Raw genomic sequence first — 72,089 nt, 5'->3', positions numbered from 1 at the left:
GACATCATCCGTTGCAAGTTCCGTCCAGGGCAGCCCCCAACGTAGATCTGGGAGGAACCTGCGCTCCACAGGCAGGGGTGCCCCTGATACCCGGAGAGGGGGCTTGCAATAGCGTCTGCCCACTGACAATGAGCACCTTTGGACACTGGTGTTCGGGGGGGAGGTAGGAGGGTGGAGGGGGTATGTTGGGCTCACTTGGGTGGCGGGTAGATGGGGTGTGTAACATAATTTCACATATGCGATAAACATTTCACTATCATCCAATGAGATGTGTGGACATTGATCTTTGTGTACGAGGCCATTATAGGCGTACAGTCCATATTGTGCATGTTCCAGACACACACAGTGCCACAAGTCCCGTGTCCATGTATCAGCCACCAGGCGTGAGTGCTAGAAGCATGAATCTATGAGAATCTGACGAATGTCTCGGCCCTCCTGTGCCTCGCGGACTCCTTGAGGTGCTGCCACATCCCCACCCTCATCATGACCATCTACAGGTGCTTGCAGTTCTGCGTCAGGGGGCATGGGCACATTTCTACGTACGCACATGTTGTGTAGCATGACACATGCCATGACCATCTTTGCCACCTTCACATGGCGGTACAGGAGTGCCCCGCCAGACCTGCTGAGGCAGCGGAAACGAGTCTTCAGTAGGCCGAATGCCTGCTCTATGACTACACGGGTACGTGAGTGGGCATGGTTGTAGTCCTCCTCAGGCTGGTTCTGTGGGTTCCGGAGTGGTGTAAGGAGCCATCTCTTCAGTGGATACCCGGCATCACCTGTATGTGGACAATAAAGGATGTTTGTGGAATGACATTGCTACGTACGGCCCCCCCCCCCTTCCTGCCAGGTCATTGCCGCATCACATACCCCACATTATCATGCATGAAATGAGACTCACCGAGTAGCCAGGATCTGTTCCCTGCGTGTCGCTCCATGTAGCGTGGTATTGTAGAGTTCCTCAAAACCATAGAATCATGGGTTGATCCAGGAAATCGGGCACAACAATGGGTAATGATCCTGTTGGAGTCACACACCATTTGTACATTCAGAGAATGAAATTGTTTTCGGTTGCGGTACTGGGCCTCCATGGCATGCGGGACGACCAATTCCACATGGGTGCAGTCGATGGCACCAATGCAACCCGGTATGCCGGCAAGTGCATGGAATCCCACTTTTGTGTTCGTAATTTCCTGCTCCGAGCGTGGTAGAGAGATGTAGTCGTCTGCGTGCTTCAGGAGGGCATCGAGCACTTGCAATAGTGTCCGTGAGAACACTGGCTGTGAAATGCCATGCAACTGTCCGACTGTGTGCTGGTAGGTGCCTGTGGCCAGGAAGTGGAGTACAGACACCACCTTCAGTAGGGGTGGAATGGCGGTTGGGCTATCTATCATGCTGACAAGGTCAGCCTGTGTCATATCCACAATGGCGGTTATGGTGTCCCGGTCCAAACGGTAGAGGGTGTGGATCTGCTCATCCGTGAGGTTGAACGGATGTGCTCGGAGGCGTGGGATTGCGGGCTGCCTGCGTGGTGGTAGTGGCTGTGCTGGCGGGCCTTGCTGGCCCTGCTTTGCCCTCCTCCTCCTCCTGCGTCTCCTCTGTGCGGCCGGTTGTTGTAGTAGTTGCTGTTCGTCTTCTTCTTGAAGTTGGAGTACTTGCAGTGCAATCAGGTCCCCCAGGGCCAACATCGCTAGTCCTGCCGGTAGCATTTTGGTGTGGGTGTGGGAGGGGGTTGGGTGTGCAATTTATGTGTTTTCAAGCTCTATTGCCTCCACCTGTGGTGATTCATTCCACCTGTGCAAGCTGCAATCCCCTTTGGGCGAGCACGTCCCGCACACAACGCTGCAATTCGACGCATGGCATCTTGCTATTACAATCATGTATATGATCCCGATGGCAGTGAAATATTGGTTCATATGTTCATTCTGCTATGGTTCCATTGTTTCACATACTATCTTTGCAGTCGCGAACAAACTTGTGAAGGGTCAGTGGAATGTAGTGCTCGATTAACGGTGGACCCTCATGCAGCACTGTACCGCGGTTCACCGACGGGCGGGGCGTCCCATTTGTGAGTGAAGCCAGTTTGCATTTACACACAAAGCCGCACTACATGGATGAATTTGTGATTTCGAGCGGTCACAGATGCCTTTCCGACGTGATGTTGCAAATGAGGTATTCGAAGGACGGCGCTTTCGGTCTTCAGCTAGCGGCGAGGAGACGCCCACAGGTCTGACTGCAAATATAACGTTCTATTGTTTAGTGTCCTTGGGACAGGGGCCATGGCGAGAATGCAATGATTGATATGAATAGTATGGGATGCGCAATAGCGTAGTGGACGATAAGGCAGGACGTTCCCAAATACATCTTACTTCACAACACTGGAATCCCGGCCTGGAGCACAGTGGATTTTGCAGACTGCATTACGCACAGACTCAATGGAAATTTCACATGTGATGTGAGTAAATAATCAGGCGTTTTCATACAGGGATGAGGAAATGATGTAATTTAATGGAGAGTTTGCCATGTACAGGGCTTTTTGGAATCTATCCACCTCCCCTGCGCTATGTGATGCAGAGCTGCCATAGTGGGACCATCGTCTATCTGCCCTTGTTGTACCCTCCCTGTCTCGACGCGCCTTCATACACTTGTGTCTATGCACGTTACTAATCCCATCGAATGGATTCTGTTTAGACAGCCGCATGCACACAAGCACTCGTGTGTAATAGTGTTTCCAGCTCGATTTTCATAGTTATGATTCGCAAGTGATTTTTGGGTGGGAATAATCCTTTGGAGTGGGCTAGCATGCATATGGCTGTAGATTTAGTGTGATCATTGAAGTGAGTAATACGAATCAAGTTCTGATGGCCTACTATTCTTTTTCATTTCATTTGGGTGACAGGTATCTCCTCCCCTTTTGCCGCTGCCATCTGTATGCCACTCCTGCAGATGGCTTTTACTCCCGGCACCTGCTGCTTCGAGTTAATCAGTGGAGCACCATTACGATCTTATGGGACGATCGCCAATGGGCCACATGCCCTTACGCAGTACTAGTGGCTAGGAGCAACATTTCGAGCTTTCAGCTGGACTAGTGCCTACCTAATGGGACGGCCCTGCCGTTCTAGGCGCTTCCATGTTGCCTTTTTGAACGTGAATGTAGCCCCTGTGTACCATGAAGGAACAGGGCGTCACACAAGAAGAAGCTGGTCATTTATTGCGGATGCAGCCCACAATGATGAAATGTATTTTGGGGTTCATGTCCTAATGGCTGTATGGGCTTGGTGATTTTGTGGTGCATTAAATGTCTATTCTGATTTTAACCGTGTAGCGTTCTTCTTTGCAAGTAATGTAGCATATTCCTATTTGTGGTGCGATGTTTTGTGAGAAGATCTGCATTGGGTTCTGGCTTCTGAGTATAGTTGCGTGGTACTGTACTGGCCGCGTTTGCCTACGAAGCCCAGTGTGGTCAGGGATAGGGGCTACCATTGTGACTGTTTTAATGATGTCCTGCTCATGGGCGGGGGATTTGCTTTTGTGTAACAGATGCCGGTCAGCCAGGTGGATTGTTGGAATGATGTGATTATCAGAATATGGCTGGTCACAGGTGCCTGTGTTTGCGTGCGTTTCTTGGAGGGAGACTGAGGTCATGTCCATTGGAATGGCTTCTGTATTCGTGCCATCTGTGCCCTGCAGCTCCCATTGGCCCCTCTTGAGATGTGCCTGGCTGCTCAGTCACTCTGCCAACTTGTGTGGTCCATGCTTATGCTGATGGTTGGTTGGTTTACTGGCAGGAGTACAGGGCTAGTGCAGTCTCCCTCAGGATACTGCTTTGTATGTTGCCTTACACTGGTGTCAGTCGATGGGGGGGCCTGTTTTTGTTTGTCTCATTTTTCTGCTCATGTTGCTGTACTTGAACCTTCACATGCCTGTGCTGCATCAGTGCGGCAATGGTGCCATGGCATGAATGGATGGCCACTCAAAAGGCACTTGGAGCCCCTAGATTCATTTGTTCGTTGGCATGCATGGGTGGCTTGTACATTTCACTGGTTGCATTTGTGTCTTCATTGCACCTACGAGGAGTTGTGCAATGTGGCCAGGGAGTGGTGTACAGGCACTCAGTAGGGCCGTTTACGGTTGATTCGCGAAGCCGTACTTCTCACCATGGCGGAATGGTACATTCCGCCATGCTTGATGGCGTTAGGTACATGTCCGCTTGGATCGGAATTCGCGTACCATTACGCCATGGTGGTAATTACGGTTTGGCATGGCGCGCGTGCGCGTACTTGGTGCAGTTAGCGTTGGCGTTCACTACGGTGTCGCTAATGGCATCGTACTTTACGGTGACGGGTCATAATCGCACCGAGCGCTATTCGATGGCGGTATTGCATTTCCGCCATCGTTTTTCGATTTCCGCCAGGGTCGTAATGAGGGCCATTGCCTAACTCTACAAAATAACCCTGACCTAGTTAAAAACAAATTGTGGAGGCTTGATTGGATATCAACTGAAGAACAGAGAGCGAACCAAAGACTGATGAAGGGCGTTCCATGTGAAGCCAGAAGGTTCAACGAGCGTCCAAAGTTTGTTGAACTGTTTCCAAATCATCGTCACAGACTTACATGTTTGTGCTTTCGCTTAAATGCATTTAAAACTAAGGAAATGCTGAATAGTTGGAGTAAAAATCTCAATCAGGACCTAAGTTGCAGATTCTGTGCTGCACATGAAGAAACCTTAAAGCGTCTGGTTTTGTTCTGTACTGCAATTCGTGATCAAAGGACAAGAAGATTAGCATCAATCATTGAAAGCCAACAAACACTAAGCGGTGAAGAATGATGGCAGACGATGTTCAGCACACATAACAAAAGACTAACTTATGCCTTAATGTTGTTCTTGGAAGATCTAAGAGAGCTTTTGCCCTCATCAAATTGTGGACTTGAATGATCAAAAAACTTGATTGGAACAATGATACCTCAACGATGTAAAATTAAAAGGAAAGCTCACTTTTTTTTTTGTTTAGCGAAAGGAATGATTGACATTTGAAAACCGTTTGGCGTAAGATATAAAGTAGGGATGCCACATGATGGCTGTGTTGTGTTTGATTTCTTTTGTGCAATATCGAAAACGTTTTAAAGGTTTTTATAAACCAAATAAAAATGTAAAAAAAGCAATTGCAGTGCAACACCAGTAAGGGCTATAGCATGAACGGGCAAAACAAATATGATTGGATATGTGTATAAACCAGCAGTAAGCGTGTATCAATAGGTGCTACTAAAAAGGTCTGGGTGATTATGGGAGAAATTAGAATATATATCTAACTGTTTATTTGCTTTTAAAACTGAACAAAAATCAACAGGCATCAAAAAGGGCTGAAAAGATTTCTAACATGTGCCAAGTCGCCCCTTCGTGGTACTCTGGGAGTCCCCCTTCGTGGTACTCTGGGAGTCGGTGTCGTGTACCACTAAGAACAGTAAAAAGGAATCCATGGCAACAAGCGTGTGAGGCAGTGATTCTTGGTTGCAATGCTGAATTATTTTGCTCATCATTATATCTGCGGAAGTAGACCAACCATATGTAAATCAGTTTTCACTGACCCCCAAAGACATTAGTCCAGCCTGAGCTCCAAGGTCACCCCCGCTCTCTCGCTTTACACGACCACACGTAGACTCCCCATACATGTCTAGACCCTCTAGGCCCCATCAGTGAGGTGCAGCATGATTCCCAGGCAGACAAGGCACCCACATCTCAATATGGCCCCTCTGACTTATGGAGGCTTATGGAGACTTACTGAGAAACCAAAAACTGCTGGACGGAAGCGCATAACGGTCTGGTATCATGCATCAGCTTCTTAAAACCAGTGAACACCAGGGGCACCCTGCAGAATGGCAAAAGAGTATATGAAAATATGTAAATTATCCCTTAAAATGAACCCTCATAATAACTCCTAATAGGGGGCATTTCCAAATGGAGGTTTGCCACTCTCTGTAGCAAATGTTACAAAGTAACAAATATGAATTCATAACTTGAAGCTTGACATTGTTCACCTGAGACTTTACCTGGGAGCTCATTTTCTTTGAGCCCGTAGTTTGATGTCGGGGAGCCATTACGTTAACACTTCAATGTAAACGGCTCCCCACCACCACATTTTTATCATTTGCACAGGGGTGCAAAACGGGAGGGCAAAAGGCAGCGTACAAGCATGTAGCTGGCTGTTTCCCTCCCCTTTTGCACTCGAACGGGAAAATAGAGTAAACGCTGCCTGCCATGCACCTGTGTCAGGCAGCTTTTACAATGGATCCCTACTGAGTCCGCCTGCTTTTTGCTGGTGCAATCCAGAGCATTTGCGCCAGCATGAAAATGCATGCCGGTACACATGCTGTAGTGTTTGTATGTTGGATCGGAAGGGAGGGGCAGAAATGCAAGTTGGTTCGCCCCTCCTCTCCGCCATTCAAATGAATGAAAATGCAGCAAACCTCAAATGAAAGACGTAAAAGCCTTACGCAACACTGTTATGTCTTTAATCTAGGGTGCTCCTGGCTCAAAATGAGTCCCATATTGAAAGCAAGCACAGGTTCTCATTATATTACTGTACTGCACTGCAGACAAGGCTACTAAAAATGACATTTCTGTTTAAAGATCTCCCTCTCAAGAAGATGCAACAATATCAGATAAGAGTGGCGGTGGTGGGACAATGCTGGAAAGGGCAAGGTGTATGTACTGAAATGTGAAATGGATTCCACAAGGCTTAAACAAAGAAGATGTGTGTGTATAGGTGTGCTAGCATGTGTGTGTAGGTGTTTGTGCACATAGTTGCATATGTGAAGTGTACATTAGTGTGAGAGCATGTTGAGGTGGGTGAGCACGCACCACTCTTTATGCACACCTCTGCACGCACACCTCTGTTCCTCAAGCACATGTATGTGCATAAACACACGTGCATACACCTGCATGAAGACACACACATCACTGCATGCACAAACATACTCCTCTATGCATCTGCACATGCTCACTCATCTGCATTTGTGCCCATATGCCAATGGGTGAATCCATGCATTTTCACTCATAAACCTTGCAAGCATGCACACACATCTCAGCATGCACACACACAAACACCTGCACGCAAGCACACACTGCATGGGTGTACTATCACACATCTGTGCATGTGCACCTGTCTGCATGCCCACACCCCTGCATGCATGCACACTGTCGCATACACACAGTTGCACACACATCTTCACAAGCTCACATACTTGGGCTCGCATGTACATCTCCAGCGAGAAAGGGAGAGATGTAGACCAAGATAGAGATGTCATTTCCAGGTATATTGTGCACTCTGCTCCTTTGTAGCATTTGCTGCAGAGCCGCGCAGACTCGTTCTAAAAGGACTAGCGTGCGCTCCCTTAAGGAGTCATTTGAGGGCTCATTATGGGGGCTAATTTACTTATTTACAAATTATCTTCTTCTATTCTCCAATGTGCCACTGATGAGTCTGTCAATATATATATTTTTTTAAAATGCATCAAATCCCTCCTCTAGGCCACCACTTCTAAACCACTGGGAATTCCTCTGGGGGGCATTCTATGTCATTGTTTTCAGCTTGTCTGTGCCTTCACAGTGGGGAACTAACATGGCATTCTTTCCACTGTTCCCTCAATGTGAGCAGTCTCAGCCAAATACCAGGACATGTTCTGTGGCCCAGGATTCAAGACACAGGGCCTCATTACACGGTACGCGGTAAAAAACGGCATTTACCGGCATGGCACTATTAGCGTGTCCGCCTAGGCAAAAGACCGCTAATTGCGTACCATTACGAGTACGCAGACACGAGCATAGCGCCATGCCGGTAATGACCCTACCGCCATGCCGCTAAAGACCCCAAAAAAACCCTTAGCTGCACCGACGAAAGCGCTTATAGCACTTCCGACCTCCTGCACCACGCTATTAGCGGTCACCGTTAAATAGCGGAACCGGAAATAGCGTCATCGCACAGGAACGGGAAAGAGCACGGTGGCCATCTTTAAAAACACAATCCATTGCCATCCTCTGCCCCCTGGACCTGTTTCGACAACTGTGCCATCCCAAAGCCACAAGGATCCCCTCACCATGTCAAAGGCCATAAAAAAAAACACTGACCGCCAGCGTAAAGAGAAGTTTACGAACGAGGAACTCATAATGCTGACAGAGACCCTAGCAGCAAACTCTGATGTGGTATTTGCCAACGATATGCGGCGGGAGACCCTGATCCAGAAAAAGGCCATCTGGGCAGAGGACGCCCTGAAAGTGAGTGCGGTGGGCACCACCACCCGCACCGTCAGGGAGTGCAGGATGCGGTGGGACGATCTCCGCCTCCGGGTCCGCAGCATACTGTCTGCGAACCGCAAGCTGGCCATGGCCACAGGAGGTGGCGCTGATTCACCAATTAAATTGAAGGAGTGGGAGGAGACCTGCGCCAGCACGATTGGCGTCGAATCAATCGAGGGAGTCGGGAGCATGGAGCATGGTGTGGCCACTACATCAGATGGAGGTGAGTGTACACATGAAACAATGCACTGTGAATGTTGAGGCACCCCCCAAATGTGAGCCCAGATTCACCTCATGGGTGCGGCCACAATCATACATGCACACAACCCTGCCCATGTGAGTGTCACACCCCAACACACACACATGCACGCATCACCACAGACAAGTGCCACACAGACCCATGCATGGATGATCCACTCAAAAGCCCCATCACCTGAATCACCACCAATGAAGTACCAATGCACAGAACAGCATGATGAACTGAATCTGCATGAAGCACGTTGAACCATCACCAATGCCATCCCCCTCTTTGTCCCCCACAGGCTCACATACAGACAGCGAAGAACCTGCCACTGCGACTCAGGCTCCCCCTGCCAAGAAAAAACCCAGGGCACAGGAGACAGGGGACACCCCCACCACATCAAGGGGCACAGGGAGGAGTGAGCCCCTGCAGAGGGTCAAACATCGCAAGAGCACCACTGCACCAATACCGCAGTCTACGCCAGCAACAATTGCCACACCCACTGATGTGAACCCCCCCACCACAGGTTACACCCACGGAGGGCCCACCCTCCGCTGCCACAAGTTCCACTGGTGAGGCAGCAGCCACAGCGCCGCTGTCAGATGTGGAGGACCCTATAGAGTTCACCATGCAAATGCACCCCCCCACCCCCCCAGGAAGCCCAGAAGCAACTCCATGGCCAACACCAGGATCCAGTGTCCATGGCCAGTCTGGCGAGGAGAACACGGGAGGGTGCTGGAGCCCACCGGTGGCCTCACCTGATGTCCGGGACGTAGAGGAAGGCGCAGCAGCCACACCACTAGCTGGCCACAGTGGCCATGACCTGGCCACCATCAGGCAGCGCCAGGAGGACATTACAGTGCTGGTTGGGCAGCATGTGGAAGAGGCTGCCCGTCTCAGGGGGGAGATCACGGAGACTGCTAGGCACTCGAGGGAGGCGATGGAAGCCTGTACCAACAGGCTGTGCGTGGAGATTGGCCAACTGAGGCAGGTCCTCACGCGCATAGCAGACGCGATGGATCGCCAGTTCCCACCACCACCACAGGGACAGACAGCCACCTCATCATCTGCGAGTTCAAGGCAGACAAGCCCCCTCCGCCGCTCCATGCGCACCACAAGGCGCACGTCATCCCAACCTCCTAATGGTGGTGGTGGCAATGGGAAATAGGGACAGCAGGGTCTAGCTGGCACGAGTGCAACAGGACACCAACATTGTGCAAGCCACACATGGGGTTGTTGTGGGGTGAGGGGTGAAAGGGTGTTTCGGGAGTGTTGTGGGGGAGGGGTGAAAGGGTGTTTCGGGAGTGTTGTGGGCGGGGGGGAAGGAACAAGTTACTTACCTGTAACTGTTGTTCTCCAGCATGGGTCTGGCATGGATTCACATGCTCATGAATATTCCCCGTCGTCAGGCTGGGAATCCTCGGTAAAGAAAAAACCAGTATCAGTTTCGTTTCTGATCTGTCTTTCGTAGTAATAACCAATCACTGGTCTCTGCGTCATACTGACCACAGCCAATGACTGCCCTCTACCTAAGCCCCGCCTCTGGCAGCCATCTTCAGATTTGGAAGCACGTGAAGTGGCAGTATGACCAAGTGAAGAGCCGCAGAGGGGTAGGCGGGAGGGTTCGCATGTGAATCCATGCCAGACCCATGCTGGAGAACAACAGTTACAGGTAAGTAACTTGTTCCTTCTCCAGCATGGGGTCTGGCATGGATTCACATGCTCATGAATAAAGAATACATAGCAGTACACACATGCACAACCACGGGAGGTGGCAAAGGCTCAACATTAAGCATTACATCAAACTCAACATTAAGCATCTTACCTCCTCACCAGGCTCACCTCAGGCGAACAGGTTGCGCAGCACTGCTTGGCCGACCCTGGACTCCTCCCTGGAATCCCGATCGACGCAGTAGAATTTCGTGAAGGTGTGCGTCGACCTCCACGTAGCAGCCCTGCATATGTCCAGCAGGGGCACACCAGAAAGGAACGCCGTGGTAGCTGCGATCGCTCTGGTGGAATGGGCTCTCGGACGGCCAGGCAGCGGTCGGTTTGCCAACCAACGACAGTACATGATACAGCCGGAGAGCCATCTGGAAATGGAAGCCTTCGAGAGTGCCTTCCCCTGATTGACAGGTCCAAAATTCACAAAGAGTTGTGACGTCTTCTGAAAACACTTTGTGCGGTCCACGTAGAACTTCAGCGCTCTAGCCACATCCAGCGAGTGCAAAGTCCTCTCAGCCGGCGACGAAGGCGACGGGAAGAACACAGGCAACACCAAGGGTTCGTTGAGGTGGAAGTCCGATGGCACCTTGGGCATGAAGGAGGGGTGCGTCCTGAGCACTACCCTCGTGTCGTGAAAAGTCAAGTACGGGGCCTTGCAGGAAAGGGCCTGGATCTCTCCCACCCGTCGTGCGGAGGTGATGGCCACAAGAAACGCTGTTTTCCACGACAAGAACTTCAACGGAGCCGAGTGCAGAGGCTCGAACGGAGGTCCCATGAGCTTGGTCAGCACCACGTTGAGCTCCCACGCCGGGGCCGGAGCCTTCACCGGCGGGAACGATCTGAACAGTCCCTTCATGAACTCTTTCACCAGACGATGAGACCACAAGGACGTCCGCCCCGTGGTTCCGGTGTATCGGGAGATCGCAGCAAGATGAATCTTGATGGACGCGTGTGCCAGTCCAGCTTTGGCCAGCGTCAGCAGGTACGGCAGTACTTGGGGAGCCGTAATCCGTAGAGGGTTAATCTTCTGTGCGTGGCACCAGACAGAGAACCTCTTCCATTTGTGTCCGTAGCATTTAAGAGTCGAGGACGCCCTGGCCTTTGCAAGAACCTCTCTGCAGTCGGCCGGTATGTCGTATCCTCCAAACTCTAGCGCTGCAGGAGCCAGGCCTGCAAGTTCAGCGATTTCGGGTCGTGGTGGAGGATGGCGCCTCCTTCCCTGGAGAGTAGATCCGCGTCCACCGGCAGCTTGATTGACGGGGACGCTGACAAGTCCAGAAGGTCCGGGAACCATATCTGCCTCGGCCACGCAGGTGCGACGAGGATCATCCTGCACCGTGACCTCTTGAGCTGGTTGATGAGCCGGATTAGCAGTGGCAATGGAGGGAACGCGTAAAGGAACAGGCCCTAAAACATGGTGGTGGTGTTGTCGGTGAAGATCTTCACCACCTTGCCCTTGAGGGACGGAAGGAAGGACCTGAGGGCCCAAAACACTGCACGGAGCTCCAGGACGTTGATATGTAGTGATTTCTCCGTCGGGAGCCAAAGGCCTCTTGCGTGCAGATTTTCGGTGTGCGCTCCCCACCCTTCCAGGGAGGCATCCGTGGTCACTGTCTCCTGGTGGGCTGGGGTCTGGAAGTCCATGCCCGCCGTCAGATGCGCGCGGGTGCCCCACCACCGGATCGCTCGTCGGAAACTCTCGTCGAGTGTGATCCTTTCCTCGAAGCTGCCCGTCGTTTGGATCCAGCGCGCGTCCAGGAACTCCTGCAACGGGCGCTTCCGGAGCCTGCACAGGGGAATGAAGTAGATGCAGGAAGACATCATTCCGAGGAGGGACTTGATGGACCTCACCTTGGCCGCGTCGGCCACCAACATCCGTTGTACCTTGCCCAGGATGGCCCTGGTCCTCTCCTCCGACGGGGAGGCCAGAAGGGACACTGTGTCGAGCCTCGCTCCCAGAAACAGTGCGTCTTGCGCGGGTACCAGGTGGGATTTGGCGTAGTTCACGGAGAATCCCAGGTCCGTGAGAAGCTGGACGGTCCTTGCCGTGTGGTCCACGGCGAGCTCCCTCGTCTTGGCTCGGATGAGCCAGTCGTCCAGGTAGGGGTAGACGTGGATCCCCTCTCGGCGCAGCTGCGCCGCCACCGGTGCAAGGCACTTGGTGAAAACCCTGGGTGCCGACCGTAGTCCGAAGGGGAGGGCTTTGAACTGGTAGTGACGCCCTTGGACCACAAACCTGAGAAATTTTCGGTGCCCCTTTAGGATGGGAATATGGAAGTAGGCATCCTCCAAATCCAACGACGACAGGAAGTCTCCTTCCTCCAGCTGACCCAGGACGTGCTGGAGGGTGACCATCCGGAACTTCTGAGCCTTGATGAACTTGTTCAGACGTCGCAGGTCTAGGATGGGGCGCCATCCTCCCGTCTTCTTCTTCACGAGGAAGTATCTCGAGTAAACTCCGGAGCCCCGAAGCCTCTTTGGGACGAGTTCGATGGCGCCCTTCCTGAGCATCGCCTTTACCTCCAGGAGAAGCTGTGGGACGTGAAGCTCTTTCCTGGCCACGGGGGGGACGCGCGGGCACCTTCTTTGAAACTCGAGCGCGTGGCCCCGGGCTAAGGCGTCCAGCACCCAACGGTCGGTGGAGATGGACTCCCACACGCTGACGAAGCTCGCCAGCCGGCCTCCCACCGGGGTGCTTCGGTGGGGGCCCGACCCCACGGCCGGTTCAATCCTGTTTCGACGAGGCTTTGCCGCCTTGACCTCCTTGGCGACGACGGCGGGGTCCGCCCGACTTGCCTCGTCCCCTATAGGCCTCCTGAGACGACGAGCGGGCCGCTTGACGGTAGGTGGAGAAACCGCCGCCGGAACCTTTGGAGGCGCCCTTGCCTCCGCTGCTCCGAAAGGGCGGCCGTCGTTGTTGCAGAACCCCAAGGGCCCGGGCCGTCTCCGTGTCCGCTTTAATGGCCTGAAGGGAATCGTCCACTGTTTTCCCAAACAGGTTGTTCCCATCGAACGGCATGTCCAGGACTCTGGTCTGTACGTCTTGACGGAAGTCTGTAGCCTTGAGCCATCCACGCCGCCTAAGGCACACGCCGTTGCCCAACTGGCGAAATCCCGTATCGGCGATGTCCGTCGCAATAGTGATGGCGTGGTCCGACGCCACCTCACCTTCCTGTAGGATCTCTAGGGCATCCGCCCTCTTGTCGTCCGGTAGGAAGTCCAGCAGGGGAGCCAGTTTGTACCATAGCTCCCTGTCGTAGCGGGCCACGATAGCCAAGGCGTTGGCCGCCTTAATCGTCGTCGCTGCAGACGAGATGACCCTGCGTCCCATAGAGTCCAATTTCTTTCTCTCGCCGTCCGGCGGGGAAGTCGATGTGGAGGCCGCACCCCCCCCGCTTTCTTCCTGGCCGCCGCGGAGACGACGGAGTCCGGGGTAGGCTGCGCCCGGAGGCACAGGGGGGCCGCGTCCGGGACCCGGTACTTCTTTTCGTACCGGTCTCTTCTAGCTGGCGTCGTGGAAGGGTTCTTGAGGAGGGCGAGGCATAAGGACTGTATAGCCAACAAAATGGCCGCCGAGTTGTCTTGCGGCGCTGGCAGAGGGGAATCCGACGGGCGATCAGGGGCCCCGTCGGCGCCCTCGACGATGTCGTCGTCACCTGCGTCGGGATCCATCCCGACGGGCCGGTCTTCTTCCACGCCGAGGACGTGGCTTAAGACCTCGATCAGCTCTTCCTCCGAGGTTGAAGCCGAGTCTACGACGACACCCTGCCCCCCCTTTTTCTTCTCCGCCGGAGGTTTCACGGGGGTCCTATCGATGGGCATAAAAGAGGACTCCCTCCGAGGTGGCAGGGAGACTCTGGGCCCCGAGGTCGCCACCACTGGCGCAGCCTCCACAGTCTGAGCCAGGGCCGCCGCGACAGTCTCGATACAGGCCTTGGCCGGATGGATTAAGGCCTTCACCACCTTAGGTGCGCTCACCGCCTTATCCTTGAGGGGGGGACACTGCCTCGCTCCCCCTCCGATGGGGCCTTCGAGCTCGACCGGGACCTCTCCAGGAGCTTCGCCGGGTGCTCGGCCTTCCTCTTACCCGACCCAGAGCGTTGGCTCATGGTTGATGGTACCGGGGAGGGTGCGCCCTGCCTGGCGCCCGTAGAGCCCGACCGTTCGGCGCTCCCGGTGCCAGCGGACTCGCGGTGCTTGGCCTTGTGTTGGACCCCCGTCGCCGGGGCGTCCTCAAAGGTCTTAGAAGACCGCTCGGATTTCTTCCTCTTCTTTTCGCCGGACGGGCTCTTCCCTTCCAGCCAGTTGGCGAGACGTTGATGGCGGTCCTTCATGGTCCGCTCCGACATGTTGCCGCAAAACGCACAGTCCTTCTCCACGTGCGTCTTGTCCTCATGTAAGCAGTAAAGACAAAAGGAGTGTTCGTCCTCCTTAAAGACGTTCTGCAGCTGGCATCCAGGGCAGACCCTGAACAGCTTTCCGGGCGTCGAGCTTCCCTTCTCCTGGGCCATGTCCGGGACAGGCCTGAGAAACTTCTGGAGTCCTCCAAAAGCGTAGCTCGACGAAATCTTCACCCTTGAGGGGCGCAGACGAATCCGACACGGGTCCCCGTTGATCGGATGGAGAGTCGGTGGAGCTTAAGGCTCTTTTGACCGAAAAAACGAAGTTTTTGAGAAAAAACGTGAAAAAATAGCACTAACGCTCGAGAGAAATAGCACGAGGATCCCAACACATGAACGTGCGGTAAAAATCTGAAGATGGCTGCCAGAGGCGGGGCTTAGGTAGAGGGCAGTCATTGGCTGTGGTCAGTATGACGCAGAGACCAGTGATTGGTTATTACGACGAAAGACAGATCAGAAACGAAACTGATACTGGTTTTTTCTTTACCGAGGATTCCCAGCCTGACGACAGGGAATATTCATGAGCATGTGAATCCATGCCAGACCCCATGCTGGAGAAAGGGTGTTCCGGGAGTGTTGTGGGGGGAGGGGGGAAAGGGTGTTTTGGGAGTGTTGTGGGGGAGGGGGGAAAGGGTGTTTAGGGAGTGTTGTGGGGGAGGGGGTAAAGGGTTTTTCGGGAGTGTTGTGGGGGAGGGGTGAAAGGATGTTTCGGGAGTGTTGTGGGGGAGGGTGGAAAGGGTGTTTCGGGAGTGTTGTGGGGGAGGGGTAAAGGTTGTTTCGGTATTGTTGTGGGGGGAGGGGGGAAGGGTGTTTCAGGAGTGTTGTGGGGGAGGGGGGAAGGGTGTTTCGGGAGTGTTGTGGGGGGAGGGGGGAAAGGGTGGTTTGGGAGTGTTGTGGGGGGTGGGGTGGGTGAACGGGTGGTGGGATAGTTGGGGACATGCACTTTTTCATCTCATTATACCTTAATACACTGGTGACTACTTGAAACACAGGCTTGGACTTCGTCATTGTGTATGTGTACTTTACTGGTGACAAGGTCCATTGTGCGCTTCACCACAGACACCAGTGCACTAATACTCATATCCATCCTACAGAGTTAAACCATGTGTCTCAGAATATTTGGTTGATCAGATGCTGTCGCACATCGCGTCCCTCCTGGGCATTGCCTCTTGCATGACCAGCATCCCCGTCACCTCCGTCCTCATCACCATCATCATCCTCATCAGGTGGTTGCATTTCAACGTCAGGGGGCAGTGGCACATTCCGTCTGATACACATATTGTGCAGCATGACACATGCCAGGGTGATCTTGACCACCTTCTCATGGCCGTACAGGAGAGCCCCACCCGACCTGCTTATGCACCTGAACCGTGTCTTCAAAAGGCCAAATATCTGCTCAATCACGACGCGGGAACGGGTATGTGCACGATTGTAGTCCTCTTCGTGCCTGTTCTGTGGGTTCTGTACAGGGGTAAGGAGCCACCTCTTCAGGGGATAGCTGGCATCACCTGTATGGGGGGAAGAATGGGGACCTGTTATTGTTCACCTCAAGAGCGGCCTGTACATATCACACAAATCGACTTTGCATTGTGATTGAAATCCACGATTACCAGCATGCATGCAGACGATCTGTGTGACTGCAATGTGCAAAGGTGAGCTCGACCCTGCAAGTAGACATGCCCGATTCATGCCTCCGACAGTAATTGACATGTCCTGGGTGAGGCCAGGTCTTAGGTGTCCCTGGGCCCAGTTAAATTTGGTACCAGACTGCTAGTGTACTGCCATTCCGACATCGATGTTGCCATGCTGTGAAGCATCACTTCAGTGGTGCTATAGGTGTGTGGTTCAATGCTATGGCTAGGGGTGATCCCTTTGCATGCATTCAAGGTCACATTGCTGTATTGATGTTTTGCTGCGCTAATTCTGTATAACTATCTTGACGCCATGTTGCTGATTTGTGTATTATGTTGTGTGGCATGATGTGCAATGTGGATGGATGTGTAATATTTGGAAACCTGGATTGTTCTCAATGTTGTGCAGCTTCAAATTGCATGTCGGTTCTTCTCAAGTACATTGTGGCCTTCCCTGATTGACATTGGCGTACATCTGTATGTCCATTTGTCCTACGGACGACAGTCAACACCCAGTTGGAGTATGTATCTCTCCCCCCCAATCACACCCAGTTGGAGTATTGGAGTATGTATCTCCCCCCCACCCACAATCACACTGCCATGTGCTTGCCCTGCTACTCACCAAGTAGCCACGAATGTTGTCCGACTTGTCGCTCCATGTAGCGTGGTATGGTTGAGTTCCGCAGGACCATAGAATCATGGGTTGATCCGGGAAATCAGGCACAACAATGTGTGATTATCTTGTTTGCGTCACATACCATTTGGACATTGATGGAGTGGAATTGCTTTCTGTTTCGGTAGACTACTTCATTGTGATGTGGGACCACCAATTCCACATGGGTACAGTCGATGGCCCCGATGCAACTTGGGATGCCTGCCAGTGAATAGAAGCCAACTTTGGTGTTTGCGATCTCCTGGGCAGTCCGTGACAGGAATATGTGTTCACGTGCATGCTTCAGGAGGGCATCGAGTACCTGGTTCAGCGTGCGTGAGAATACTGGTTGTGAGATGCCATGCATCTGCCACACTGTATGCTGGTAGGTGCCTGTGGCCAGGAAGTGGAGCACAGTCACCACCTTCAGTAGAGGGGGGAATGGCAGTTCTGATGTCTATGAGGCTCACAATGTCGTCATGTATCATGTCCACGATGCTGGTGATGGTATCCCGGTCCAGACGGTACAGGGTATGTATCTGCTCAGGGGTTAGGTTAAATGGACTGTCTCGTATCCTGGGGATTGGTGGCTGCCTCTGTGGTATTACTAGGTGCCCTGGTGGTGCTTGCTGCTGCTGTCTTGCCCTCCTCCTCCTCATCCTCCTACGTCTCCTTTGTGCTGCCTGTTGTTGTTGCTGCTGCACTGCAATCATGTCCTCCAGCCCATGTAATGCTGCTAGTATTGGAACCATCTTGGTGTGGGAAGGGGTGTGTGAAGGGGTGTGGTGTGCTCCTTCTGTGCTGCCACAGTCTCCATTGCCTCCACCTGTGCTGATTGTGTCCACCTGTGGCAGGTGGGAACACTGCTCAGTTCTCTTAACGGGTGGTTAGCAATGCCGGTATTAGCGCCATGCCGGTAAGGGGATTTTGGGGCTTTACCATGCCGCTATTAGCATGTCCGCATGGCTTGTGATGGTGTGCTATTAGCGCCATGCCGCTATTTACGGGATGAAGGGTCGCGCGCCCGCGAACTAGCCCCTATTAGTGGCACCGTACTTAGCGGTGCCGCTAATAGCGGTAATCCGGGTCGTAATTGGCATGGGTGTTTAACAATACCGGTATTCCCTTACTGGTAACGTTAATCCCTTACCGCACAACGTGTAATGAGGCCCAGAGTCTTTTGAGTTTCACAAGATTATTTGAAATTATCACAAAGCTGATGTTTGTATCTTTGGGTTGATAGATTCCTACCGGTAGTCCAGACAAACAGGCAAATAAGCAGCTATAGGGGACAATCCACTCTAAAACCAAACCGCTGGTAAGCTTAGCTCAGGGCTGAGTATCAGATATGGGTGTTTCTAATCAGTGCTGGACAATGGAAAACATGGACTCCCCTCTCCTCATTATTGCCACTATTCACGATCAATCTTATTGCGATTAGGCGGCCTTGCCCCCATCTAGCGCCCATCACCCCCCACCTGCATCAGATTTTCAGCCTTGTGCAACCTAAATATACATTCATACTTGCCTACACATGGTATGGCATTTATAACATGCCTGTACACAAGTGTTTCTAGGCGCGACAAGACACGGAGGGGAAACAAAGGGAGGACAATACCTATGTGGACATACCGTACAATACCTAAGCGGTTGCCTTTCATGTAGCATGCAGCATGCAGCATGTACAGGTGTCAGGGCTGTTGCACTAAAAGTCTGGTAGTTCAAACTGACTTTTGATTATATGGTGGAAAGGTGACCCCTGCTTTCAATATGTAGAAAAGAAAGGTCACGTGGCTAGCAGCGCCTAGCGAGCGTTAACTGAAACGTCTTAAACCGACACACACACCTGGAAGTAAAAGAACCATCAACGGTAAGGCTAAGGGACAGGATATGAGGGAGTTATAGTTGAAACTCAAGGGGTTTGACTTTTGGACTAATTGCAATCGCTACTCAAATGTACCGGCTGAGACCACATATCGCGCCTGTCCAAGGAGCAATATGGCAGTTGACGTGGGAGGATTTGGGGAGCCCTGTACCATAATATCAACCCAGGCCAATTCAAGTAGTGGGAGTGAAAGTCAACTGGATGGTCCCGGAAAGAGTGACAAGAGTGATAAGCAAGCAAGGTCCTTGTGTACTAGGAAAGAACCGGGACACCACCCCCACCCTAGCCAGGTCTCAGAGATCCTCAACCTCCTCCATTGTTCAGAAAGTTACAGGCCCTCGCACCCTGGGATGAATGCGCCCTGCAAGGTAATAAGAAGGAAGCACAGCGCCTCTTGGCAGTACCATCCCACGGAGCATATAGCAAGCCCCCCTACCCCCAACGACTCCCACATGAGAAATACAGCTTTGACATGCTTTCATCCCATGATCCTTATATGCCACAGCACCATCCAAACCCAGACCACTGACCATAAAACATTTACACCGCTCGAGCGATCACTAAGATCAGAAGGCAAGGCTATTGCACCTTCATGAATGGGTCACATGATTTGTGCAGGGAGGTGCAGGGTGGCATCAGAATTACAGCCTAAAACTAAGGTGGAGGACCTTGCAAGCTGCTGATCTGTCTGGGAGAGAGTGAAGTGTGTGTGAGCTAGTGTGACTTCGACCCTCCCCCGAGCCCATCCCTGTATCTGCCAGGTGCATTGTTACAATCATAAGAATAACATTGTGTGTCAGAGTAGCTGATTCATTGTTAGGTCAGCACCCACATGAACAAAGATGGACAGATGAAGACGGACCAATGACCTGGCATCCAATATGGAGCAGGCTCTACATCAATAGGCCTCCTCCAATCCATGTTGTAGAATTGTACTATATGTGATTGCGTCATTAATGGTGCTGTTTGTGCTTATAATGTACCTCATATGCCAACAGACCTCAGAACGTTCGGTGGCAGCAGAGTTCTTTGCTGATGCATTCCTATGTTTGTAGAAATAGATACTTGTTATCCTTGCAAGTGTGTCTTGGGCCTTTTTCCCTAGCGGGCTGTATGTTTTCTGGTGTTAGCGTGCAGGAGCGTGCCTTCATTTGGTGACCCCCACGTGTTCCCAGCGACCCCCGCACTGACGGAGGAATCCAGGCCGCTTCTCCCAAAGGGCCGTGCCCACATGCAGCGACCTGTGCCAGATGCATCAATCCCAGAGGTTTGCGGGAGCCGTCTCTGTAGAATTCCTGTCTGCTCTTTGGAGTGGGGCGCGGTTCCGGAGAGAGTGCAGGTCGTGGTTGGAACCCTGTGATGGCGTAGTTCAGGTGAACACGCTTATGTGCATATACCCATGCAAGGGATGACCTAGTAGTGGAAGGGTATATGGGAAAGAGTGTGGGTTGTGAGCAAGTGAAGAACAAGGTTGTTTGTATAGGTTGGTGTGTTTTTGGGTATTTTTTTTATAATTATTGAATCATTAAGGAGTATATTACAGAAAGGAAAATGGATATGTTGGGAACCTTCTTGAGTGACGGGAGATGATGGTTCCACCTTTATTGTGTAAAAGAGAACAAAGGAGATAAATAGGAGCTCCACATTATTAGTGGGCTCAGGAACAGAAATCGTTGTTATTTTAGCTTGTTAACTCATTGTTTTTGTTTTTTTATTGTGTAGAGTGGAGGACCGAGGAGGGGCGTTGTGTAAATAGTAGTGTGTTTGTAGTGTTTGGATTGTGAGAGTGGGTACGTGTGAAGGGGAGGGGAGGGAAACCAATGTGGGCTGACGAGGAGAAGGGAAAGACAAATTGATTATTTGATTGTGAATTTTTGTAGCGTGCATAGCACCCAATCAGAACCATAGGAACGCCTCACAGCGCATATATTGCTGCAATGGGAGGGGAGACGCCTTTAGAGTACATGTACAAGGCCTTGCCCTTGTACCCGTAGAAGATCGAGAAGTATCACAAACAGTGGGTGACAGAACCACGAGGGGGGGTGCCATGCTCCTGGCCAGAGCAAGGCACCCATAATAATGGAATCCTGGAACACATGACTACTTTTCTAGCAGCGACATAGAAGGGTAAACAGTTACAGAACAGAAAGGAAATTCTAAGCTTATGTAAGATGATTGTGGACGTGGACGACTCTAATGAGGGAGGGGCACAGAACACCCACAAAGGGGGCAAGCAAGCAGAAGTGGGTGGGACACGGACAGAATACAAAGGGGTATATCCATTGGCAGCAGTCCTTGCTGCGGGGTACAGTAACCCGACCTATGTGTCCACCCGGGCAACGGTCACGCCACCCCCATATATACCTACTGCAGTAACCGCTCCACCACAAGAGTGTGCAGGACAGAGGGAATTGGAAGGGGCGCTAGAGTCAGTGTGACCACAGCTAGAGCGGCTGTGAATAGCACAGAACGAGGCAAAAGGGAGTAGCCTAGACGAGTGGAGAGCGGGGACCTTTTGTTCAGATTAGGCAGCACAGCAATAAAGGATGTGCATATAGAGAAGAAAGAAGACGAACAAGCACGTAGCACAGGGTACGGAACCATATGGTCCGACTGAGGCCTAGGTGGAGAACAGTGGATGAGTTTGACGATAATGGTGAGGAGGAGACGCAACAGGCACTAGAAATAACAACTTGAGTGGAAAGTTTGTGGGATGAGTGGGTAAAGAGGTTTGGCCGAATGGCAGTAGCGAGGAAAAAGGGAAGTGCCGGAAAAAAGAAAGTGAAGAAAGTGGGCTTACAGATGCCTTTGATACACAAGGGTGTGTGTAGAGCACAGTATGTACTCTGGGCGCAGATGGACAAGAACAATTTGATCAAAGCACTCCCGCCGTTAACATTGGGGGCGGGGAAATGGGTGTACGCATTTGCCGTGTACCCCTTGCCGTGGTTGACATGAAAAGTTTATTAGTGGCGATAGTGGGAGAGCAGGCTGGGGACATGTGCATTAAAGCAGGATACCCCGAGTAAGGTTGGACGACGATGCGCATGACAGTGCTCCGTTCAATAACATAAGGGCACAGGTGTGGGGCACGCCTCGGCGCACATACCCAGACACCCCAGACTTACAGTTGATTATGCAAAGCACTATGGGAAAAGATAAAGACCCTGTGCAGTACATTATTAAGGTTCGGGAGATGTGGAGAACGGAGACAAGGGACCAGTGGGACAGATCAGTTCCTCTTTTCTATTTCGTTATCAAAAGGGTCTTACCAAAAGAGGGGCAGAAGGCACTAGAGAAAATTGTGGGCATTGAAGCGAAAGGGTGGGCGGAAATACAGAGTGTAATAATTCACGATTGCAAACAAATAACAGAACGCAAGAGAGATATGGCACAGCAGTTGCAGACAAATGAGGGAAAATTGGTACAGAGGAAGCTGGCTAAAATAGCTGTAGAAGGGGCGGTGTCAACACCCGTACAGACGGAGGCGACAGGGAGTGCGCTGGCGACTGCGGATGTCCGAATAGCTGCATTTTGGCCAGAAGGAGGACAAGGGCAGTGGCGAGGCGAGGCGGAAAGCAGTACCCCACCAAGGAGTGGCAGCAAGGAGGTCAGCAGCGCAGTAGGGGCCGGTTTAGGGGGAAGAGTGGGCTCCTGATGTATGGGACTGAGAGGAGCGGTATGGGTTCCTCACAGTGTTTGAACTGTGGGAAGTGGGGATATTTTTCAAGAGACTGTAGAAGCAGGGCAGGGCTCGGATACAACACGTACAATAATTATCACCCACCACTGCAGAATACACAACAAATACTGACACCAAGAATGACCTCCATACCCTATGAAATACACCAAGCATATACACTGCTCCCACCTCAGTCCCCGGAGGCTCATCCGCAGCAGCAGCACCCGCAACAAGAGAACACACAACAGCAACACCCTCAACAGCTGTACCCACAGCAGCAGCAGCACCACCTGCAACAGCAATATGCACAACAAACGATGCCCTAAAACGGAAAAGGCAACATGCACACACGCAACAAAGTACCAAATGGCACCATAGTGCCATACATAGGGGTGAGCATGATAGAAAACAACCCATTCACATTCCCCGGGTCAAACACATACCCGGATTAGGCAGCCCACAGAGAGCGCTTGCATGCCCAGTCATGTCTATGAAAGTCCACCCTGATGAGGAACCCTTGGTGGGCGCAGAGATAGGGAACAAACATTTCATTTTTATGGTCGACAAGGGTGCCAATACATCATGCATCAGTGAGGGATATTTCCCACTGTCAAGCCACACTCTTGACACACTGTATCATGAATTACCGACTTCGTCCCTTCTGGTTGGCCTGTTTACGCCAGCGATGCATTGCGACGTCCATCTTTCCATCCAACATGGCCGCTGCCTCTGGGAAACACCATAGTGCGGTCTAGTCTTCATGAATCGTGTACTACCCGGCATGTGATAAGCACTGCATTCAAACCTTTCGGCGTGTCTCAACGCTTGGTTGTTTTCGGCCGTGCTCAGAGCTACCCTTGTGTTTTCCCTTCCGATTCCTTCCCGTTTGTGTCACCTTCGCGCAACTGTGTTTCCTTGTTCCTTTCCGGCTTCATTTCTGATTTGCGTAGCCGCCCTCAAACTTCTCTTGCCTTCTCGCTTGCTACTGCTACCTTTCCTGGCTGCTCTGTGCCCTCTGAAGAGTACCGCGTACTGGTAGTGGATTCCTGTCTTGCCGCCCCCCCTGGCCGCGTGATTGCTGCCTTGGTGTCCTCCGTGTGCTTACCCTTCCTGGTTCCTTCATCCCCGGAATCCTTCCTGGAATCATACCACCTCATTGAACACAGCTAACCAAACATCTGCAAACTACTCGGTTCCAGGCAGTCGCCCCGGGTGCTCACCTACCTGGGTCTCATAGTGAGCAGGGTGGCGTCTGCGGAGACTCGCCCATATCTTCACGAAACTGGAACCACCAAGAAAAAGGAGAAGCCCATCGTCACAAAGAAGAAGAAGAGCAAACAGGTGAGCCCTGAATCTGAATCCATCGAATTTGACAGTTTGAGACACCAAAAGACTACTGCAACAGATAAAATGGATCCCTCTCTCCAGGACCTTCTGCATGGTATGCAGGAGTTATCCACTGAAGTTCAGAATCTCAAGGCAGAGAATACAGCCCTGAGACAGCTTGTCTTATCCAGGGACTCTGCGTTCCAGGAGAGCGCCTCCATGGGAGGCATTGTGGAGAAGTACGATGGTGCTCCCAAGACTTTGCGCTCCTTTTTGGATTCATGCATGGTGCATTTCACCTTCAAGCCCTACTATTTCTCTACCCACAGGGCCTAGGTTGGATTCATAGTCTCACACCTCATTGGCAATGCCCTTGCCTGGGCTACACCCTTGGTTGCCGCTGGAGATCCTCTGTTGGATAACTACGACGGGTTTCTCATAGCATTCAAGACCATGTTTGACCGTCCTGATCTCGTATATTCCGCCCAAGAGAAACTACTGGAGTTCCAACAAGGAAGTCAAGACATGTTGACATATGTCACATGGTTCAAACAACTAGCCAAGGAAGCTGACTGGTCTCCTGAAGCATGCTTCACCTTATTTCACAAAGGCCTCAATGAGGAGATCAAGGACGAATTGGCTGGGGTGGCCCGCCCAGGTTCCGTCCAGGCCCTCCTGGACCTATCACTATAGATTGACTTCAGCCTCCAGAAAAGAAAGGCCAAGAAAAGGAGGGTTTGTAGCCCCCAGCAGAAACCCTTGCCTGTGTACCCCAATTCTCGAGAGCCTCCTCAACCCTCACAAACAGAAGCAAGACCTATGCAATTAGGTACCCTATGTGGCCCCTTGACTCCACAGGAGAGAACCCGTTGAATGAATAGCGGTCTGTGTATATACTGTGCATCAGACAAACACCTGGCCAGGAATTGCCCTATAGCCCTGCCAAGGCGTTCGGGAAACGCCAGCTCCCAATCCTGAATGGAGCCCAGTCTCTGGAGACAGATACATGCTGCACATATTCATTTTCCTTAGGTCCGGCACAAAAATCCACATTGGTAATCCTTCAAGTGACCCTGGCCCCCAGTACAGGAGAATCTCATCCGGTGCTGGCTCTAGTAGACTGCGATGGGCATATTCCAGGATGACGAGTGGGCTCAGCAACACCAGATACCCCGAGAAACCAAGAACATAGTAAAGGCCGTAGAAGGCATAGATGGTCGGCTGTTGTCTTCTGCACCCATCACTCTACAAACGGCGGAACTGCTGCTCGCTTCATGGACCGAGTTTTCTCAGACATGTTGTCCTTGTTTGTTATCGTCTATCTGGACAACATTCTGGTATACTTTAAAGATCCAGCCTTGCATCAAGAACACGTCACCAGGGCTCTGCAACGCATGAGGGAACATCACTTGTTTGCCAAGCCTGAGAAATATGCATTCCACGTTTCCACGGTGAGATACCGTGGATTCACCATTAGTCCTCAGGGAATAGCCATGGACCCCTCCAAAGTTCACGCTATCACCTCCTGGCCTGCTCCTTCCTCAGTGAAACAGATCCAGTAATTCCTGGGCCTAACGAATTTCTAAAGAAAATTTATCCCAGCCTTTTCATCCATTGTACAGCCGATTGTTTCTCTGTTGAAGAAAGACACACCCTTCAAATGGTCATCTGCTCAGGAGTCGGCTTTTAAAATCCTGAAGGATAAGTTTACGCAAGAACCCATCTTGAGTCAACCAGACATGTCCAAATCCTTCCTGGTGGAGACTGATGCCTCGGAGTATGCTATTGGGGTGGTGTTGAAACAAAAACAAGAAGACGAGCTCGAAATCCCCGTAGCATACCTCTCCCAGACATTGAACCCCTGCAAAGTACACTATTCCGTCCTCGAGAAGGAGCTCCTAGCCATCGGTCAAGCCTTTACTGAGTGGCGCCATCTTCTTCTGGGAGCCAGGTAGCCGGTACAGGTACGAACCGATCATAGGAATTTACAGGTGCTTCAGTCCATGAAATGCACGCTGGGCATTCTTTTGTGCCCAATTTCAGTTTAACATCACTCATATTCCTGGTTCATCCAATGTCATTGCCGACGCTTTATCCAGGCGATAGGACTATGTTCCAGAGGGACCTCCCCCCCTTCCCAAGATGTTTTCAGATAAAGTAGTCCTTGCTCAGGCCGACATGCTCCTGGACAGGATTAGACTGGAAACTCAAACTTCAGATCTTTGGAAGGACTACATCAGCACCAATCCATGGGCCTTGTCTTCCAAGAATGGATACCTCTTCAAAGATGATGCTTTGGTGATTCCCACGCAGAAACTGAGAGAAAGAGCAATACACCTCTGTCATGACACCTTCTTCTCTGGTCACCGAGGAATAAGGGCCACCCTTCAAACCCTCAAGAGACAATTCTGGTGGCCGAGGATGCATCAAGACGTACGTGCTTACATCCAGGGGTGTGCTGTTTGCACTCAAAACAAACACGACAATAGGTGGCCAGCAGGCCTTTTACTTCAACCAGAGCTACCTTCATGTCCTTGGGAGTTTATGGCCACTGATTTTATTGTGGACCTCCCTCCATCCAGAAGACACACTTCCATCATGGTCACTATCAACCTCTTTTCGCACATGGCACATTTTACCCTCTTGGCAAAGTTACGATCTGCCAACGAAATGGTGAGGATCTTTGTGACAGGTATATTCAGACTACATGGGCTCCCTACTAAGATTATCTCAGACCGAGGACCTCAATATACATCACGATTTTGAAAACACCTGTGTCACCTGTTAGGTATTGAGCATGCCTTGTCTTCCTGTGCCAGAATTTGCATACAACAACTCAGAACATTCCGCCACAAAAACCAGTCCCTTCTATTGTACTCATGGTTTTCACCCATCCATCCTTCCCACAGTTCTGCCTCATCCCAGTCGGGTCCCATCGGTGGATGCCTGGATAACCGACCTGGTGACCATACACAAGGCCATTAAGGAACATCTGCAGGAAGCCAGGTCTGCTGTCAAAATGTTTGCGGATGCCAAACGACGACCTAACCCAACATACACCGTTGGACACAAGGTGTGGTTGTCCTCTCGATACCTGCCCAAGCATTTAAGACCTAACAAGCTAGCACCACGCTTCTATGGACCATTCACTATTACCAAAATCATCAACCCAGTGGCCTTTCGGCTACATCTTCCTGTATCATGGAGGAGGATACATACTGGCCCTCATTACGACCCTGGCGGAGAACCATGGTGCAATTTGCACCATGGTCCATGGCGCTAAGCTGCCAACTCCGCCATGGTGGTTGGCGGACTTACCGCCCCATTCCGACCTTGGCGGGGCGGTAAATCCCCAATCCCCATTTACCCTTCCCCATTCCCATTTTTGCCCCATAGGGTATAATGGGAGTGGGGAAGGCGTTAATTACGCCACCGTAAATTACGGTGGCGTAATTAACAACAAGTCCCGTAGCGCCATGGATTTTTCCGCATGCAAAAAGCAGGCGTAAAAATCACCATGGCGCTACGGGAACTCGTAGTCAGGCGGAAAGGTACGCCATGCATTACGCCGGCGTAAACCCCTTTCCGCAAGGGTCGTAATGAGGGCCACTGTCTTCCACAGCTCGCTTCTAAAACCCTACCATCCATCCACTAGGACGGAGGTTCGCCATCCTCCTCTTCTCACCAACTATCAATTGAGTATGAGGTCTCAAGGATATGTGACTCACGGTAGAGATGAGGTCGATTGCAGTATCTCGTGGAACAGAAGGGCTATCCTCCCAGCGACCAAACATGGGAACCTGAAAACCATATACATGCCCCCCGCCTGATCTGCCAATTTCATCGTATCCATCCAGGCAAGCCAGGTGGAGCAGGACTTCGAAGTTGGCATGTTGTCAGGAATTACTGACTTCGCCCCTTCTGGTCGGCCTGGTTACGCCGGCAACGCATTGCGGCGTCCATCTTTCCATCCAACATGGCCGCCTCCTCTGGGAAACACCATAGTGCGGTCAAGTCTTCAGGAATCGTGTACTACCCGTCATGTAATAAGCACCACACTGAAACCTTTTGGTGCGTCTCAACGCTTGGTTGTTTTTGTCCGTGCTCAGCGCTACCCTTGTGTTTTCCCTTCCAATTCCTTCCCGGTATGTCGCCTTTGCGCAACCATGTTTCCTTGTTCCTTTCTGGCTTCGCTTCTGATCCGCGTAGTTGCCCTCGAACTTCTCTTGCCTTCTTGCTTGCTACTGCTACCTTTCCTGGCTGCTCTGTGCCCTCTGAAGAGTACCGTGTACTGGTAGTGGATTCCTGTCTCGCCACCCCCCCTGGCCGAGTGATTATTGCCTTGGTGTCCTCCGTGTGCTTACCCTTCCTGGTTCCCTCATCCCCAGAATCCTTCCTGGAATCATACCACCTCATCGAACACAGCTAACCGAACATCTGCAAACTACTCAGTACCGAGCAGTCGTCCCAGGTGCTCACCTACCTGGGTCTCAAAGTCAGCAGGGTGGCATCTGGGGAGACTCGCCCATATCTTCACAAAACTAGAACCACCAAGAAAAAGGAGAAGCCCATCATCACAAAGAAGAAGAAGAGAAAACAGGTGAGGCCTGAATCTGAATCTGAATCCATCGAATCTGACACACAGGGCTTCTCTGGGGCAGTCTCCACAGTTACATACACTAAAAAGGTTGACATCAAAATAGGGGGGAGGGTGGTGCAGGCCCCCCTACTGTATTCTGAGAGTTCGCCAGTGGGCAGGGATGTGCTGAGCAAGCTCAACATGGCGATATCATACACAGACAGTGGCATAGTTTGTGCAACGCCAGGGATGTGAGCCATCAGAGCACTGTTGATAATTCATGCAATAGGAGTAGAGGTGGTGGCTCGTGGAATTCCCATAGATCCAGACGTGTTTGTGTATGGAATTATAGTGCTTGTGGAGGCAGTTCCTCAGATTGGCAAAGGGTGTTGGCGAGTGCCCACAGATTTCATTTTTCACCCTGTTGTGTCCCCTGAATTGGCAGCAGGTACAATACTGTCCCTAGACTTCAAGGATTGGTGGTCTCAGCAAAAAGGGTTGTTGTGATAGGAACTGACCAGGACTGGTGCGGGTGGCAAAAAGTACTTTGCATTGACCCCACAATACCTATAAAGGAGGTGTCCGACACAGAATTCTTTGAAGACAGGCAAGATGATGGAGAAATTGTGCTAGCAATATGTATCCCCTGTGAAATAATGGTGCAGTACAGGAAAGTTCAGTGTCCGATGATGGCCCTTGTGGCCGCACCCCAATTCATTAAATCAGATTTGGAGCAGGTGCCCGAGAGACTTTGGACAACCAATCCCCATGACGTGGGGCTCCTACAGGGAGTGACCCCAGTAAACATAACACTGAAACCAGGAGCAGTACTACCCCGAGTGAAACAAAATCCACTTTCCAGGGAGGCACAGAAGGGAATTAAGGACACAGTCAGTGCCCTACACAACCAAGGGATAATTGTACAATCTACCTCCCCATGCAACACAGCTGTTTGCCCTGTAAAAAAAGGCAACAGGGGTAATTGGATAATGATCCAGGATCTGTGCCCCCTAAATGGTGTTGTGCAGCAAGAATTACCAGTGGTTCCTAACCCCACCATGATTTTGTGTCGCATCCCCAAAGAGGAAACACATTTTCCGGTGGTCGACCTCAAAGACGTTTTTTTCTCCATACCATTGCACCCAGACCCACAGTACCGCACTGCCTTTAGACATGGGGAATGAGGTACAAACATACAAGATTACATCAGGGGTACTGTGAGAGCCCCAGAATTTCTAACAGAACACTCCACGTATATTTAGGGAACATCCAAGTGTCCAGCACGATCATCCAGTACGTGGATGACCTGCTGGTGTGCAGCGACACTGAACAACACTGCAGACAAGACTCAATCGCACTCTTACAGCTTCTAGCTCGCAAGGTTGACAAGGCAAAACTGCAATACTGTCTACAAGAGGTTTTATATCTAGGGCAGTTGATTCAGCACATGGCAAATGAATAATACCTGACCTCGCTGCCTCTGTGTGTGCTACCCCCAGCCCACGAGAGTGAAAGAAATGCAAAGGTTCTTAGGGTTGTGCAATTACTGTAAGACCTGGATACTTGATTACGCAGAATACACAAGACCGCTCTTACAGGGCCTCAAGGAAGCACAAAAAACTGACAACATAATAGCATGGACTGAAGATGTGTTACAGAATTTTGAGGAACTCAAAAAAGGTGATTTCAACTGCCCCTGTGTTAGCGACCCCTGATTATACACAGGAATTCTACTTGTTCTCACACTCTAATGTCCAGCTCATGACTGCCTTGTTGATACAGAAAAGCATGATGGGCCACAAGCCATTGCCCTAATACAGTGCACATTAGATCCAGTAATACAAGGGCAGTTTGCTTGTGAACCGGCTCTTGCAGCTGCAGTGTTTGCTATTGAGAAAAGTTCCACAATTGTAATGGCCTGTTCAATTACGCTCTACGTGGAACATGCCGTCTTTGCCATTCTAGAGAGGTCAAAATCTACGCTAACCAATGAAAGAGCATCTGCATACAAGATCATTCTCTCCAGCCCAAATATATACATTGTATGATGTAAAACAGTGAACCCCGCGACATTTATAACAGAAATGTGCACATATGAGGATTTGGCCAGACACGATTGTGTGATGTACTAGGGGGAGGGGGATGACATTTGACATCCCTAAAGCACAGGACAGGCCACACAAGGGGGCTGAGGGGTCCTATTGATTTTAAAAAGACTACCAATGCATTATTCAGCGCAGGCAGCAGAACTCATTACACTAATTGAAGCACTGCAATCATCACAGGGGTGCCACGTGGCTATTTATTCAGACTCAGCATACGTCACATCAGGAGGGCGGATGGGTCCCCAGTACAGCATGCAGCATTGTTAGACAAACTCATGTTTGCACTTTTACAGCCTTCTGTAGTGGCAGTCGTTAAATGCACCCCCCATACCAACAACACTGCCAAAGTGTCACTGGGAAACGCTGCCGCAGACAGAGCGGCAAAAATAGCAGCATATCTCCCAGTGCCAACTATGGCGGTATATGTTGTCACAACCCCTGCTACTGACCAGCAACCTGCCCCATTCAGTGTCCTGCCCATAGCGCAAATTACTGAGTTACAGTATGAGTTATGGTGGTTGCAGAGTTAGCTCTTCTATCGCTCTTATTACATCCGTTTGGGTCCCGCTCAGTGTTGTGTGTCTCCCTTGGTATGTCCTGTGAGCATTCTGATCTGGGTATGTTCTGTTGTAGGGCCCTCAGGGCAGTTCTTGTCATCTCTGAAATCCTGATGGTGACGTGGGCATGTAATTGGGGAACGTGACATTTTCTTTGAACACTGACTGAAAATGGTTTTCTTGGCCACATCTCATACACATTTGTCCTATCGCCAGACACTGTCCCTTGTGGGGGAATTCGAAACCACATCTCTAGCATTGTTTTTCTCCTGGTTGTCTTGGGCATGGGTTTCTGGGCATTGGTCTCGGTGGTGTTCCTTGTCCTCGGTTGTTTGTGGATAGTGTGCTCCTGTGAATCCCTTCTAGTAAAACTATCTCTATCACCAGCCTTCACCCACAGCTTCCTCCTCATCTACAGACCCCATGGATACTACAGACATTTCGCCAACAACCTCTGTGACTCAATAGCTACCATTCAAGTAAATCACCCATCTCTAACACTCCTAGGAGATTTTAATGTCTAGTTCGATATCCCCTCTAATCCCACGACTCACCACTCTGGTGGGCACACCCTTGATGCAATTTTCAGCTCCCATGACCTGGTTTACCTATCCCCTCCCAAACCAATTATCTGGACTGACCACTTTGCAATCCCTTTCTCTATCCACAACCCTGCCACTCCCCCTACAGCTCCCCTGGCCGTTGTGATCTCAAATGCTGGAACAAAGTCATGAACATTTCTGACCTAGCCGAAGCCCTGCTTCTTCGCCCCCCTGCAACGCTGTCCCGGATAGAGCCTTAACCATCGACTCCTTCGACTCCTGGCTTAATGACTCACTAACATCTCTCACCCCCTTGTGCCCTGCTTCCTCACGCAATGGACCGTCACCCAAATGGTTTACACCCCTCCAGAGGAATACGAAAAAACATAATAACTCTCTTGAACGCAAATGGCGAGCATCAAAAACCGATCTCAGCAGATCCATGTTTGCCCTGCATCACCGCAACTACAAAGCAGAAATCCGAAAGGCCAAAAAAGCCTATTACAACTAACTAATTCTCAACTGTGGCAACCGCAGCAAAGAACTCCACATTATCATATCAGAATTTGTCAATCCCACTTGCTCCTCTACTAAATCCACCCTCTCACAATCACTCTGTGACTCCCTCTCTCTACACTTCTACACCACCGCTCTAGACAGGACGACATCCCTTATCACCAAACTGTCCTTCCTCCTCCCCCCATCATCAACCCCTCATGATCCCATTGCCCTGATGCCCAATTTCCCCACTTTCGACTCCTTCAAACCCATCTCCAGAGATGAGTTCCTTGACCTTCTATCAGCCAGCAAACCCTCTGGGTCACCCCTCAACCCCTGCCCAGCCTCTGTCCTGAAAGAAATATTCTCGTCTACCTGCGCAGGAAAACATGCAAGAGCCATTCTAAATGAATCCCTCACCTCTGGCATCTTCCCTGATGCCTTCAAAGTAGCGCATGTCAAGCCTCTACTAAAAAGGCATCCCTTAGCCCACTTGACCCCAAGAATTACAGACCGATCTCCAACACCAGATTTCTTGCGAAACTCAATGACCGGACTGCATACTCCAAGCTTAACTCCTTTGTAGAATCCAACTGCCTCCTCGACCCCGCACAATCAGGCTTCAGACCACAACATGGAACTGAAACCACTCTGATATTGATCTGGGATGAACTCAAGGTCACTGCAGACTCTGAAGGCTGGGCAGCAATGATTCTCCTCGATCTCTCTGCAGCCCTTGACACTGTTAACCACTCAATCCTCCTTGACCCTAGGAATCTGTGGCACTGCTCTCAAATGGATAGCCTCCTTCCTCAGCAAGAGGAAACAAATAACCCTCCTCTCCCCTTACGTCTCAACTGCTCACTCTGTGAACACAGGAGTACCCCAAGGTGTATGCCTGTCTGCTCTCTTGTTCAACCTCTATATGACCACTCTACCAGGAATCATCTGCATGCACAACATCTCCTGTTACAACTACGCTGACGATACCCAAATTATCCTAAAAATTCCCAAGGCAGGCATCAACCCCCTTCCCGATCTTGAAGCATGTCTCTGTGATATTGATCGATGGATGACAATATACCACCTCCTTTCGAACCTAGCTAAAACTGAAATCATGGTGTGCCGGAACACTGCCCTGCTACCACATCCACTCCCATGACCCCATCCCTCGCCCCCGACAAAGTAAAAAACCTAGGCTGGACTATGGACTCAGGCCTGACCCTCTCCCGTCAGATCAACAGCGTGTCAAAATGCTGTCACTACCACCTCAAACTCCTCAGACACATTTTCCCCTACCTCTCCTACCCGAACATACTTGCCGCAGTTATGTCTATTGTGATGTGGAGACTGGACTATGCCAACTCCCTATACCTAGGAGCCCCATCATACCAATTTAACAAACTCTAAAGAGCCCAAAACGCTGCTAAAAAACTGCTCCTCACCTTGGGTCAAAGAGACCACATCTCTCCAGCTCTTCAAACCCTCCACTGGCTCCCAGTCGGACGAAGAGGCCACCTTTAAGACCCTGTGCATCACTCACTGTGCAGTGCACAAGACCAGCCCACTATACCTGCAAGAAAAGATAAAACCTTACCTACCACACCGCACACTAAGATCAAGCACTGCCCTCTAGTGATTCCAACCTCTAACACTGTCAGGATCGGAGGATCCACCTTCTCAACCGTGGCCCCAACTCTGTGGAACTCGCTTCCCCCTCATATTCAACACACCCAAGACTATATGACATTCCCCAAAGCTCTAAAAATGTGGCTCTTTCCGTAATACCAACCACGACCTTCTGAAGCGAGTGAACTCTAGCAACCCGATAACTAATGCTCAATGAGATCCCCACCAATGTCATCACTGAATACGCTCATTAATTTGCTATTAAGCAACCGCATGCCTGAAATGCAGAATATTGATCTCTTTAGACCATAACTCCACACAAACTCTCTCGTTATTGGTATTCACATATCCTTGTCAGTATCCTTGCTGCCTTTTCACCAAACAAGGCCCACAAGAAAGGCCTCTGTCTGCTCCCAGTCCACTTCAGGCACGGTTAACTTCCCCGTGATGCCGCTATGTACACCCAGCCCCTCTGGTCCCCCGTATTGTCGTTGTGTGCCCCCAGTCCCCCATAGTCTCCCGTGATATCGCTGTATGCCCCCAGCCCCTGCGATTCCCTGTGTTGTCGCTGTGTGCCCCCAGCCCCCTCTGGTTCCCTGTGATGTCACTGTGTGCCCCCAGCCCCTCTGGTCCCTGTGATGTCTCTGTGTGCCCCCTGCCCACTCTGGTCCCCCATGAGGTTGCTGTGTACCCCAGCCCCCTCTGGTCCCTCGTGATGTCACTATGTGACCCCAGACCCTCTGGTTCCCTGTGTTGTCGCTGTGTGCCCCCAGCCCCCTGAACCCCTGTGATGTTTCTGTGTCCCTAGCCCCTCTAGGCCACCATGTTGTCGATGTATGCCCCCAGCCCCCCCTGGCCGCCTGTGATGTCACTGCATGCCCCCCATGCCCCTGCTTGACTGTGTTGTCGATGTGCACCCCATGCCCCTCTCATCCCCTGTGCTGTCACTGTGTACCCCCAGCTCCCCCCTGGTCCCTGTGATGTCGCTGTGTGCCCCCATACCCTCTGGACCCCCGTGTTGTTACTGTGTGCCCAGCCCCCCTGGTACTCCATGATGGCGCTGTGTCCCCCCATTCCCACCTGGTCCCTCATGATGTCACTGTGTGCCCCCAGCCCCACCGGTCCCTGTGTAGTCACTGTACACCCCCAGCCCCCCTGGTCCCCGTGATGTCATTGTGTACCCCCAGCCCCTCTGATCCCCCATGCTGTCGCTCTCTAGCCCCTGCCCCTTCTGGTCCCCGAGGTGTTGCTGTGTGCCCCAGACCTTCTGGTCCCCCGTGCTGTTGATGTGTGCACCCAGCCCCCCTGGTCTCCCATGATATCACTGTGTGCCCCGCAGCCCCCTCTGGTCCCCCCATGTTGTCGCTGTGTGCCCCACCCCCTCTGGGTCCCTGTGATGTCGCTGTGTACCCCCGCCCCTCTGAGCATCCGTGTTGTCACTGTGTGCCCTCAACCCCCTCTGGTCCCCCCGTGATGTGTCGTTGTATGCCCCCAGCCCCTCTGGTCCCCCTTGTTGTCGCTGTGTGCCCCAGCCCCCTCTGATCCCCCATGATTTTGTTGTGTGCCCGCAGCCACCTCTGGTTCCCCGTGATGTCTGTGTCCCCCACAAGCCCACTCTGGTCCCCCTGTGTTGTCGCTGTGTGCCCCAGTCACCTCTGGTCCCCCGTGATGTCTGTGTACCCCCCAGCCACCTCTGGTCCCCCGTGTTGTCGTTGTGTACCCCCAGCCCCTTCTGGTCCCCCGTGATGTCGCTGTGTGTCCTCCATCCCTTTGTGGTTCCCCGTGATGTCACTGTGTGCCCCCCAGCCCCTCTGGTCCCCTGTGCTGTTGCTCTATGCCCCAGCCCCCTCTTGTCCCCCGTAAGGTCACTGTGTGCCCCCCAGCCCCTTCTGGCCCCCCTTGATGTCGCAGTGTGCCCCCCAAACCCCACTGGTTCCCTGTGATGTCACTGATTAACTCCCATCCCTCTGGGCCCCCATGTTGTTGCTGTGTGCCCCCAGCCCCCTCTGGTTCCATGTAATGTCGCTGTGTGCCCCAGCCCCTCTGGTCTCCCGTGAGGTCGCTGTGTGCCACCAGCCCCCTCTTGTCCCCGTGATGTTGCTGTGTGCTCCCCAGCCCCCTCCGGTCCCCTGTGATGTCGCTGAGTGCCGCCCAGCCCCTCTGATCGCCTGTGATGTCGCTGTGTGCCTCCCAGCTCCTCTGGTCCCCCGTGTTGTCGCTGTGTGCCCCCACCCTCTGGTCCCCCTTGTGATATCGCTGTGTGCCCCTTCTGGTCCCCCATGATATTGCTGTGTGCCCTCGCCCCTTGGGTCCCCCGTGATGTTGCGGTGTGCCCCCAGCCCCTTCTATCCCCCATGATATTGCTCTGTGCCCCCTGCCCCCCCTGGTCGCCCGTGATGTCGCTATGTACCCCCACTGCTCCGGTTCCCTGTGATGTTGCTGTGTTCCCCCTGGTCCCGATGATGTTGCTGTGTGCCCCCAGCCCCCTCTGGTTCCCTGTGATATTGCTGTGTGCCACCCAGCCCCCTCTGGTCCCTGTGATGTTGATGTGTGCCCAGCCCCCCTCTAGTCCCTGTAATATTGCTGTGTACCCTCCCCTCCTGGCCCCTTCTATATCCCCCGTTTTCCCTGATCTCTTCTCCCTCCTCCCCCCTTATCCCTTTCTTCCATCCCCCGTCCCATTCATTGCAGGAGTTGTCTTAATTCGTAAAGGGTTCATCATCAATAACCTTTCCCAACGCTTGGATTTAACTTTGGACACCTCATTATGAGTCCGGCGGCAACTAGCCGGTTTTTCCGGCTCGGTTACCGCCGGACTCGTATTACCATTCCGCCTCTGTGACTCCCGGAATTACCAGGGCATTACGACCCTGGAGTCCCGGGAATTCCGGGGTCGGAATTCGGTAAATCCCCATTCCTATTGAGTCCCATAGGACTCAATGGGAATGGGGAAGTGGAAACACCGGCACCATCTCGTGATGGTCTTTCCACGTCCGCCTGCAGGCGGGCGGTGTTAAACCCGCCAGGTCAGACCTGGCGGGAACGCCACCTCCCGCCTGCAGCACTCGAGATCGGGCGGTCCGGAATTAACAGTGGCGGCGGGTTTACTGCCACTGTTATTTCCGGACAGCCCGACCCGTAATGAGGCCCAGTGTCTCATGGTGCTTCACTCCCTCCACTCTCATGCTGGACCTCCCCTGGTTACCGCACTCAGGTTGGCCCTGAATCATGCTGTGCCCATCGTCGCCACGAATTCTAGCCTACATTTTCTGTTCCCGTACCACACTATGGGCCTCATTACACGTTATGCGGTAAACCATGGTGCTATTAGCACCATGGTTGCCGCTGGTACCATACCGGTACCACCATGGAGAAAAGGGGAATTACCACCGCATTCCAAGGTTGGCGGGCGGTAATTCGCCCTTTCTCCATGGCCCTTCCCCATTCCCATTTTTGCCCCATAGGGCTCAATGGGAATGGGGAAGGAGCTAATTACGGTACCGCAAATTGCGGTACCGTAATTAGCACCAAGGTCCCTTTGCGGGTCCCAACTTTAATGGCTGGTCTACACCAGCCGTTAAAGTAAGGCGGTAAGGGTTTAGCGGTACCGGTGCCCTTACCGGTACCGGTAAACCCTTACCGCCTACCATGTAATGAGGCCCTATGGGCCTCATTACGACCCTGGCGGAAAGTGACTGACCGGACCGCAACAGCGTAAATAGCGTTTCCGCCATTGCACGAAGGAGCAAAGTGCGGCTAATCACGACCCATCGGGCACGAGCATTACGCCATGGCGGAATCCGAAAGGCTGCGATGGCGGAAATGACCCCAAAACGGCCCTTACCGCCGCCGTACGCTGCACCAGGTGCAATACCGCCACCCATCTTAGCGGTCACCGTAATGAGCGGTCACCGTAACGAGCGGGCACCGCAAATTACGGCCACCGTAAATATACGGAAACGGAAGTAAAAGCATGTGGCCGGAACGGGAAACAGCACGCCGCACAACTATAAAAACCGAATCCCAACACAACCATTAAAAATCCGACCCTGACACACATCCCAACCCGTTAGCAACCCCAGTTAAAAAAATAAATATGGGAAAGGTAGCCAAGAAAGCGTGTGACCGCAAGCGGCAGGTACACTTCTCCCGAGAGGAACTGACCGTGCTCACCGAGACCCTCCAGGAAAATGCCGCCGTCGTCTTCTCCAGTCAAATGACCAGGACGGCCCTTGCCAACAAGAAGGCCATATGGGCCCTGGTGGCACAGCGCGTAAGTGCGGTGGGGACAACACCCCGCACGCCACAGCAATGTCGCAAGCGGTGGGACGACCTGCGGATCCGCGTACGCAGCATACTTTCTGCGAACAGGAACATCGCCACAGCTACCGGGGGGGGTTCAGAGTCGCCCATCAAGTTGACCCCCTGGGAGGATATCTGCGCCTCCACCATAGGAATGGAGAGCATAGAGGGAGTCGGAGGGATGGAGAAAGGAGTGCCGACATCCGGAGAATCAGGTAGGTTGGCCAAGAGAAACAATGCGAAATCCACAAACCACGAACATGTGCAGTACCATGTGACCCCATAGTGCAATACATACTTTGCCCTGACAGCGCCCTCTAAAAGTCAGAATGAATAAACAAATCAATCAAGATGCCATAAACAACCCCTACATGTGCAGCATGCACCCCCTAACTGCAGGCAGCCAAATGAATGCATCCTCAATCCACACGAAAATGAGACCACCTCCAAGGCCCAGTCCCAAATCAGCCTCATGTACCACCCCAATGCATTTGATACGTTGCCATTCCAAATCCGACAGACCCATAACTAACGCTCGCCCCTCTTTACTCCACCACAGGGTCCGATACCAACGACGAGCTGCAGGACACCCCTACCAGCACGCCTGCAAAGAGGGCCAGGACCAACGTCCCAAGAGCCTCCACCTCAGGTGCAAGGATCAAGACACGGCAGCAGCAGGAATCAAGTGGCAGCACACTGGAGGGGACTGCAACAGGCACCCCAGCAGCCAGCAAGTCCACAACCCCAGCACCACAGGTCCCCCCAAAGAACGTATCTGATGGCACTGCCTCTGGTGGTAGCAGCACCATAGGTGACACAGCTGTCATGCCAGCATGCTCCGACACGGAAAACAGTGCTGGCGACGTAGGTACCATCCATGACCTTTCCCAATCCCCCTGCATGTCCCATCCCCTACACCATGACGAAACCACGCAGGGGCACCCTGAAGACGACGACTGGCCAACCCCCACAAGTCCTGTGCCAAGGCAACATGTGTTGAGCAGCCCCCCTGTCACACCACCGCAAATGTCCATGGCCCAGCAGAGGCAACAGTCCCTCGACCTGCTGATCGAGCAACAGCAGGAAGTGTCCACGCTACTCAAGGACCATGCAAATGAATGCGGGGGTTCCAGGGCAGCCATGGAAACATCCACCGAGACACTCAGGGCACAAATAGAGAAAAGTAGTGAGAGCCTCAGGGGAGAAATGGAGAGAAGCACCGAGAGCCTGAGAGCACAAATGGAGAAAAGCACCGAGAGCCTGAGGGGGGAACTGCATGCGACGTCCAAAGACGTTTGTGCTGAACTTGCTGCTGTGCGCCGTGTGCTCTCGGAGCTCTCACAAACCCTCAGAGACATGCATGGACGCGAGCAGGCAGAGACATCATCCGTGGCAAGTTCCGTCCAGGGCAGCCCCCAACGCAGATCTGGCAGGAACCTGCGCTCCACGGGCAGGGGTGCCCCTGATACCCGTAGAGGGGGCTTGCAATAGCGTCCAACCACGGACAGCATGCATATTTGGACACTGGTGTTGGGGGGGGAGGTAGTAGGGTGGAGGGGGTGTGTTGGGCTTCACTGGGTGGCGGGTCCATAGGGTGTATAAATCAAATCACATTAACAATACAGCATCTCATAATCATCCAATGACATGTGTGGACATTGATATTTGCGTACGAGGCCTTCATAGGCGTACAGTCCACAATGTGCCTGTACTACACACACACAGTGCCACAGGTCCCCTTTCCGTGTAATAGGCACCATGCGTGGTTGCTAGAAGCATGCATCTATGATGCTCTGTCGGATTGCACGTGCATCCTGTGCCTCATGGACTCCTTGAGGTGCCTCCACATCCCCACCCTCATCATCATCATCATCTTCAGGTGCATGCAGTACAGCGTCAGGGGGCATGGGCACATTCCTACGTATGCACATGTTGTGCAGCATGACACATGCCATGACCATCTTAGAAACCTTCTCATGGCTGTACATGAGTGCCCCGCCAGACCTGCTGAGGCTGCGGAAACGAGCCTTCAGTAGGCCGAATGCCTGTTCAATGACCACACGGGTACGTGAGTGGGCATGGTTGTAGTCCTCCTCATGCTCGTTCTGTGGGTTCCGGATTGGTGTAAGGAGCCATCTCTTCAGTGGATACCCGGCATCACCTGTATGAGACGAATAAAGGGTGTCAGTGGAATGATAGTGCTAAGTAGCCCCCCCCCCCCTCCTGCAAGGTCATTGACGCATCAAATGGGCCACGATGTCATGCATGGAATGAGACTCACCGAGTAGCCAGGATCTGTGCCCTGCGTGTCGCTCCATGTAGCGTGGTATTCTTGTGTTCCTCAGGACCATAGAATCATGGGTAGATCCTGGAAATCTGGCACAACAATGCGTAAAGATCTTGTTGGAGTCACACACCATTTGCACATTGATTGAATGAAATTGTTTCCGGTTGCGGTACTGGACCTCCATGGCATGTGGGACAACCAATTCAACATGGGTGCAGTCGATGGCACCAATGCAACCCGGGATGCCGCCAAGTGCATGGAATCCCACTTTTGCGTTGGTAATCTCCTGGTACGTGCGTGGTAGTGTGATGTGGTCGTCGGCGTGCTTCAGGAGGGCATCGTGCACTTGGAAGAGTGTCCGTGAGAACAGTGGCTGTGAAATGCCATGCAACTGTCCCACTGTGTGCTGGTAGGTGCCTGTGGCCAGGAAGTGGAGTGCAGACACCACCTTCAGTAGGGGTGGGATGGCGGTTGGGCTATCTATCATGCTCACGAGGTCAGCATGTGTCATGTCCACAATGGCGATTATGGTGTCCCGGTCCAAACGGTAGAGGGTGTGGATCTGCTCAGCAGTGAGGTTGAACGGATCGGCTCGGAGGCGTGGGATTGCGGGCCGCCTGCGTGGTGGTAGTGGCAGTGCTTGTGGGCCTTGCTGACCCTGCCTTGCCCTCCTCCTCCTCCTTCTCCTCCGTCTCCCCTGTGCGCCCGGTTGTTGTACCTGTTGTTGTTCGTCGTCTTCTTGTAGTTGTAGCACTTGCAGTGCTATCTGGTCCCCCAGGCCCAACATCGCTAGTCCTGCCGGTAGCATTTTGGAGTGGGAGTGGTTGTGGGAGGGGTTTGGGTCTGCTATATATGTGCTGTCGGCCTGTATGGCCTCCACCTGTGCTGATTGAATGATTCTGTGGCAGATGCTATCCCTTCTGGCCGAGCACGTCCCGCACGTAAGGCTGCATTTGGCCGCATGGCATCTTGGGATTGGAATCATGTATCAAATCCCGATGGCAGTGTGATGTACTTTGACTGATTTTCATGGTATGCTCCCATTGTTACACATGCTATGATTGCAGCCGCTTACATACCTGTGAAGAGTCAGTGGTATGTAGGGCTCGATCGATGGCCGACCCTCATGCAGCACAGTAACGTACTTCACCGACGGGCGTGGCGTCCCATTTGTGATTGCAGCCAGTTAGCATCATGACACACAGCCGCACTACATTGATGTAATTGTGAATGCAAGCGTTCACAGAAGCCTTTTCGACGTAATGTTGCAAGTGAGGAATTCGAAGGCCAGCATTTTTGGTTTTGAAGTAGCGGCGAGGATACGCCCACAGGTCTGGCTGGAAATGTAACGTTCTATTGTAGAATGTCCTTGGGACATGGCCCATAACGAGCAGGCAATGAATGATATGAATTGAATGGGATGCGCAATAGCGTAGTGGACGATAAGGCAGGACGTTCCCAAATCCATCTTGCTTCACAACACTACAGATCCGGCCAGGGGCACAGTGGTTTTTGCGGACTGCATTACGCACAGACGCGATGGAAGTTTCACATATAATGTGAGTGAATATTCATGCGTTTTCATTGCGGTATGAGGGAATGATGAATGGATGCATGGACTGATGATTCCGTTTAGGGTCTGCCATGTACATGGGTTTTTTGAATCACTCCCCTTCCCCTGCGCTATGTGATGCAAGGCTGCCATAGTGGGACATACGTCTATCTGCCCTTGTCGGATCCTCCCTGTCTCGACGCGCCTTCATACACTTGTGTCTAGGCACGTTACTAATCCCATGTCATGGGTTCTATCTTGACGGACGCATTCACAGTAACCGACGTTGCCAATGGTGTATTTAGCTCGATTGATTTCGTTATGATTCGATACTGATTTAGGGGTGTGTATATTCCTTTGGAGTGGGCTAGCATGCATATGGGTGTGGATTTGGTGTGTTGAATGAAGATTGTAATGCATCATGAGTCCCGTAATGCAATCGGTTAATTTGTGTTTCTTTTGGGTGACAGGTATCTCCTGCCCTATTGCAGATGCCATCTCTACGCCACTCCTCCAGATGGTTTTTACTCTCGACTCCTGCAGCTTCGGGTGAATCAGTGGAGCACCATTTCGATCTTATGGGACGATCGCCAATGGGCCACATGCCCTTACGCTGTACTGGTGGCTAGGTGCAACATTTCGGCCTTTCAGCTCGACTAGTGCCTGCCTCATGGGACGGACCTGCGGTTCTTGCCGCTTCCATGTTGCCTTTTGGAACGTTGATGTAGGCCCTGTGTGCCATGATGGTACAGGGCGTCACACAAGTGGAAGCTGGTCAATTATTGCAGATGCAGCCCTCGGTGATGATGGTTGTTTTGGTGTTATTTTGCAAATTGCTGTGGGGCCTTTGTCATTTGGATGTGCATTTAAATTGTATTCCGATATTTGTCGTGTTGCGTTGTTCTTTGCAGGTGATGTGGCGATTTTCGCTTTGTGGCGGTATGTATTGCGAGATGATCTGCATTGTGTTCCGCCTTCTGAGTTGAGTTGTGTGGTACAGTACTGGCCGCGTTTGCCTACGTAGCACAGTATGGTCACGGATAGGGGCTGCCATTGTGACTGTTTACATGATGTGCTGTTCAGGGGCGGGGGATTGGCTTTTGGCCGACTGGTGCCTGTCAGCCAGGTCGATTGGTGGAATGATGGGATGTTCAGAATGTGGCTGGTCACAGGTGACTGTGTTTGCGTGCGTTTGTTGGAGGGGGACTGGGGTCATGTCCATTGGAATAGCTTCTGTATTGATGCCATCTGTGCCCTGCAGCTCCCATCGGCCCCTCTTGGGATGAGCCTGGCTGCTCAGTCACTCTGCCAACTTGTGTGGTACATGCTTCTGCTGATGGTTGGTTTGTTTACTGGCAAGAGTACAGGGCTGGTGCAATCCCCCTCAGGATGCTGTTTTGGATGTTGCCTTGCGCTGGTGGCAAGCGATGGGGGACTACTGTTGTTTTGTGTCATGTGTTCTTGATTTTCATTTTGATGTATTGTACCTTCACATGCCTGTGCTGCGTCAGTACGGCTATGGTGACATGCCGTACATGGATGCCCACTCACGGGGCGCTTTGAGCCCCTGCATGCTTTTCTACGTTGGCATGCATGGGTGAATTGTAGATTTCACTGGTTGCATAGTGTGAGTACATTGCGCCTGCCAGGAGTTGTGCAATGTGGCCAGGGAGTGGAGTACAGGCACTCAGTGGGCCATTTACGGTTGGTTCACGATGCCGTATTTCTCGCCATGGCGGAATGGTACTTTACGACGTGCTTGATGGCGTTCAGTACATGTCCGCTAGGGTCAGAATTCGCGTACCGTTGCGCCATGGCGGTGATTCCGGTTTTGCAAGGCGCGCGTGCGCGTACTTGGTGCAGTTAGCGTTGCCGTTCACTGCGGTGTCGCTAATGGCATCGTACTTTACGGTGACGGGTCATGATCGCAACGAGCGGTGTTCGATGGCGGTATTGCATTTCCGCCATCATTTTTCCATTTCCGCAAGGGTCGTAATGAGGCCCTATGTGTTTTACTGACCTCTGTAACTGTAGTAGCTCTCCCCTCTGCTTCTCTACTCTTTCCACTGTTTTATTCTCTGTTCTCATCTCCTCCCCCTTCTCCCTCTCTCCACCCCCCTCCCTTACTTTTTCTCTGCACTTGCTCTATCGGAATTGTCCCTGGACCTAGTATGATGGTTAAAATGTTTTGTCTCCTCCCCCTCCCCTTACTTGTTATTCCCCCTGGCACTGCACGAGGTGTCGTAGGGCCTAGTGCGATGGTCGCTTGTTTTGTTCCTCTCCCTCTCTCCTCCCCTCTCCCTCACCTCGTGTTATTCTCCAGAGGCCGAGTGCGATGGTTAATTTTGCATTCTTGTTGTTCATGGCCTGTAGGCATGTTTTGTGTGTCCCTTGTTCCCTCCCCTGTCGTGGGGTGCTTTGTAACGCATTGTGCGTGGGCGCTGCATAAATAAACTATATCATATCACTATGCTTACACTCTACTCTACACCATCACACAATTTGAGTGCAACTACACCCCTCGATCAATTCGGCCTAGCTGCTCACATTCAAACACTATCCCATCAACACCTCATCATTCTAATAATATGCAGCTATATCCCACAATAAACCGGCCTAGCTGCACACATAAGCGTCCCACAGGCCTAACGCAGCCAGAACCTAATCTTGGTGTCCACCCGCCAGACTGCACACATTGAACCAATATCAACACCACCACACCTAATGCTAGGATGCAGCTACCATCATGCAATTACAACAGCTGCACACTTAACTGGTGCACTCAAGCACCGATTTGACACCCTACTCTCTCAACTAACCCGGACTACGGTCCCCGAGGGCGTTTAACCTACCAGCGCTTTGAGGTCATACCAATGATATATAGAGCGCTATATAAATGCCAAATAACATAACATAACATAGGACATCATTACGAGTTTGGAGGTAGCCATGCTGTTTTTAGTGGCATGGCTACCCCCAAACCGGGTACCTGGTCCGGGTTCCCGAAATAGGGAATTACCGGGCCATGCCGACTTTGGGGGCCCAGTAATTCCCATTCTCAGGACCCGGTACATCCCCCTTCCCATTTGAGCCCTGATAGGGCTCAATGGGAATGGGGAGGATGCTAACAACGGGCCCATTAATGACGGGCCCATTGTTAGCATCCTGTTCTGCTAGCGGGTCCCGCTAAGGACGTCTGGTCTGACCAGACGTCCTTAGTTGGACCCGCGAGCAGACCTCGCAATGAGGCGGTAGAGTGATAACGGCACCGGCAGCTCTACCGGCGCCGTTAACACTCTACCGCACTCGTTGTAATGAGGCCCATAGTCTCTGATGTATGGCTGCAACACTCTCACTTCTCTTCAGATTTTCCATGGCTGCAGCTTGTACATCTACTCTTTCATAGACTCTGGCTATGTCTATTATTTCTTGTAGTGAGAGTGGTTTCTTCAGGAGGAGTTTCCTAAATACTGAGGATTTGCATCCCTAAATTATTCTCAGTCGAATTGCTTCCTCGTAGGAGAAATTTGCGAAGTCACAGTGGCTTATCTTCCATTTTAGTGTAATAACAAATTCTCCTATGGTCTTGTGTGGCAGTTGTGCGCATTGGTTGAATGCATACCTTTTGTAATCTCTGTTCGGTAGTATGACTAGCTTCTGGTTAATTGTTGTGATCAGCAGTGTGTATGTGGACTTCTCTTGAGGCAGGATTGTTTTAGGATGCTTTTTATTTCTTTCCCTGCAAGGTTTATGAGTATGTCTGCCCTAATGAAATCCTCAAACTTCTCCATCCATTCTTCCCATCTTTGCCCCGGATCGTGGTGTGGTTGTAGAGGGAAAAGGCTGGCCCGTCTCGGGAATGGTGCTCTGGAAGATGCTCTATTGCGAGGTGTACCAGTCCTCCCTAACCCTGTGGGGCATCGTTTTCCATGGTATTTTCGGTATTATCTTGCTGCTATGTAGTATCTTTGCACTGGATGGGTGTACGTTGAGGTATCACCTTCCACCTGGTGACTAGTTTATTCTGCTTATTGCTGCGGTGGCCACGGCTCCCTCTCCACCTCCTGCTTGGTGCTGCCCTCCTTGCTGTTGCTGGTGTATCCCAGAGCCTTTCCTCCCTTTGCCCTCCTTACCGTAATGTGCACTGTCTTTAATTCCACTTATTAACGTGGTGGCCACTGGCTCCCTTCCTGCCTTCTGCATAGTGCTGCCTTCCTCGCTGTTGCTGGCCTTTACCAGGGTCCTCCTCCCCCTTTCCCTCCTTACTGCGATGGAATGTACCCATTGTCAGGGCTTTCTCACCTTTTGCCATCCACTGTCCTCCACGCAGTGGTGTTCACACGTGGCCGCTCCCCCGGCTGGCTGCACTCATGCCGCGTATGCAAGCGGCTGGTCTCTAGGCCTCTCTGTGCCAACGCTGTCCTCTCTGGCATGAGGCAGGCCCTGTGCTGCAGCACCCTCTTGCCCACTCCACGGGCCGTGCACCGTTCGTCCGTGTGCTGTGGTGCGAGTGTTTGCAGTTGTCTCCCTCCCCGCGTGCTCAACCACATCGCCAGTTGTTATGGGTTAGTGTAAAGTGATCAAGATGACACAGAGCCTCTAGTATACTCAACTTTATCTTTATTCTTACTCTACAAACTGCCACTTCCTGTCCCCTGGCCCTCCGCTTCCTCCCTGCTTGCGTGCCCTCCCTTTGTCACGTGACCCCCTTCTTAAAGGAGTCAGTAATGTCTTCTTCTTCATCAACAAACATCTGCATGCCCAATGCCCATCATGCTCATTTAGCCCCAAGGTGGCAGACGGTTCATAAATAGCAATATCAATAACAGCATTGCCAGTAGTGGCAAAGTCAGTGGCCTGCCCGAGCAGACCCATTCCCTTTGGATACCTAGATTTAACACTCCTGTTTTGGGTTGAGTTATCTTCCTACGCTTCCCCTTAGCCAACACTTTTGTAGCTGTAATGGGTGCCCCAGACATCAGCGGTTTCCCACTAGAAAGGGTGGAGAATCTGTTAGAAAGAGGTATCGCAAATGGGTAATTTCGACCACCTCCCCCGAACACACTCTCAAGTCTCCCCCCGCTCTCATTTCCTGCCTCCCTCACAGCAGGGGTGGGATCAGTTGGGACAGCGACCAGTGAAGCTTCAGACACATGATCGCCCACCAACTCCACTGGTCGCACAAAGCTATAAAGTGCAACAAAATTGACAAACCATCACTACTTATTGGCAGCTCAAGCTTCCTCCCTCCCTCTTGCCCTGGGCTTTTCACTGTTCCAAACGGGATAAGAGGGTCCTTGCAAGAGTTCTTGCATAAGCCTTGATCCCACTTCAAAAAAACATTGTTACAACCCGTGGAGGGGGCAGACCCAGGTTGGATCGTAACAAGTTCACAAATAAATTCTGTTTCTGCTAGCTTCCTGCTGCACCCTTAGCTGTAACAATAGGGGCAACCACATGGGTTGTACTGCTGGTTCGGCAGTCCATATCTTCAAATAATCATCTTATTTCTGTAATCAAGTTATTGACATCGCTATTTGGGTGAAACATACTGAAATATGTATTTTGCCTGTCCCCAGTGGATGCTGAGAGTTCAGCCTTCATTTTTGACATGACTGGGTTAACACCAAATTCTAGAGCCAAAGAACCGGGTTACAGATCTTTCACCGGATATTCCAAACACTCAAGTGGTTCAACACAAAGCACAGAGACAGGGAACATCTGACTGATTTGGGGGTCACCCAGAGTCCGACTCCCCCCTGTAAAGGACCAGAGGGGGGTGTCTGTACTTCTGCTCTCTATATGGTAGAGGAGAGGCACAGAGGACCCCAGCCAAGATTCTCTATTATTGGTATATGGTCGAACAATCAAGGCCTAGCTTCTCAGAAGGTGATGCAGGCTGGTTCTTAAGTACAGTGTAGTCTCCAAGTTCCCACAAAGGAATGTCCACAAACCGTATTAGTCATAACACAGTCTTTATATAATTAATATTCAAGGTCATGTACAATATCACGATAACTCATTTTGTACTCGGTTATCTATAATGGCAAATATACTGTTCTACGTGGTACCACAATTACTATTATATCTCTTTAAAGTGCTTCAACTGTACGGTTAAATGGCACACAAATCAGTTCGTAACAGAAACCAACAATAGAGGTAAGAGGAAAGCAGTTGATAAGAACAATTGGCAGAAATACTGGTCACTACCATTAAACAGAGCTCTGTGTGGAGATCCCCCCACCTGGGCAACCTGTAGAATAAAGATACAAGCCCCGTCCATATATTGTTCACAAGAGACTTCCCAATAGTTCTGCAACCCCAAAGTACCTGGTGTTGTAGCGTTCCTCGTCGGGGAATCGACGGCCCTTCTTGAGTGTCCTCCGTTTAAGGCAGGAGTCACGGGTCATCGAACGTCCGACGGAGAACAGGGTGAGCTACGACGGTGAAGTGGCAGCTTTGTTCCTAGCGGTGCTCGTTGACGGGGAAGCGTAAACATCCTGCGAGGAAGAGGCATGCGGGGCATCTCGATGTTGATAGTTCTGGACTGCAAAGAGTTTGAAGAACTGTGGCCCAGCAAGGGCGTCGAGTCGTCAGCATCTCTGTGGTCCTCGGGTTGCGGGAAACCCACTGGTGGATGCTCCTCGGCGCGTCGACAGTCAGGCCTTCTCCAGCGGGATAAGACGGCGGCAATGCGGACGAGAGCGTTCTTGGATTCTAAAGTTCTTAGGCAAACGGGAGCACGGCGGCTCCAGTCGGCGACGGCGGTCATCGACAGTGGTGGACAACAGTCCGGGCGCTTCTCCATTGGGTTCCACGGCAGTCCCTGTCTCGGGTCGGCAGCCTGTCGAAGGTCTGTCTACCAGGGAGCTTTGGCAAAGATCAGCTGGTGCACGATGGTCCCTCGTAGCTCGGGAAGAGGGCGCCTTACCAGGTCCTCTCTGGGTCAGTCCTTGGAGTCACAGCAGCTTTCAGATTGTGAAGGAGAGCAACAGCAATTCTTCTCTTCTAGCAGGGCTTCAAGGTCAAGCTTCAGTTTCACTCCAGTTACTCTTCAGCTTCTGAACACGATTCCTAGCAGTGAGAGGTCCCCAGATATACTGTTGATCTCCCATTCATTCCGCTGGGTCATACTCAAACATTCAATCATGGCGAAGGGCATTCATGCTGCCGGCAGCCAATCAGGTACACGGTGCATTCAGGCCATTCACTTCTCTCCAGACACTCACAACAAGTTATGTGTATTGGGACAAGTACCCAGCCATTCAACACTCCACACTGCATTCATACCAGTTCGGGCAGGGCTGTCTCAGTTATTGTGTCGAACACCAGATACTAGACACCCACAACACAGAATGCGTATTCGTCATACACTTCATTCACCCCGGTCCCAACCACAGGCGTACCCACAACATACGGTCGTTGGGAAGGCTCCAGCCAGTCTGGTCAGCACTTCCTCACACTACCATATATGGAACTTCCACCCAACAGCCAGTCAGGGGGAAGGGACAGAGTCAGGGCTTCGCGGGACTTCGGGAAGATCAAGGTAACAGGCGAGGGAAGTCAAGAGGCCATGGGGTCCATTTTTCCTCCATCAGGAATCTACCGATTCCAATGACAGGGCCTGGGCATCCCAAAATGGAGGACGCTCTGGGCACCAGTCAATTCAGCACGGAGCTGCCACCAGCCCGTACCCTGCTCTGTGGGCCACCCACAGGTGCCCAAAAACATACAGTAGGGGCACAGGGTTGTACCCCCACCCAGGGGTGCCAGAAGGGTATCCCATGGGTCCGTTCACCAAAACCAAAGGAGAGAGCTGCACCGCCGGGAGTCCCGCACATCAGAACACACAATAAAATGCAGTAAAGGACAAGGATCCGGAGGCCCTATCCCTCCAATGCATTTCCAGCATCACACCACCCCCCTGTTCCCCGTGATAGGGAAGCCTTCAAGATGTCAACATTTCTGGATGTCAGAATGTCTACACATTTTAACAAATGTCCACAAATCTTAACAAATTATAGACTTTAACAGTCATTTGTTAGCCTCACGTATGGCCAGCAAATATCACAACATGAGGGTTCCCAGGTCACTCTACAGGTGTATGGGGTAATCCAACACCAGACAGTACAAAAAAGAAAAGTCAAAGAGTCAAAAGGGAATATGTGCATGCTCACCCTCGGTGCCGCTCTTGATGATTGTCCTGTAGTTCATTATGGCTTCCATGGCTCTGTTAGAGAGCAAAAGTACACCGCCTTCGAAAGGAAACATGGCGGTATCACGGGCTCGCTTCCTGCATCTTTAAATCTGGTATTGTTTTCCAGATTACAGGCGTGTATTTTTTTAAGGCACCCGGCGACTCACTGCCACCCAGCGGGCTGCAAACAGCTCGTGCCATTTTCCCAGTCAGCTTTACCATTGTGGGGAGATGGAGAAGGCTTTAAGCAGCAAAAAAGGTGGTGGGCGGGTCAACGCCTGACGGCTCGCAGAGTCTCCAGCGGGCTGTAAACATACCGCGCCCTTTTCTCTGCAGGATTCACCCTCGTGGGGAGATGGAGAAGGCTTTAATCAGCAAAAGAGGTGGTTTGGTTGGTCAACGCTGTAACGGCTCGCAGCGGCTCCCGCTGGCTGCAAACACCCCGCGCCCTATTCCCTGCGGGATTAACCTTTGTAGGGAGATGGAGTACGCTTTAAGTACCAAATGAGGTGGTGGGCGGCTGTGTGACAAACATTCTGTTTGCAAAATATCAGCCAAATCCCTCATGCTAGTCAAAAGTTATTCGCAATTCAATTTTCGGGTTTGCTTTGGAACTTGATACTCAACGATAGTGTAACGTGTTAGCCAATGGATATATATATATATATATATATATATCAAACACCAACAAAGAACCTTTCACCCGAAATGTAAAAATAGAATAACTCATTTGGGCCAAATCACAAATGCCACACCACCTAGTAACCTTTGCTAGAAGTTCACCTCCAGTTCAGAGCCACATCAGCAAGGCATTGTGGGTATGCAAATTAACCCAAATGCATGCCCTTTGCTCCCAAAAAATGTCTTTGTCCTACAGGGCAGTACTACTTGTGGCATATGTGACTTGGCTCAAATTAATATGTGCATCATTGTAATTCTTTGCTTAATTGATCATGTGACGGCTTTCACAGTGCTCTGAACCAAAAGCCATATTCTAATAACCAACATAACTTTATTCGGCCTTGAGACCATCAAAGTTAACAATTACATCATAAACATAAACCATTCATATACGCAATAACAATAGGTCGGTACTACCTGCAAAACCCCCAGGCCGTAAAGCAACCTGCTATGGTTGCGTCCCCAAACATGACCTGATATTAGGGGTCAGTATGCAACTGTTAAAGGATAGTTCCGGGACTTTTTTTTTATTGTCCCTACGGTTCGGCCATGTGTTTTTAAGCATAAATCGGTAGATCGTAGAAAACTTTCCTATGGACCTTACCCGACTTTTCGTCCATTAACGCACTCGAAATCAGCCGCCATTTTGTGATATCCTATCATTTCCCCCCATCGACCTGGCTCACCTGCGTTTGCGGCACTAAATCAAATCCCCCGCCCCTGAAACAGACTTTATCAAAACATTCATATTCCCCGCCTCTATCCGTGACGTGACTGTGCTGCGTAGACAAACGCGCCCAGGCGTCTTCTACGCGACTCCACACAGAACCCGGAAATCAACACAGATCAACTCACAACACAGCGCGCCACAATTGGGAATATGAAACTGTACTTTTAAATCAAACCGCAAGATTGTAAATTTGGTAAAGTACATTTATTTGACATCAAATGTTTAGAGAATAGTCAGCGATTTTCATTTTTATTTGCTCACGTTCCAAAAAGTTCGTTTTGAGGCACGCGATGTTCCTTTGCTGTACACAGGGTCTTAGATCATCTCACAATACAGCGCCACAATTCGGAATATGAAACTGTGGTTTAAAAGCAAACGGCAAGATTGTACATTTGGCAAAGTACATTTATTGGACATCAAATGTTTAGAGAATATTCAGCGATTTGCATTTTTCTTTGCTCTCGATCCAAAATAGTTTGTCTTGAGGCAAGCGATGTTCGTGTGCAGTACACAGGGTGTTGGTTTACGATAAAATAAGCTCTTCGGTCGCACTGATAATCGCATGGCTGTTCCAACAACGAGGCACTAGGCCACCACAACGGTCTGTATGTTGCATCTAGCCGTTAGTACCGCGTAAGGGCATACTTGCACTTGGCGATCGTCCCATAAAATGGTCAGGGTGGTAACGTTGTTCACACGGAGAAGCAACTGGCGGTTATAAAAGCCATCCGCCGGTGTCTGGTACTCGTGACACATACAATAATGAATTATGTACCTGTTTTAAAAACATAAAAAATGAAAACCATCAGATCTTTATTAAAATTAATCATTTTATATATTAGGTCGGGAAATTATTTCATAGCTAGGACAGTGCAACTGGGTATTATACGTCAAGGGGGGGCTGTAGGATACTGAGACAGTCCCCCAGTGCAGGGGTTGACAGGGAGGCAGTGCAGGTGGAGAGTGGAAGGGCCCAGGACCGAGGTCGCAGACAGTGGACCAGTTGTAGCAGGGGAGAGGGAGAGAGAAAGCAGAAGCAAAGAGGAAGGTTTTGAGGTGCTTCCGTAAAAGGAGATGGTTCTCCTCAAGATAGTGCGCGGTACAAAACAATATGCCACATAGAACGAACAAGTACAACTTAACCCGTATTTAAAGCTACTGTATAGTAATTAAATTGCGGTATAAACTCATCTAAAGAGTTACTTACATTATATTTGCATTTTCCATTGTGTCTGTGCGTAGGGCAGCCCCGAAATACCACTCCTTCTATGCCGACGTTATTTCTTCTAATGAACGAACATTAAATGGCTTTCGTTTCTGAAATTATATTCATTATGGTTTCTTACGTTATTGCCCCACACCCCCAAAAAGAAGTCTTTCGGGATGGTCCCGGCCTGTCAAGGTCAAATAACAATAGAACCTTATACTGAGTCGTGGGCCATTCCGGCACCCGAGCAAAAAATCAAAGCAGCTGACCTTCACTTTGAACGAGCACACATTCCTAGTTAGCTACATTCAGTGTAAGGCCATCTCACAGGACTTGAAATTTACACTCCATCTTTGCATTTTGTCTGCGTGCATTTGCAGCCCCAGAGAACCATAAATACGGAGACATTCTATATTTTTTGAAAAATGATTTATATTACTGTTTGGTTTAATTTAATGCGCAAATGAACAAGGTTGGATAGACACATTGCATGTACACTGAGCAATCACTTTTATTTACACAATACATAGCTACACATATTCAATGGGCCTGCGACATGAGGGGACTCCAGAGCAAAGTCACAGGTGACACCCGGGTGGTTCGCACAACTGCACGGTGAAGGGAGGGGCAACGGTGGAGAGACACATTGCATGTACACTGAGCAATCACTTTTATTTACACATTACATAGCTACACATATTCAATGGGCCTGCAACATGAGGAGACTCGAGAGAACAGACAATCAAATTACAATAATTTAAACCGTGATGTGTATTTCTCAATGAGCTCTGCTTTAGGTGGACATGGAACAGAGGCAATGTTGGGTGGCAATGCAGTTGTCCCCTGCACAGGTTCGTTCACAACTCCATGTATGTGCCTATCTAGGACATCAACAATAAGTTTCTCAATAAAGTCATATTGCATATCCTCAAACACTGGTTTGATAACCCATTGTTTACTTCTTTTAGTGAAGGCCTTATTGTAGCGAAGCGTCCCTAAAGTTCCGGTCGTCCTACTTTGTTGACGGCCAACATTATGGTTATGTGCCAAGACCGCTAGAAGAGTCCGATTTATCATGCCCTCCATGCCAAAATGCAATCGTTTTGGCCTGTATTTTAGGCACATATTGTGGAACACCTCCAAATCTCCTGTGTGGCAGAATTCCGTGAGTCCCCTCAAATCTCTTGTTATAGTTTTATCAAATACAATTTTTTCAATGGCTTTGTGAGTGGGTGATGAAGGAATCAACCACTTCTTCTTCCGTGCCTCCTCTGTGGACAAATGGCCATGTTCACAATTGTGGAAATGTTGGTTTGTGTTCCAGCGGTGAACGTTGCTAGAGTGTAACATTACTGACCGCCATTTTTCCAGTAGAATTTCCAACGACCCTCCACATGTTTTTGAGCTCCATCAAAGATGGTTGCTGATTGACTTGGACCACTGTGAAATACCTTGCATATCTTTTTTTTTACCTGCAGCCGACATTTTTTTATTGATTGTTTTTGCAAGATGCCATACGTCAAATTGGTGATTTATATTTTTGTACTCTTCTGTCATTGTCTTGGCAATTGAAACGTGTCTGTCCGTGGCTATCAGGTCGATCACCATTCCCCGCGATTGTAGTTCTTGCAATGATGCTACAAAGCCAACTTTCTCCATGGCCACTGAGGATGTACTTTGTGACACCTGCACGACCACCGAACTCACAATTTTCTTACTTTCCATATCCTGAAAGTGGTAGGTGCAGTACTTGGCTGAAAATCCTGGGCTGTCGCACTGTCCATCACCGGCTAGCCTGAACCGTTTGCCCGCGAATGTACTATCAATAGACATTTTTTCCATTCTCCAAGCTTCGCTAATGGCTGGAAACAGATAATCGATTTGGTATTTGTAGAACTGAGTTTTCGCAATGAAATGGATTCCCACAAACTGAAAGAAATACTCTAACTTTTTAAAACTTGAACCACTAAAAAGTGCGGCCGCTGCACAAAGTAGATTGCCTGCTGGCAGTTGCCCCAGCATGGGTTGTGCAGACCATGAGAAAGGATGATATTTTGTACAGGTGGCATGTATTTTAAGGTTAGTGCCTCGAATTGCACGAGTCACATTAATCAATGGCTCCCCACATACTTCCCCACCAACCGAATGCCCACATTTCATCCTAATAATAATATCAATCAAACAACTATCGAATACAATGAATTTGGCCTCTTTCCTTATACTGTCACTCTGCATCCCAGCTGGTTCGGCCTGTAACGTTGAGGACATGTCACTCACATGAAAGGTAGAATCTCTGAAATCGTCTTCCGCTATGTTCAGTGATATTGATGGTGTTTCATTGTCGTCCACTTCATTCTCTTCCATTGCAACATCTGTTCCTTCTCCGGCGATGGGTGAATAAACCAATTTCTTCAACTTTCTCGCGGTCTTAGTTTTTGCGGGTGTGGATTCTGTGAATTGATCTCCGACTGCATCCGAACTACCAGGAGGGCATTCACTATCAATGGCTGGTGGTGGTATAGCTACGTTGTCAATCACTTCATATTCTTCCCATTGGCACGATGCATCTCCAGTCTCAAGTCCCTGCCAAAAGGTTTGACAAGCAACATCTCTCGTTCGCTTCACTGTCTGTGTAGATCTAGTTCGTACACCCACTCGCAACTAGAGGACAGATTGGAAAAGGGATGTTCAGTTTAAACACAACTTACAGTATTGAACTATTAACTGTGAAAAACAACATAATATAGTGACCAGGACACTAACCTTCTTTTGCTTTCTTTTCTTTGAAACTTTCTTGCCTCGAACTTCAACATCAGGACGCTGATGCTCGGACACGTGTGTGCATGTCTCCACTTCCTCTTGCGCTGCAACGACTATATTTTCATGATAAGCACATCCATCACGCACTGACGCTCCATCGACTCCCTGAAACATAGAACTTTCATTAGTATGTATAATAATATTGAAAACACAAAATGTACTTGGGGACCAATACCCACGTACATCTCAATAGCAAAACACGAATGAACGCATTGTGTAGAACATTCAAACGACAATTATTCACGCATTGTTGATCTAGTTAGATGGAACTGTCAAGATCCATACCTCGGGCTCCGCATAGACTTCCATTGATATTATTGAAGATGACGCTTCAGCAACTCCCTGAAACACAGTAATTGCATTAGTATGGTTTTCTATTTTGTTAAAAAGAACATAAACTTTGTGCAGGCGTCAGCGGCTCATCTAAATAGACCTGCACAAATGATCAGTTGTCTAAAATAAGTAATGGATATCTAAATATGATTCGATTTGCTCGATCGTTGGAAGTGTCACCACCCAGAGATCTGCATCAACTACTAGGGGTGATGTTCTTGTAGAAGAAGCTCCGTCATCTCCCTGAAACATAGTACTTGCGTTAATAAAGAGGGAAGTATAGCGGATGTAATCACGTCATATGATTTCGCTTGATCGAACTGTCAGTATCCATACCTCGAAATGCATAAGAACATCAAGGGACGATGTAACTGCGGTGCACACTTCTGCAAGCTGTTGCGCCGACCCGTAACTGCATGCTCCCCCTTCTTCTTGGACTAATGCTCCATCGACTCCCTGAAACATAGGACTTTCATTAGTAGGGAACACAATATTAAAAAAAGAAGACACATAGGAGGGCGACGACAGAAGGACATATCAATGGCTAAAAACGAAAGAAACATTGTGTGTAACAATCACGCTACAAGAATGCAAGATCTGATGATCTCCATCGATGGAAGTGTCCGGAAACGTACCTCGAGCATCTGAGTGACATCAACGGTTGTCGTCAATGCGTTGGACTCCCCAGCATCTCCCTGAAAGACAGTACTTGCATTATTTTGGATAACAATAATTTTAACTGAAAACCAAGACTAGAGGACGAGTACTAGGGTGTACCATTAGGTAAAATAATTACACGATAAATTAAAACTATTGATTTACATGCCTAAAACAAGTCAGTGGCAGAATAGCTAAGTAAGATTACCCGATAGGCGCTTGAAGTGGCTGATGACTGCAATAACGACACGGATGGAGAATCTTCCGCCTTCATATTGAGTGGATACATAAATGGGGAAATTATTGTTAGCTAATGCTACACACTACCGCAAGGCCGAGAGCTAAATCCGTAAACTTGACTCACCAGTGGAGGGATGTGGACGAACAGAGTGGGAATAGCGGTTGAGAGCAATTTTCGCTTCGCTCGCGGTGTGTTCTTCTTCATTAGCAATGATGTGGAGTACATGTCTGAGCTAAAGTGCCTGCTGCAGATGCGGTATCGATCACCCCTCTTGTCCGCAAAGACTTCTAGGACTCTACTTTCAAGCTCAGACGGTGGATATCCGCAATATCGGACCCATTCTCTTATCTGATCTATTGTCTTAGGGAAAACATGCATTATAGTACCTTCAGATTTTTTATGGGTCTTCGAAGGGCAACCGCCAATGGAACAGTCAGGCATTATGGAAAGTTCTGAAAAGTAAAGATCAACAATTCTCTATGAATACCAATGCGTTAAAAAATTAAATGACACATAAAAGGTTCAATGCAAGGTTCGTTTTGGTTCTTGGAACTATACACGTTATTCACATGCTGATAAGTATTTGAATAACTTTAAAAAAATAGAAAAATAATTTGACTAAACTCGGAACATGTGACTAGTTCCTTGCATGTACTGTCTTGAACGAAAAGAAAACATGGATGCAATTTGATGACTACTAGCAAATAGATATAAATTAAAAAAATTGGACGCAAAATGATTATGGTACATGGCCTTACCTTGACGAACAAACAGTTAGATGCAGGGATCAGAGTAGTTTCTTGTCGTAGAACAGGGAGCAGTTCACAGGTTGCAAACTGACGAGTTTGCTCGAAGTGGTCACGGAAGTTCACAGAGACGAAGAGCAGATAACCAGCACCTTCACGGGTTGACTAGCAAAGCGCAAAGAATTTCTCATTGGAAATATGAAGTGGGTTATAAAGAATTCGAAACTGGGGTGTGTTTGTGAATGAATGACGTGAATATGTCGTGGCATTATGCGGATTGCAGGGGGGCGTCCAGCGTGATGGGGGATGCTTGGCAGGAGACACGGGGTCTGGAGGTAGACATGGGAACAACAACCCATGCTCTATAGACCACTTTGAAGTGTACATGGTCTTTGGCACCTCTTGGCCTTTATCGCTCCCTGACAGCTCCACTTGCCAGCGCAAGTACCCCGGTGCGAACTGCGGGGGGTGGATTGGGGCGGTGGTCGTGCAGACAAGACACAGGAAGACTCGTGAATGGAGACACACTTATGTGGATTGCAGGGGGGCGTCCAGCGTGAGGGGGGATGCTTGGCAGGAGACACGGGGTCTGGAGGTAGACATGGGAACAACAACCCATGCTCTATAGACCACTTTGAAGTGTACATGGTCTTTGGCACCTCTTGGCCTTTATCGCTCCCTGACAGCTCCACTTGCCAGCGCAAGTACCCCGGTGCGAACTGCCTTTGATAGGGCGGGGGGGTGGATTGGGGCGGTGGTCGTGCAGACAAGACTCGTTTGCCGCAGGGCCTCACCAAGGAGAGGCCATCTAACTGCATGTAAGAGGCAGGCTGCAGGATCTAGTACATGGAAGGCAGGGGGGTGAGTTTATAAATACCTCACCCTCCCAGGAGAATATATGGGTGCAGTTCACCCTGGAGACCCTGGATGCCTAGGCAGTTAGTCAGCAGCAGGCTGGCCTGTGGTGGCAAGGCGGCACGGGCCAGAGGGGGTCATCTCTGTACCCGGTGCCCAAAAGGATGATTTATTATGATCAACCATATTGATTATTTACCTATAACCATGTTTTGTATCAATAAAATCCAACGGCCTTTTATTGCCAATGCTTGAACAAAGTGGTGTGGTAAGTATTTTTGGGGGAGGAGGCAAGGCCGGGAGGCTTGATGCCAACCCGCAAAATAACATATGTATGTCTGCTGCATATGGGTTCAACGGTTATGTGGATTGAAGGTGGGCGGCCAGCGTGAGGGAGGATGCTGGCCGGAGACATGTGGTGTGACAAGACAAGGCACAGGAAGACTATTCAATGGAGACACACTAGATTCATTTAAAAAATCAAAACAACCATTGTTAAAATATATGTTGGGTTTTATTTTAGATCTTAATTTCAATTGAACATAAATAATAAACATTACACATTGTAAAGTTCCGGTTGCAGCACATCCAGGGAAAATCCGCGGTATTGTCCACTGTCGCTGGGGAAATGTTGTCTAATGGCAAGTACCGCACAGGCAGGTATTACTCTCCGAACGCGGTGTCCGAGCCTCCCGTGAAGCCACCAAGTGAAGCAACGATAGGCCACCAGCCTGTACCACCGGTGAAAAAGAAAGATGCAAACGGTATTAAAATGACAAAACTTTCTTATCAATGTCGATGAAGGTAAAAAATGTCATTCTGCTTTGAAAAAAATTCTATCTAGAAAATGCACAATATAGAACCAATTTACATGCGTTCGAATGATATGTAGATGTAATTTTATATGTGGGAGACGACCATGAAATAGTAGTGGCATCACTGACATCACAACCAGAGTATACCTACTCGTTACTCGGATTACGCGGACGAACAGTGCCGCGAAGTTCGTGCATAAGCACCATCATCATCCTCAACACGGTCCGTGAGAGGCAGGCTTCCCTGAACTCTGGCAGCTCGGTGATGCATTGCGGACTTGGCTCGCCTTCCGAAATGTAGGCCAAGCACCCGGAATTTTCACGGCAGCAGCAGTTCTCCTCCTCAGTTGGCATTAGCTCGCACAGATTGCACGTGCACCAGGTGGAGACGCCGTCCATGCGACTAGGTCCAGTGTCTTCATCCGTTGACTGGTCCTCCCAACTGCCGTCCGAATCCCCATCGTTTTCGCGTGCTTGCCTTTCCAGTAGTTCATCCTCGGTGTACTCGGGCTCGTACATATACGGCATTATTGTAGCCATTGTGTGGTAAAGAAAGTAAAATAATTTACAGAGATGGTACAGGTGTTCACAAGGCCTAGAAGCGGCGAAGGTAGCTGACCAGAGCACAGAAACGAGTCACAGAATACTCAAAGTAACACAGAGAGAGTAATGGAATCGAAAATCTGCTGCTGTGTGTTGTGAAACGGTGTGTTTATACTTATTGAGGAAAGAGGCGTCCTGCCATTTCCATGGCGACACTTCTTTAGCTGAGGCGCAGCGATTGTTGACACGAAACGTGCTTTGGCGTTGGGAAATGGGCGGTACGCGTCTGCTGATGGCAGGCTCAGGGGCGGGGGATTTGATTTAGTGCCGCAAACGCAGGTGAGCCAGGTCGATGGGGGAAAATGATAGGATTATCACAAAATGGCGGCTGATTTCGAGTGCGTTAATGGACGAAAAGTCGGGTAAGGTCAATAGGAAAGTTTTCTACGATCTACCGATTTATGCTTAAAAACACATGGCCGAACCGTAGGGACAATAAAAAAAAAGTCCCGGAACTATCCTTTAAAGTGGCCTGATGTATAACCGTCCTACACTTGTAACACATTCTTCTGCAACATGTGATGTCCTCTCTGATTAGGGAATAACACCCATAGACCATTCTAAACCAGTGAGTACACTTGTTTATTAAGGATTCCCTGGATTCAGGCTGGTTACTGGGACTTATCCATGAAAAAAAAAAAACACCCATGTGGGTCATTCTCATATTGACACCCTATATAGCATGGCCTAGATCTTTTTGGGTTCTGGAGGCTTTGTATCTGCCAGCGTCTGAGACCACTCTGCGGTCTACTTTGTCGGCCCCCACTTGTTTAGCCCCACCACCGAGTCTTCCATCCTGGGCATACTTATTGTCTGATTAGAATGGCCGGTGTAGCTGGTGTTAATAGTAATTATGTTGGCTAAATTAAAACCTCCATTAGGATGAGGTCACGTTTATTTGCAGCTGGGTAAGTATCCCTGGGGTTCGCCTTAGTACTAGGCTTGTTTTCCTCCGCCAGGCCTCCACCTGGGTCTCTACGATCTTGCAGCAAGATCATTAGCCTTTTTTTTAAAGCCATCAATTCAGTCAACACAAGGGAGCATTTGCATCCCGATGGTGTGGCTTTGTCAACTATTGAGGGGTTAGGGGAGCTATGATGCTTGAGCGTTCTGGAGACAAGTGGTGCCCTTTTGATCTGGCATAGGCCGCAAATCAGTAAAGTGATGTCCAGTGTCACTCACTGTAGGTAGGCAATTTGTCCTGGGGGAAAGGCTTCTCTCTCCCTTGTGTCCCTTCTATAGAGGGGGTGAGTACCACATTCAGGAGACTAGCCTCTTTATTACCCATCAAGTCAGTTGTCACAGGTTTTGGGGCTTAATCAGTGTCAGGGGCTTTTACTTCAGCTCTCTTCACTAAGAGCGTATTTTCTGAAATGTTCTCCATAGTTGTGGATTTAAAAATGGGGAAGGTAGAGAAGGATACGGTTGTGACTCCCATTGCAAAGGCAGTTGGATCAGAGACCCCTTCATCGTCTTTACCCAGTTCAGCCCCTCCTCGGCAAGACAGGTCCATAACGGAGGCTTTGCTAGCAACTAAACTTGCTGTGGTGCAAGCCGACCTACCGTTCCCTATAGTGCATACCAATGCTCCTTTATCCCCCCTTTCGGTCTTGCTGGGAGGTGAGTTGCTGGAAGGTGATGACACTGCCGGTGCTTTTGCTGCCCCTGATGCCCAAAGAGCTTCCCAGAAAATAGTGACTCTCCTTTATCACTGTGTAAGCATCACTCGTGACTTTAATGGGGCTTCAGGGTTGTGCCATGGTGCTGTCTTCGTTCGGGCGCACACCAGTGAGGAGAGGCCACAGTCGGGAGCCAGAGTGGAGGCTGGTGCAGCGCGGAACAAAGACCAGCTGGAGCTGCAGGGCGGAAGGAGCAGAGCAGCGGAACCACGCCGGGATGCGGTCCAGGCAGTCAAGACAAACGGTGGGCGGAGCAAAGGTAGGCGGACCCCGGACTGCGGGCTGGAGCTGAGTGACGCATTGGGCAACAGCGTGTAGAGGCGGAAAGGGACCCGGACTGCCAAGGGGATGAAATCCATAGCTCTCAACTCACACGCTTTTGGCGGGTGTCACCCGCCTTGTAAAAGGCTGACTCACCCGCCAAGCATCCTGCATGCCCATTCATTCCAATGGGGGTCTCACCCGCCAAAAACAAAATTGGGTGATTTCACCCGCCTTTGCAACACAAATGGTTGAGAGCTATGGAAATCATTTGAGGGAACGTTTAAACATTGCGTAGCTGACCCATTGGGCATTCGGGCCTCCTGGGGGTGAAAGCATTTGAGCGGACAGAATAAGCAAAGTTTAGCAAAATGATCTGGCATTGGGTGAAAAAATTCAAGGGGACTGTGAAATCGAAGTAATTTGACCCGTCCTGGCCTGCCTAAGCGAAGTTCTATATAAAGGAACCATTGCACATGGGAAAAAACGCGAGGAGCACGGCCATAAATCTTCCGGTTAACGTTTTACAACTGTTGCCTGCTTTAAACTGGGGAGAGTAACATATGCAGGATTCGGTACGAATTACACAGGGGGGCTAGCCAGGGGGAAGACAGTTGGTCCGGTCACGACACTGACATTCCTGGGGATCGAGATTGATTCAGTCACAGGGGAGTGCAGGCTGCCCAGTGATAAAGTGCTGAAATTGAAGGTAACAATCAAGGTTTTGAGGGGCAGGAGCAAGGCTACCCTGAGGGAGATTCAATCATTGGCGGGTAACCTCAATTTTGCTGGTAAGGTCATCCCGGCGGGTAAGGTGTTCGCTAGGAGTATTGAGCTCAAAGCAGTGGGTTTACAGCATGCATCATAACATGTCAGACTAGGGTCTGAAGTAAAAGAGGATCTCAGAATGTGGGACGGTTTTTTGGATAACTTTAATGGAGTGTTGCTATGGAGGGAGGAGTGGGCCAGCAGCAATAGGCTCAAACTATTCACTGACTCCTCAGGTTGCCACGGTTTCGGGGCCATTTCCAGCAGCAATTGGTGGGGTCAGGGTTAGTCAGCAGCATGGCATCATGAGGGGATTACTAGGGACATCACTCTGCTAGAGCTATTCCCCATCGTGGTGGCATTTAAATTGTGGGGCAAGCAATTGAGGAACAAAAAGTTGTTGCTCTGGTCAGACAACTTGGCAGTGGTCCAGATCATCAATCAGGGGACGTCCAGCAATCCCATGGGTTTGAAGCTGCTTAAACAGCTCACATAAAGTTTGCTGACATTGAACACCAAAGTTAGGGCACAGCAAATTCCAGGGGTGAAAAACGTGGCCGTTGACTCTCTCTCTCGTTTACAGTGGGAGAAGTTTCGGGGGAACAGTCCAGAAGCAAGCAAGATGATGACCCCATTCACGGCTCAGTGGTGGGGCATGATTGGGGGGATCTGAGTTCCTTAATCCATACCGCTCTAGCACCTGGCACAGCGAGAAGATACAAGGTGTGCTGGGATCGGTCCTTGGCCTTCCAGAACGAGGTTTTGATAGAAGGGCAGAGGGATTTGCCAGTACGGGCCTTTGTTGGATTGTGTTGGGGGTCTGGGAAAACCAGATCTTGGATGGCGTATCATTAGGCAGCAATAGCCCATTATTTCAAGCTGCGGGGGAAAGCAGACCCCAAAAAAGAGAATTACATTGTGATGGCAATGAGAGGTTGGGCCAAGCAGGCTGAGAGGAAGCCAGATGCAAGGTGGCCCATTGATGTTGTAAAATTGCACAGTCTGATTGAATGCTTAGGGGTGGTTTGCCATAATGAGTCTGCAAGGGTTTTGTTCACGGCAGTCTTCACATTACCTTTCTTTGGAGCATTCAGAGTGAGTGAGCTGGTGCCGGAGAATAGGGATGGCAGGGGTTCTGGGTTTTTGAGGTTGGGAGATGTTTACTTGACAGTGGGTCGGGTGGCCATTTTTCTAAGAGGGTCTAATACCGACCAGAAGGGGAAAGGGAGAACGGTGACACTCCTGGGCATACAAGGGAGCATAGTGTGCCCAGTAGCGGGATTGGCAGCTTATCTCCAAATGAGGCTGCCTATGGGTACGGAGTCTCCTCTTCTCGTGCACAGTGACGGGTCGGCCTTAACCCGTTTTCAATTCAGGAGGTTCATGGACATGGAACTGGAGAAGATGGGGATAACAGAAGGGGTATTCGGGACTCATTCCTTTAGGATAGGGGCAGCCACATCAGCGGCCGAGGTGGGCTTGGGTCCAGAGGCAATCAAACAAATAGGGGATGGAGGTCTGGGTGTTACAGAAGATACATCAGACCTGAAAAAATGTAGCGTTAACAGCTTCCTTCTCATCCCCTTCCTACTAACAGCAACACAGAGCAGGAGACGGTCCATCTGGGTAGTAGGGCATTCCTTTGTGTCAAGGGCCGGGGCGAGCTGGACGGCAGAGCAGGAGGAGCTGGCCCCCGGCGAATACCGGATATGGTGGCACGGGGTGCCCGGGATGAGATGGCCCCAGCTGCATGGGCACGTTCACAAATTGCTGGGTAAGCAGCAAAAGCCGGATGTCTTGATCGTACACCTGGGGTACAATGATTTGATAAGCCTAGGGAGGGGGACTTTAATGGGGGAGATGATGTTTTCTTTACAGGAGTTGTCGGCGCAGCTGGGTGAGACTGATATTTTGTGGTCAGAAATCATTCCGAGGCAGGAATGGAGGGGCGCTGAGAGCCATTCAACTGTAGAGAAATCAAGGAGAAAATTGAATTGCGCAAAGGAGAAATTCTGCAAGGGCAGAGGTTTTCAACAGATCTGACACGGCCTGATCAACTTGAAATCCCCAGAATATTACTTGAAGGATGGAGTGCATTTGTTGGCATCAGTGATGGTTCTGTTTCATTGGCATGTTTGCACAAAACTCCTGGAATTATGAAGTGGGAAAGGGGGGAGCAGCGGTGGGCGGTAACCCACCTTTGGTGTGGCGGTGTTTGGGCGACCAATGACAAGAGACAGGGGGCCTCATTACAACCTTGGTGCTAAGTGCACCAACTTTACCACCATGGTGTAAACTCCGTTTACACCATGGTGGATGGCGGATTTACCGCCCCATTCCAAGGTGAGTGGGGCGGTAAATCCCCATTTCCCATTTTCCCTTCCCCATTCCCATTTTTGCCCCATAGGGCATAATGGGAGTGGGGAAGGCGCTAATTACGCCGCCGTAAATTACGGCGGCGTAATTAGCACCATGGCAGGTTAGCGCCATGGATTTTAACGCCTGCTAAAAGCAGGCGTTAAAATCAGAATCAGGCGTTGAGGGTTAACGGTGGTGTTAACCCTTAACGCCTGAGTTGTAATGAGGCCCAGGGGGTCATTCTGAGTTTGGAGGCATCCATGGTGCTATTAGCACCATGGCTGCCTCCAAACTCGGGTCCGGGTCCGGGTAGTCGGAATGGCGACTTACCGGGACATTCCGGCATATGCGGACCCGGTAAGTCCCCATTTCGAAAACCGATTCCCCATTCCCATTTGAGCCCCGATAGGGCTCAATGGGAATGGGGAAGGAGCTAATAACAGGCCCGCAAATTGCAGGCCCGTTATTTGCTCCATGGTCCCTTAACGGGTCCTGCTAAGGGCGGCTGGTAAAACCAGCCGGCCCTACTGGGACCCGCTAAGGGACGTCGGAATGCGGCGGTAGGGGGTTAACGGCACTGGCATCCTTACCGGTGCCGTTAACCCCCTACCCCCATATTCGGAATGACCCCCACAGACTCCGAATGAGCCATGGGAAAGCTGGAAGGGTCTTCGCTCTTCTCGGGACCAGCGCCTCTTGGGAGCCTAAGCGGTAGGGGCGTCTGGTGGTAGCAATAAGGGCTCAGCTTCCCCCGAATAAACAGCGCTCTCCCAGCCCAGGAACACCTGCAAGGGCAGTCGGGGCTCAGACACAAGGGTTGGGGAAGTTGTGCCTACTGTGGACTTTGTTGGGAAAAGGGGGAAGCAGGTTTTTGGACACAGAGCAGTTGCTGCATCTTTTCGGATGCTATTTGTACTAATTTGTGTGCAGTGTTTTGGAATCTATGATGTTGTGAAAATAAAACTGCGGCTTTTTTATGACAAAAAGAAGACATGTCTCATTCTGCACCTTAATGGGGGACGAGGAAAGGGGCAAAAGAATGAGCAAGTATAAAATATGTTGGTACAAAGATGGACAAATGCCCAGGTTATGACCGCCACACTATTACAGATGAAAGGGGGCAAGGGTAAGCTGGGGGAGGGGAGACAGTGCAGATGCGATGCAACTCCCCAAACACCCTTGTCACATCTCCTGACCTTTTTGGAGAAATGCAGGTGCTGGTTCAAGTGCGGGTACCATGCTCCTCCGAGTAGGCGGTGTGTTGCAGGATAATCTCCCCCCTCCCCCCGCCCCTCTGCAGTCGCCTAACAGCCCGCGGGTGCAAAACACCCCCACGCCATTGTCCCCACGGGCTTCACCCAATAATAAGCATAGGAATGATTTTTTGAGCTGGCCTAGCAACGCCGTTTTACAGAATGACAGCCAACAAGACATCGGGCCTCATTACGACCCTGGCGGTAATCGCCCGTCATTACCGCCATGGCGTAATGAGCGTTTACGCCGTGGGACGATGGCGTAAAGAGCGCCACATCACGACCCATCGCGCACGAGCATTACGCCATGGCGGTAATGCAATTAACGCCATGGCGGAAAAGGCCCCTACCGGCATCGCTAAGCGAGCAAGGTGCCCTTCCGCCAGCGTAAGTAGCGGCCACCGTAATTTACGGCCACCGTAATTAGCGGCGGCCGTAAAAGGCCAAACCGGAAATAGCGTCATCGCGCCGGAACGGGAAGCAGCCCGTCGGCCATCTTTAAAAACACAATCCATCGCCATCCTACCAAACAACACCAGACCCAACCCTGACACCTGTCCCAACCAAACACCCACCCATCCAAGTTCCCGAAAATGCCAAAATCCGTGAAAAAGGCATGTGACCGCCAGCGCCAGGAGCGATTCAGCCGGGAGGAACTCTGCATGCTAGCGGAGACCCTGCAGGACAACGCAGGTGTTGTTTTCTCCCCTGAAATGACCAGGACAGCAATCGGGAAGAAGAAGGCCATCTGGGCCCTGGTGGCTGAGCGCGTCAGCGCGGTGGGGACCGTACCCCGCACCCCACAGCAGTGCCGGAAGCGCTGGGATGACCTGCGCATACGGGTCAGAGCCGTCATCTCGGCAAACCGCAACCTTGCCCAGGGAACCGGTGGAGGGTCGGAATCCCCCCTGAAACTCCAACCGTGGGAGGAGATCTGTGCTACCACCATCGGCATGGAATCCATCGAAGGCGTTGGAGGGATGGAAAGGGGAGCCCCGACATCAGGCGATGAAGGTAGGTGCCTCATACAAGACATGCCATAGTCACAGCAGTCCAATCATGTGTAGCACAAGGTTGCCCTAGAGTGTAAATGCAACACAAATCAATACTGCCCATAGCCACATGCGAGCACCACCCTGCATACACTGCTGGCACCCGCATACCTGCATCCACATACCACACCAAAAGGAGACAACCTGCATGGCACTGCCTGAAATCTGCCTCATCCACTGGCCAAAATAATGTCAACCATTGTCATTCAAAAGTCCGTAGACCCATCAATAACGCCCTCCCACCTTTGCTCCACCACAGGCACAGAATCACACCCAGAGGACCAGGACACCCCTGCGCCGAAGAGAGCGAAGTCCAACAACAACCTCCCTGCACCCTCAACCTCAGCTGCAGTGAGGCAGACCCCACGACAAGCAGGTCCCACTGCAGGCATGCCGGAGGTCCCACCGGCATGCACCCCTGTTGGCAGCAGGCCAGCAGCAGCTGCTCCACCTCCACCGACATTGCCTGCCACAGAAGGCAGGGGGTCAGCGGCCAGCAGCAACATCGGGGAGACAGCTGCAACAGCTGCATGTTCTGACTCGGACATGGAGCAGGAGGTCAGAAGCCCCACTGACCAACTACATTCCCCCTGTTTCTCAGACGCCAGCCCCCATGAGGGCGACACACAGGGGCACACTGAGGCAGAGGAGTGGCCTTCCACCCCATGCCCTGTCCACACTCCACAGGAGGGGACCAGCCCCTCCATCACTCCACCTGCACTGGCCATGGGCCAGCACGGCCAGCCGTCCCTCGAGGACATCACTCAACGGCAGCATCAACTGTCCGCAATGCTGGATGAGCATGCCGCGGAATGTGTGGGGGCTAGGTTTAGCATTGAACAGGCCACAGAGACACTAAGGGCGGAAGTGGCGCAGAGCACTGCCACCCTGAGGGATGCCATGCAGGCCATGTCCAGGGACATCTGTGCCGAACTTGCGGGCTTGCGTCGTGCGGTCACTGACCTCACCCACACAGTACAGGAGCTGCATGCACAGGGGCAGCCAGGGACATCCTCCACTGCCAGTTCTGCGCAGAGCAGCCCCGTGCGCCGTTCCGGACGCAACCTGCGCTCCACAGCCAGGGGTGCCCCGGGGGCCGGGAGAGGGGGCTTGTGACGGCCTGTGGACACTGTCACAGGCATCTGTTGACAGCTACATGGGGTGTGTTGGGGTGTGCAGGGGGGAGGTGGGAGGTGGGAGGGGGTGTGTTGGGGTGTGCAGGGGGGAGGTGGGAGGTGGGAGGGGGTGTGTTGGGGTGTGCAGGGGGGAGGTGGGAGGGGGTGTGTTGGGGTGTGCAGGGGGGAGGTGGGAGGTGGGAGGGGGTGTGTTGGGGTATGCAGGGGGGAGGTGGGAGGTGGGAGGGGGTGTGTTGGGGTGTGCAGGGGGGAGGTGGGAGGGGGTGTGACACGACAGTTCATAGTTCCAATACACTTTTTTCTTTCAAAAAAAGAAATGTGTGGACATTTTCATTGCGTATGTGTGCTTTATTGGTGTACAGTCCACAGTGTGCATGTCCCAGAGACACACAGTGCCCCAAGTGCAGTCTCCATGCGATAAACACCAGCCGTGTGTGCTAGAAGCAGTGGTCGATGATACTTTGGCGCATGGCACGCCCCTCCTGTGCATCGCCTCCTCCATGTGGTGGCGCCCCATCTGCACCCTCCTCATCCTCATCGTCAGGTGGTTGCAGTTCTGCGTCAGGGGGCAGGGGCACATTCCGTCTGACGCACATATTGTGCAGCATGACACATGCCATGACGATCTTTGCCACCTTCTCATGGCCATACAGGAGTGCCCCACCAGACCTGCTGAGGCTTCGGAACCGTGCCTTCAGGAGGCCGAATGTCTGCTCTATGACCACACGAGTACGTGTATGTGCACGGTTGAAGTCCTCCTCGTGCTGGTTCTGCGGGTTCCGGACTGGCGTGAGGAGCCACCTCTTCAGGGGATAGGCTGCATCACCTGTATGTAGGCGAGAATGTATGTGTCAGTCATGTTGTCTGATCAGGAACATGATGTTCCACCATGGCTGGCATGGAACTGTTACCTTGGCTCACTTCTACATGCACTAATTGATTCACACTATGCAACCAGTATATGCTCATTGCTGCCATGGCCTGTTTTGCATGCCATCACCCTATGTATGCAGAGGGGTTTTGTGCATTGTGAGTGCCCTTCCTCTGTATCCGTTCTCTGTGTTACTCACAGCCAGGTGGAGTATGCATCATCCCCCCCCCTTTCTGCCAGGTGGAGTATGCATCTTCACCCCCCTTTCTGCCAGGTGGAGTATGCATCTTCCCCCCCCTTTCTGCCAGGTGGAGTATGCATCTTCCCCCCCCCTTTCTGCCAGGTGGAGTATGCACTGGTACGTCATTCCCATGCCCACTTCCATGACATTGCACTCACCGAGTAGCCAGGATCTTGGGCCTGCATGTCGCTCCATGTAGTGTGGTATTGTGGAGTTCCTCAGGACCATTGAATCATGGGTTGATCCGGGGAATCGGGCACAACAATGTGTGATGATCTTGTTGGAGTCACAGACCATTTGCACGTTGATAGAGTGGAACTGTTTCCGGTTGCGGTACGGTACCTCCATGGCACGTGGAACCACCAATTCCACATGGGTGCAGTCGATGGCACCAATGCAACCGGGTATGCTGGCTAGTGCATGGAAACCCACTTTGGTGTTTGCAATCTCCTGGGCAGTCCGTGGTAATGAGATGTGGTCGTCTGTGTGCTTGAGGAGGGCATCGAGCACTTGGATGAGTGTTCGTGAGAATAATGGTTGTGAAATGCCATGCAGGTGCCCCACTGTGTGCTGGTAGGTGCCTGTGGCCAGGAAGTGGAGTACAGCCACTACCTTCAGTAGGGGGGGGATGGCGGTTGGACTTTCTATCATGCTGACGATGTCGTCGTGTGTCATGTCTACGATGGCGGTGATGGTGTCCCGGTCCAAACGGTACAGGGTGTGGATCTGCTCAGCAGTGAGGTTGTTTGGATTGGCTCTGATGCGTGGGATTGGAGGCTGCCTGCGTGGTGGCACTGGCTGTGCTGGTGGGGCTTGCTGGGCCTGCCTTGCCCTCCTTCTCCTCCTGCGTCTCCTCTGTGCTGCCTGTTGTTGTTGTTGTTGCTGTTGTAGTAGCACATGCATTGCTATCAGGTCCTCCAGCCCCAACATTGCTAGTCGTATTGGCATCATTGTGGAGTGTGACTGGGTGTGGGTAGGGGTGGGGTGTGCTCTTTTTGTACTCCCCTGAGTCTGTATTGCCTTCACCTGTGCTGTTTCTGTGCACCTGTGGCAGCTGCATTCACTTGAATTGGCCCTTTACGGTTGGTTCGCGATGGCGTTATTTGCACCATGGCGGTAAGGTACTTAGCGGCCTCGGTGATGGCGTTAGGTGCATGTCCGCTTGGGTCGGCATTTGCGTACCTTTCCGCCATGGCGCTAAGTACGGTGTGGGCGGTCGCGTGCGCGCACCCTTAGCGCAGTTAGCGGCAGCGTTAACTACGATGCCGCTATTGGCATCGTAGTTTACGGTCAGGAGTCATGATCGGACCTGGCGGAAAACGATGGCGGTAACCATTTACCGCCATCGTTTTTCACTTACCGCCAGGGTCGTAATGAGGCCCATCGACTGTTAATGCAATGTGTGTTATTTTTCGATTTGATGAATACTCTAATAACAACTGTATAACCATTAAAAGTTGTGTCCTGGAATAGTAGCCATTAAAACACATCGTGATATTAAATAATTAACAGGGCAGTGCACGTACTGAATATTTAACAAGCAATATGGGGAAGGATTCTGTCAGTCCTAATTCTTCGCGACAGAATTAAGCTTTTTCATCTTATCCACAGAGATGTGTCATGAAGCTATTTCGCCCTGCCTGATGCCTCCACTTAGAAAACCTGCCTCTTCCAGATGCGAAATGTCCTAAGAAGGCTTCCGTATTCGCATCATTATGGGCCTTCCCCTTGCTGCGGGCTCCTTAGTCCTATCTTTACTGACTTCAAAGCCCAGCAGGGGCTCCTGTGTGTGATATAGGGAGCCTAATGCCCCAGCGCCAGGGAAAGAAGGGCTTGAACTCGGCTTTCAAACATCATTAAAGCATTTCAAAAACGAGCAGAAAGACACCTTTTACTTTGATGTAGTCAGTAACCTATTCGAGTTTGAACATTGAGGCATGTGCAGGAGTGAGATTTTGTGGGTGCGCTTAACCAGGTAAATATATGTACACGACAAGGGAAATGATGAGAGAGCATGGGCCTAGGACATGGGGGGAAAGGGGGACAACCCCCCCTACAATTTTAAGTGGGGGGATAAAATGGCATTTATCCCCCTCAGAAAATGTAAGTGTTGGCGTGCAAAATGCAGTGCACTGTGTCTCTGCACTGTCTGCAGTTGCATCATGCAGCATGTAAAAATATGTGTTCAGGCTGCAGCTGTCCACGTGAAAAAGTGCAAGTTCTGCAGACTGTCTGCAGAATCAAAGTACTTCTGCTCGCACAACACATATTTCCCAGAATAGTCACTGGAAATCCTGTCTGTGGCTGAAAATAAATGTCTTCACCCACCCCTCTCCCTTCCTCTGCTGACCCCCCCAGTCTGATTCAGAGTATGGAGGACTAAATGGAGGCACCTGACTCCTCACCTGTGTGCACAGTGCATGCATAATCAAAGCCCTTGATGAAGCAATTGCTACTGCGGCCTGAAGGTAAGTACAAAGGCAAATGTGTGTGTACCTGTCTCTGTGAGAGAGAAAGCGATACTGTTCATGTGAAAATGCTATAATGGTCTATGAATGTGTGATGTGAGCAAGGTGGAATTGGGCCATAAAATTATCTCGGGCACCAATGAAAAAGTGGCCCACAGTTGCAAATGGCTATTCATTCTTTTTGTGACATGGGGGGTCATAACGAGGTAGGTGGTAATGGAAAAACGATGC

This window comes from Ambystoma mexicanum, chromosome 3p (genome assembly GCF_040938575.1).
Source record: "Ambystoma mexicanum isolate Mex_15411 chromosome 3p, UKY_AmexF1_1, whole genome shotgun sequence".
In the NCBI taxonomy this organism is placed as follows: domain Eukaryota; kingdom Metazoa; phylum Chordata; class Amphibia; order Caudata; family Ambystomatidae; genus Ambystoma; species Ambystoma mexicanum.
This window is presented reverse-complemented; position numbering follows the sequence as displayed.